The sequence below is a fragment of the Peromyscus maniculatus genome, chromosome 11 (assembly GCF_049852395.1).
Source record: "Peromyscus maniculatus bairdii isolate BWxNUB_F1_BW_parent chromosome 11, HU_Pman_BW_mat_3.1, whole genome shotgun sequence".
NCBI classification, from domain to species: Eukaryota; Metazoa; Chordata; class Mammalia; order Rodentia; family Cricetidae; genus Peromyscus; species Peromyscus maniculatus.
This window is the reverse complement of record NC_134862.1, coordinates 82,639,963-82,700,910: the sequence shown is the minus strand read 5'-3', so window position 1 is coordinate 82,700,910 and position 60,948 is coordinate 82,639,963. Positions and strand designations below refer to the sequence as shown.

Genomic DNA, 60,948 nt, shown 5'->3' with positions numbered 1-60,948 from the left:
CTCAGGAAGATGGCAAACACCTTCATTCCTCCACCAGAGACGACAGAGCCAAGAAAAACACATTTCACACATTTCAGATTATAAAATAAACTTTTTAGAGAGATGAGTCTGAACAGGGTGGCTGGGCTGTCCTGAGTGATGGAGGGTTGGGGGAAGACAAATTAGTGACATGAAAAATTACCATGAAACTATATTCAGGGAAAACTGCATCAGGCCATTAAGCTGCATTATCTAGTATTCCAATAGTAGACAGCGTGAGGACCAGTGGACACCTGTGGTAGAAAATCTCTCAGACTCATAGATATTACAAACACAGTGTTTTAATGATTTCATAAGCACACTTAATGTTTTTCGTTCACTTCTGCATCAGGTAGAAAATGTAGGATTTCAGACATTGTCAGTTTGTGTCATTCTGATATTTAATTGTTTTGTTTCTTCTTTGGTTGTTTCTTCTTAGTTTTCTTTGTTTTTGTTTTCTGATGGTGAGCTGTAGGAAAGAGGAAGACAGTTAACTATAAATAGATATATAAATAATACATACTTTTAGAATATTCTGAAGACTATATCTTCTGTGGTATGTCCGTCATGTGTACTTGTAAAGAAATTTTTAAATGTTGGTTTCAGAATTGTATGTATGTTAAATCAATATTGCCAAGTTTATTGATTATGTTGCTCAGACTTTCTAAGTCTTTACAAAAGCTATGATCTTGTTCATTTAGTACTTGACTACTCCTAAATCAATCATAAAAATTTGGTTTTTACAGCTATTATTAGACAACTCTATTATTAAAACTGTTATCTATTTCTAGGAGGTAAACTATAATCATTTTGTTGGTTTGTTATAAGAATTTTTATCTTTAGTTCTAATTAAGACAATGCTAATTTAGAAAAATTGGCTTTTATTGCTTAATATGCAGAAGATTTATTTTAAAAATTCCACCTTTAATGAATGTCTTATTAACACATATTTAATTACATATGTTAAATAAAATTTGACAAAAAATGTTAACCAACTGCTTATGTTAGGCCCTTATGGGTAGGTTGATAACACATTTTTCTGACTTCAATTATGGCCATTTCTTTTATGGTGTGCCTATACTGCCCTTCTTGCCTTCTCTTTATGACTTGTGACTGACAATTGAAGACAAAAGCACAAGTGAGCTTAAATTCCTGCCTCCCTCAGTGACCCTGTTGATATACTCCGCACTCCCCACCCCCATCTCTTCTCTCTCCAAGGAGGATTTCACACCTGAAGCAGAGGCACACCCAGGCAACTTTGGTTTTCACTCTGCTCAGGTTTTACTCCAAGATACTCTCAACCATTTACATACCACTTTATTATCATACTTTCAATAGTTGGTCCCCGGGTACTTTCTCATTTGAAACTACTGAACATCAGAGAACACTTTTGAGACTTTCTTCTTTGAGTGTAAATTTGTCTAAGTTAAAACACTCATTCTCATTTTCTGTTTTACTCAGAGTAAGTTGAGGGCATCTCTTTGTGTCACTGGGGCTGGATATATTTTGATATCCAAAATTTGCTGGCTGAAGATTGTTTTAATGCAAACATCCCAAATACTGTATTATTGAACACTTTGTTGAGATTGTAATCACTACTCTAAAATCAAAAGAAATTATATTTTAACAGCAAAGCATAAGTGTTCACATGTAAGCATAATGCATAAAATGTATCAAGATCTCCTGTCATATCACATCAGCTTATATTTAGGAATAAGCTTGTTGTCAAAAATAACAAAATCAATAAAACCCTCATATTTTTAAAAACTCTTTGGTATGTAATATGTTGGACCAGTAGTATGACATAAAGCCCATTCCACTGATTTGCCAAAAGCAGATTTCGAGAGTGAGCTTTAATGTGCTCCTTGAATTTTTGCAGATGATCTGATCTTTAGGTATAAAAGTTGACATTGACTCACCCTCTTTAGTATTCTTCACAGTCACTGTCTTTGTAGAACTGCCCGTCATATTCTTGGCCTTTTTAGCCTGACAATGCTGTTCAAAACAGAAGTTGATAGTCATAGAATATTTAGCACTCTGATTAGAATATTTTATGCACACACACACACACACACACACACACACGCAAAAACCATAAGCAAAATTATTTATAAATTTAATTAGATATTAGAATATATCCTCTGGAGTTATCAAGGATGTACGGAAATTCCTAATCATATCTACAAGAGGATATTTTGTCCATTGAGAGAATTTTAGGAGTTTCTAGAAGGCACAATCTCAGCTGGTTCTTAAAGGTTATCCTAGAAGGCATACAGAGAAGACAGTGTGAGAGAGATGGTGAGAAAGACAGCAGCTGCTTCACAAAGCATGGCAAGGTGAGGGGTACAGCATGTCCCAAAGTCTGTGGTGTCATAAATATAAAAGAAAAATATGTGGAAAATGCAGATGACCCAAGGCCCTCCAAATATTTTAAGAAGCAGGGAATTTTTTTTAAGAAACTGATGAGCTATGAACTTATTTAAGCAGGGGTTCTACAGAGAAAACTTGTACTATGAGCAGAGATAACAAACTAAGAAAATCAAGCCTATAAAGAAGAAAACTAAGTAGCTATTGAAATCATTTCACCCAGTTAAATGCTGTCATCAGACAGTACAGTAAGCACAAAGACCTAGAGAGCAAGGTCTAACATCGGGTGAAACAGGGTGCCAGCGGAAGCTGTTCAGTGAAGAACCAAGTGGAGTAGGGCTAAAGCAGGAAAATGCCAAGTTCACTGAGGATTATTACAGATTTTTTTTGTCTTCAGGCCCAGGCATTTTATTTGGATCTGCCAGACTATACATTATGTATTTTCATGTCTGTTGGCTAAAATGCAACACTTAATCCTGAGTATTGTTTTCTTGACAATTCTAGAAATTTCTGAGCCAATACAGAGGAAGTGGGTGAGTGCTCTCGACAGAATGATGTACACGTCCTAAACTTATTCCTCTATAAAATGACATGGCACTTCTTCATGAGAAATGAAATTGAATGTTCTTGGTGAATTTTGTGGTGGATCCCTGCATGCTGCTCTGTCAGGACTAAGGGATGAGGACTCTCTTCAAGGTTTATTCCCTTTACTGAAAAAAAGTCACTTCCCCACAAAAAGAGCAGGCACATGGTGAGCAAAGGGAATGTCATTTCCATCCACATGTGACAACCCTGAAGGGCATTCTTAGCCCCTAATTCTCCCATTGGACAGGCTGAACTTTTTGCTGCAATCCCATTGAACTTGAAATTCTCCCCATTCCCTCACTTCCTAAACCTCCTCACAAGAACTAACGCTGAGAGCACCATAAAATATACTCACTGAAAAAAACGGTCCCTGTCCAAGTTTTCTTCCAACAGAGGCTAAGATAGCAACATGTTAGTATATCCAGAGCATGGCAGAAATTAGAAGCTTTCAGGGATGTAAATTGATGAATTTGACTTTTCTTTTTGTAATGCAGACATGCCTACCCTAGCCTAGCCTTGCTTTCCTGCTTTGTAGGCTCTGAGACAACGAGCAGAAGGCTTCATGCGATGGATGACAGGGATAGTCATGGAAGGGCGCCCACATGAGGACTAAGGACCCGCCCTAGCCTACCTTGGCTTGAGGACAGACTGCTGCAGCAGGGCGTTTCTTGGAGACTTGGTCTGTGCTAGCAGCAGAGGCACCAGAACAGTTTTCAGCTTGACTTCTTTTTCTTACTTGCTGTGTTTCTTTCTTCTTTGTGTTTGTCTTGAATCGACTATCAACTGAAGAAGAAGGAAGAAGGAAGAGGTGGAGGTGGAGAAGCGGAAGAGCAGGAGGAGAGGTACATTAACCTAAAATGCATGAGCAAGCATGGCTGGGACATTAGAATATCATTACCTCTCTAGAAGAAAAATTAGAAAGGTGACAGCAGCAGGGGGATGGATTAGGAGTTTCCCATCTTCAGCCCCTCATAAGAATACAACTCAGGACTATCCACAGACAAGGCACATCAGGGAACATCTCAGAATGCAACCATGGGACTGATAAAAGCTCCTCTAGAGGTTGAGAGAACTGTTTTCACTTTTAGCAATGTTATCTTCCTCCCAAGATGGCACAGTACTGTGCAGAGAATTCCATGGCCCCACACCTCCTGTGGTGAAGCTGGAGGGTGGCGGGCAGGCATGTGGCTTTCTCAGCATTATAGGATCACTGTAGAAGGCTCATTTTCACCTCATCCCATGAGGAACACTGGGGACATTGGCAAGACTGGAATTATAAGAGTCAATTAGAAATAAGCAAAATGAAGTGGGTCTCACCGTGACCAGTACATGCTCTGCCTCATGGAGTTGCCCAGTCAAAGAGAATATCCTATAGTACTTTTAAGAGGCATGCACAGCAGATCTGTTATTTTTTAATCACAGCCAATTTCCCATTCAGCCTTATCACTCTGTGTAAGGCTTCTCCAGACTTGCTAGGTGAGGGGATACACATATGCACATGTATGGAGTGCATCATCCAAATCTGCCCAGGGTACTGGTGACCCTGGCCAACCCCAGAGCAATACATCATGCTTTCTGAAGATTATAGGCAATCTCATGCACACAAATAACCTTGAAAGGAAACACCTGATTCTGCGGGCCACAGCCTATTGTGAAACTCACCCCACCCAGCCCAGAGTTTCAAAAAAGGCCTCTTGTTAAAGGCAAGTTTGTGCCCTAGTATTTTTTCAGAGTGGAGCATCTGGTCTTCCCAACCCTAGTGGCCAAGAAGTGATGCAACTGGGAGGAATTTGGGGTCCAGCCTGAGGTTCAGTGTGGGCCCAATCTGGTAGGAAAGCCTGAGATTATACATAGCTGCCTAGCATAGTCTCTGGCCTTTCCCATTCCAAGTGGCCCAACAGCACCACCCACAGCCTTTCCCAGCCTCAGAATCTAATCTATGGCCATCCACAAATAGGGATTCTAAGTATCAATGCCACCCATTTAGGATATATATCCTGTAAACTTACTTTATTAGAGACAATCACAGATGCTAGCCAGCAGCTCTACATGACTGCAAAGTCCAGTTAGTGATATATATATATATGTGTGTGTGTGTGTGTGTGTGTGTGTGTGTGTATACATATATATGTATATACATATATATACATACATATATATGTATACATACATACATATATATACATACATATATATGTATATATACATGTTACTGTTTTCTCTTCCTCAAATGTGCAAACATCAATCGCAAAACGAAAGGACCCAAAGTACAGGCCATCCAGAACCTCCAATGTTAGGACAACAGAGTTCATCTGAACCAGTGCAGAAACCATGTAAGCCAGGTGAAAGTGTGGTGATGGATTTAAGGCAATGGAGAAGAAAATAAATAACTGCTAAGGCAGAGTATTTTCCCTAGGAAACTGTCCTTCCACAAGAGGGAGACGACGTGGCCTAACAAGATGAATCTGAAGGTAAGGGCACTCACTGGCCACCAAACCCAACACCCTGAGTTCAGCCCCAGATCTCCCTTGCTGGTAGGAGAGAACTAAGTCCTGCAAGCTGTCTTCTCACCATCATATGCGTACTCTGACACACAGATGCCCCCCAACCCCCAAATTATTAGATAAATATTAAAAGGGGTTTTGAAGAGGAAGAGGTGAAAACCAGAAGGCTATAGCTCAGCTTCACCTTTCAGAACTTGCCAGAGGAGTTAAGTCTTTAAGATTAAAAGTGGAGCTAATTGATAAATAAATAAATACAAATATACAGAATTCAATGACATAAGTCATAGGAAGTCATGCTTAGAATACTATAATGGCAAAGTGTAAGGAAAGCTTACCTCTAATATAAGGTTTTAAAGAAAAATGTATTTTTAAAAACTATACCTACAATTAATTATTGTAGTAAATGTTACAAAAAAATGCACACTGGATTTAACTCTAATTTCCTAAGCCTAAAGGAGTTGCAGATAACCATTAAGAATTCAAAGGCCGGGCGGTGGTGGCGCACTCCTTTAATCCCAGCACTCGGGAGGCAGAGCCAGGCGGATTGCTGTGAGTTCGAGGCCAGCCTGGGCTACCAAGTGAGCTCCAGGAAAGGCGCAAAACTACGCAGAGAAACCCTGTCTCAAAAAACCAAAAAAAAAAAAAAAAAAGAATTCAAGTATTATTAGTGAATGAATAAGTGACTAAGTGGTTTGTAAAGTGAATGATATAACCTGCATGATATAGCCTGGGTACCCAGGTCAAGTTTTTATTTTATTCTGAAAAGGCAATCTCTTGTCCTGATTTTGATGTGACCATCTATCAAGATGGTCAATGTGTGATTACTTAAGGAACTCATGGACAAAGCAGGTCATAAGAAATTATTAGATGTGGTTTCTCACAGAATCTGAACCATTCAGGGATGTTCATTGATTTGATTTGGTTGGAAATCAAATGATTTAATGAATATAGCTAGCAGTACAGTGAGCTCTCTAGTCATATAACAAGTATGTACTCTATCCCTAAATTTCAGACAACAGAAAGTAGTTGAGTCTTGGTCAGGGATATTACTGAGACCTTTGCTCTTGTAGACATTGTTTAAGTTGGAAGCTCTGCTCCAACCTTATTCTCCCCCGATCCAAACCCTGCCCCATCTCAGAAAGCCCACCAAGTGGTGGCTTCTCCCCCAGAGCTACTAAAGACCCCGCCTATAGGGTATTTAATCTCTGGTCTGCAGACTTGCCAAGTGATCTCTCCTCTTCCTTACCCCAAGATCAAGAGGGAATGCTTTGCTCAGATTAAACCTGGTCTAATTTTGCTCGATTTGGCTTATTGCATCAGCCAAGACACCCATTACCAGGGATTCAAAATGCTTATCAGGCATGTCTAACCCATGATCTGTGGGTCAGATGAACTCAGGAAAGCTCTGAATGAAGCCCAACACAAACTTACTTAAAACCATAAACTTACTTAAAACGTTACTCAATTTTTTTTGTCACATTTTCACTCCATTTTGCTGTAAATGATGTTGACATGAGACTAATGTCAAAATGGCTAGAAATGCTTGCAAGAAGTTTAACAGATCCTCCAATGGTTAGTTCTATGAAATAGTTTTTGGTTGGTTGGTTTGTTTGTTTTTTGAGAAACATGCACATGAAAACATCCAGTCTATAGGAGAGTCCCGGGGTCCCAAGGGAATACCATGCCATTCTATCCCACCACATCAACCACACTGATCTTGTTTTAAATGTCATTTATAGTGTTACTTGGGAGACATCTGGCAGGATGTCATCTCCCTATTAGATAGTTCTCATTTTCTTTAATAATCTGATACACACTTTTTATCTATCTAACTTATCATTATATTCAAAGAATTTGGTTGCTGTATCATACTTACATGCCCTTTTTTTTTTTTCATCTGTTTTGCTGTTCAAGCCTTATCTAATAGCCTGGATCCTGTTGTAATGTTTTAATGACATTCTTTAATTTATTCAGATATCTCCATTTATTCTTCATGACGCAAGGTCATGACTAGACACAATGGACATTTAACCAGAATAAATGCTAGGTGAGACTCCTAGGAAAGAACCCAGAAATCGGCGCTGCCGTAACAGCCAGAGGCATCATTGACACAGCAGTGCTGTGCTTCAAGCAGGCTTGAAGATGCCTTCAGATTGAGCTTTTAAGCTTTATAAGAACAAAACTGACTTCTAGGTGAGCAAGCGGAGATGCCAGTCACTCCTGGGTTTTCAACCAGGTCCCAAAGTGATCAATCATTTTGAGCTAACCAAATTGATATAACGCCACTATCATTAAAACATTAAAATGAAAAACTTGGAGTAAGGGGGTTTTATATCATCCTAGCCAGAAAAAAAAAATCAGGAATAAAAATTGATGGGGGAGAGTAAAAGATATATTATCAAACTCATTCAGTTGGCTTGTCAGTAATTAAAGTAGCTATTTGGAGCAATTATGTGTTCTTACTGCCATCCTGTGGTCATATGGAAGAACTACATAGTGCTTCTAATTTCAGTCACCCTTTGAAAATAAAGTGCTTGGCATGATCAGGCCTTGCTCTAAGTTCCTCAAAATTACATAACAACTTATATCTGAATGGAATTGTATCCTTACTTCATCACGTAAACTGGATATCAATAACACTTGAGAAGCCAGGTCACTTGTGTGGCAACTCGCCTCTGCAAGGTGTTAAAATTTTGCAGCCTCTGTATTACTTAGTGTCCCCAAATTACTGCTTTTGGAATCTCTCACTTTAGGGATTCTCTTGATGAGACATTCTTTTGTTGGCTCTTATCAGTTATTCGAACACAAAGGATTCACCGATTGTTCTTAGGGAGCAATCAGGAACTTAGAAAAATGCATATAACTGGTGGAGATTGAGTAGTGGTTTACTGAATACAAACATATCCTGTGTGTCCTGGGAATTCATAGTGTCATCTATTCTGGAGCTGTAGAAACTCCATGGACTACAAGCACACAGGCTTTCTAAAGAAAGACTAACTGAGACCACTGCAGGCTGGCTCAGCACAGAAGTGAATAATCTGTGGCAAAGTTAGATGATTCTCTGGTTTGTGTGTTCAAGGCTGTGCTTTCCTGATGTTCTTGTCACACTTTAGCAAAGTGTGAAAGCCTTGCACGGACTGTGTAGTGGGACCTTGAACATTAACACTGCCATCCTGTGTGTACAGTTTCTGCAAATAGATTGGAAACAGTGGGTAGCAGCTGACATCAGAAGATGGCTGAGGAATTGGTAACACACTTCTTAGTGACTCTCAGGCAGAGAGGTGAAGGGACTGGTGATTAAGTAAATTAGTTCCCTACAGCAGTCCTGACAGCTTTAGCACTCTCATGCCATTAAAGGAGGGGCCCTTCCACATACCTGTTTTCTTTGCCTCCTGAAGAGAATTTGCAGCATTCCTATAATTCAAGTCCAGGAGCAGACGAATAGTCTTTTTCAGTGCAGTTGATGGGTTTGTTGTACTCTGAATCAGCAGGTCTGCTAACTCTGTCCTGTTTGTAGCTTCCTCCAGCTTGCTCCTCGGGATGCCGAACTTGTCTGTGACAAGGAACTTGAACCGTTTCAGCTCCTCCTCTGTGATTTGGTCCAGGCCGTTCAACAACAGTATTTTCCTATATTCACTCTCCATCTTACAGCCTCGAGATCAGCCTGCAACAAAACCTCAGCCGTAAGATTACAGCACTCTAAGCAAGTCTACATTCAGGATATGTAGGGTGAGTGGTCCAAGAAAATATCCAAGATGGTCACTAAGCAGCAAGAGAGAACTGGGTGAAATATGAAAAAAAAAATCCTATACAAGATGGTCTCCAGTGTTGGAAAAGAACACCTTCAAAGGACATGTGATTCCTCAGGAATTCTTAGAAGATGGTTTTGTGTTTCTGTCCCCTCTAAGGCATATTTGTTGAGGCATATTACATGTGACACAGTGTGTATACTTCAGACAGACAATTTGAAACTTTGACATACATACACATGAAATACTATTTATCAGTTTTTTCACTAGTGGACAACATAGTGGTGTTCTGTCTTTTCAAAATTCAAGATCAAAATTTTTTTCTCCTGTGCTCTTCTCCAGAGATTTTAAATGTCATCTATTAACTTCTGTATCTATGACCTATTTTGAATTCTTTTGTATATGCTATGAAATGCTACAAAGATCCTTTTGTCCATATGGCATGAATTTTCCCATAATCATTATCAAAAAAGACCATGTCTTCTTCTTTTGCTTCCTGCCAAAAATCACTGTCCTATGTATGAGTTGGTCTATTTAAGGATTCTTTCCCCCTGTTCATTAATTTATCTTTCTATTAATTTAGGATGTGCATGATATTTTGAATGGGAACATTCAACAAAATGAAGACGTCAGTTTTGTCAATTCACATCCAAACTACATGTAAAACCTCAAAGAGAACTTCTAAGGATGAATCTAAAATCCTCAGTGAAAAGGTAAGGCCAACAATAAACAAAATAAGTTAAAATAGTCACCAAGAAGTGTAATGCTTGCTAAATACACTTTTATAAAGATGTAATAATTAAGAAAATCAGATCATAAGTAGAGACAAATCAGCATTAAAATCATAATCACTTATACAAAGAGACATGGTGTGCAAACAGTGTGTACTGTTGTAGGATATCTGTGCACTGTGTGAAGATGTGTTTCTGTGATTGGTGTAATAAAAAGCTGAATGGTCAATGGCTAGACAGAAGAGGCTAGATGAGATTTCTGGGGAAAGATAGGAAGAGGAGGAGGAATCTAGGCATGAAGAACTCACCAACAGACTTGGAGCAAGTCTGAAATGCTGTACTCAGAAAAGGTAAAAGCCATGAGGGAGAATGTGGATTAACAAATGCAGGTTAATTAAGTTGTAAGAGCTAGTTGGGGACAAGCTAAAGGACAAATTTTCATAATGAATAAGAAGTCTCCATGTTGTTAATTGGGGCCTGGAGATCCAAAGAGTCCAACAGGAAAGCTTGGTGTACCATGTATACAAAGAGACATGGCATGGAACCAGTGTGTATAAATTTCAAGTAAAGAATGACCAGCAGTAAGAAATGTTCAGAAAAATATGTGGGGAACAATAACATTCGACTTTTATCTCACATCACAGAGAAAAGACATACTCACCTGGATTAAATACCTAAATAGGAATAGTAATACAGTTGAGAAAAACTGCTTTTTTTCTTCACTTTACATTGAGGAAAACGTTAATAAACAATGTACATAAAGGACAAGTTAGAGGAAAGACTGAATTAATTTCATTAAATGCATATTCTAAACATTTTTTTATTTTTCCTTCGTATATTACATCCTGACTGTATCTTTCCCTCCCCCAAGTCTCTTCCTGCTAAATTTCCTCATAAGAAACACAAACAAGCAAAAAAAAAAAAAAAAAAAAAAAAAAAAGCCCTGAACTGGGAAAATACTACCTTGAGTGTCCATAATTAATCAATGTCTTGTTTAGAAAATATGAAAAACCGCCTATGTGTAAGAAAATTATCCACAGTCAAGGTGAAAAGTGGTCAAAAGTTATGAATAAGCAATGTGCTTCAACAGTTGATGAAGATGTGTTAGAATATGTTTGACATTACTAAAAATTAGTTAGTGGAGAGAGAACCAGGTAGAAGAATTATGACCAAAGAGGGTCTCATGAGAGGAAAACTACTGGTCAAAGACCTTGAGGGTCCCCACCAATGCAGCCAATGTCACCGTGCTCTGAAGAGTACAGTTAATGTGGCCTTGCTCTTGTTCCTGGTGAAGGCTGGGTAGGTACGGAAGGGATAGAGTGACTCTGCTTACATGGGTGGTCCTCACACTCGAAGTCCGAAACTACCACCAGCATCCTTTCCAACGTAAGAAACACACCCAAAAGAGCCACAGTGCTGACTCTGCACCAGTGTACCTGCGCTTTGGCTAACAGGGAGGAAGGAAATCTCCTTTGGCTTAGTATGTGGAGTATACTAATCACATCAGCACGCTTCCTGCTGGTCTGTGCGAAACTTTCATCTCCCTGTACTCCTCTTCGATTAAAAAAACATAATCACATTTAATCACATTTTATATGAGAAATTAGGACACCGATCTCTCTGAAGGTTGTTTGTCTTATTTGCATACAATTTGCACTTTACTACATAATACGTCTACTTGAAAAGTTTTAGAGTATTTGTTGGGACCGAGAAGAAACTCAGTAGTAGAGCCCTTGATCACTATGCAGGAGGCTCTAGGTTCAACCACAAGCACCCCCAAAAAACAAGCAGTCAGGTGGTGTTCGAGGGTGGATCGTATGCACAGGAAATGCATTCAAGTCTGATCGGCAGCCTCATGGCCGGCACTGGTTGCAGCTGTAATTTGACAGTGCTAGGCACAATTCGTAACCAAAGTGCTCGCACCGAGAGCCTAGAAGATGGGAAGGAAAAAAAAAAAAACATATAAGCAGGACAGACAGACGTATCTCTAAATTGAGAGGATTCTTCCCACCACACGGAAGTGGCCAGTATGGCATACTTGGAAAGTATCAGCTCCACAGCAATCGTAGATTAAATTTGGTATTCAAGGTGGAATGACTTACCTGATGCCACACAGCTTGCAAAAGATGAGTAGATGGCCCAAGCGCAAGTCTTCTAAATCCAAGCCCTCTGCTCTTTCTTTTGTTAACTGCCTTCTTATTATTTGGAGAATGTGCAATGACACCTTTAAATTTAAAAAATGTATATATGTATGTGTGTATATGTATATATATATATACATATATATATATACACTCTGGAAATTTTAATAATAATATAATAATTGTCATGTTTTTCCCTGGCCAAAACCATTTATCTCTCTTCACAGGGTATCTGCATAGCTGAAAACCACCCTCCATGGATTTCTCCTCAACCTTCCCTGAGTGCATTTCATAAAAGGAACTGGCCCTGCTCTTCTCTGTTACCACATTCTGTTTCCTTTCCTTCTCTACTTGTTTACTTAGCAATCCAGTATTTTTTGTTTGTGTGTTTTAGTTCACATTCTGTGCTGGAATGGAAGTGGCTTGTGGGCAAGGACTCTGCTCTGTTGTTCATTTCTGCAGTCCCAGCTCCTAAAATAGCATCGGGGACACAAGTAGTCACCAAACATTTGTTGAGTGAGTAGGCTAGGCTTCTCTAACTAAAACCACAGCTCTAGGCATCTCCATGTTCTGGGCCATATTCGAGATGAGTATGGTTTGACTAAAAAGCCCAGCTGAAAGATAGCAGAACAAGATGGCAGCTAAATAAGGACCCCTAGCAACCATCTTCCCACGGGCCCACAGATTTTGACCAGCTGTTACAGTCCAAACTACCCTCCTAATGCCTGAAGAATCCATTTGAGAGACCATTGGGTCTAGATTTCATTTGATAACAAGAAAAGACCCATTGAAAAGACAGAAAGGAAAGATTTGTCCATGCTGACGCTCTTTCAAGTCCACGAAGTGTGGAGTTCAGAGAGAGAAGGAACTAGGTCCAGGCCCTAGACTTTAAACTCAGTTCCAGGCCATCACTGTGAAGCTTAGTACCTGCAAGAATTCTGTAACCTCTGCCCCAGGCTAGACTGAGCAACTGGAACTATGGTAGTCAGACTCCCGATTTCCCCTAGCTCACCTCCTCGGCTCTGGGTGGGGCAGAAAGATGGGTGGAGAGGACTCCAGCCACAGGCAACTGGGCACAAAAACCAGCCCAGGATTCTGCTTACTGTAGTGGGAACTAGTAGCAATCAGAAAATAAAGTCCTTTAGAGCCAGCCCACAGCTCACAGATGAAGCCCCCCACTTGCCACTTTGAATTAATCATGCCAGTGGGGCAGACTTAAGTTTGGCTAGACTGTTGCCAGCCTTGAAGCAGGCAAAGGACACCACCCTACTCAGACTACATAGTTTTCTCTGACCCAGTTTAGTGGCACCCTTGGTGGACCCTAGGCTCTCGGGTATCAGCTATCTCCAAGTTAGTGTTACCAGACAGATCATCAAGATGTGGCTGTCACCAAGCAGAGACTTGTGCCCTACTGGGATGGAGTCATATTGTGGCCTGTGCTTCTTCTACGGATGTGACATAGACCGACCGGGGTGTACTCAGAATGGGTGAATTCACCAAAAGAAGTGCAGAGAGAGAGAGAGAGAGAGAGAGAGAGAGAGAGAGAGAGAGAGAGAGAGAAAAAAACAAGTCATAGCTAACAGTTTGGCCACTGCTAGTCACAGATCTAGCAGCCCTTTCAGGAAGTGGCTGCTGAGGGAGGTAGCAAAGGAGAATATGTTTGTGTTCCAGAAGCCAAGAAAAGATCATTCTTAACGTAAACAAAGAACCAGCCCTGTCTCTTTTGCTTATTTGTGTTGTTGTCATGCTGGTTAAGGTGGGGACGGCAGATGTGCCATGGAATTAGCCACGTGACATGTAGAGGGACCGGGACGGAGGAGGGGAGGCAAACCCAACTCTTGCTGTAAAAGGGCCAAGGAAATTCGATAGAAGAGTCGGGCAGGGCAGGAAATGGAGAAAGCTATTTGTGCTTGCTTGCTTGCTTGCTTGCTTGCTTGCTTGCTTGCTTGCTTGCTTGCTTTTCTGCCATGGAAGAAATTAGACTGGTTTCATGCTGACGAGAATGATCTAGAAGGGAGTGGTGCATTGCGGTAAAAGCAAAACAAAAGGGAAGTTGCCCCTAGGAGTGAGCCTGAGGATGACTCCTCCAGAGCACACCTCCTGAAACAAAGGAAGCCCACTCTCCATTTCCTGTACCTGGCGTCAGCTGTGCAGGACAGACCCCCGCCTTCCTCGGGCCAAGAATTCTGAATTCTTCAAGGATTTCCAGCTGTGTTCATTTGCTGCCTATAGCTGACAGCTATATACCTAGACAGACAGAGACTCAAATCCTGGCTGTGCCATTTCCTGGTAGTGTGACATCTGGTAAATTACAACCTTCTAAAGTGTCCACATCCTCGAGTGCAAAAATGGGGGAAAGGTGATCAGAACCGTTAAATGACTGCTGTTACAATGGCATGCAACCGAATCAAGAACTGGTAACAGAACTACCTGTGAGTAATCGCTCAGTCAAAGTCAGCCGTGAATACAAAAAGTGATAGACAGGATTCAGAGGACTGATGTTTTACAATGGGTGGCAATTTAACCTGGGAGGGGAGGTGAAGGCTTTGTTAGAAAGTGGAAAAAGAAGGTGGACAGGTGTTTTTCTAAAACTGTGTTTTGAAAAGACAGAAGGGGAAGAAGAGGAGGAAGTGTGGAGGTGGGCGCTTGAGATCTTACAAGCTGAAATGAACTCACTGGCTCATTGTCTGAGCTAAAACAGAGGGCTCAGGGGCAGATGTGGCAAGTCTTGCACTGTGGGAGGAAAGGCATTTATTACTGAGAGACTCCCAGTGCTGTATGAGGGTTAAGCCACTAAGCTACTCGGCTACTGCCCTAGAAGGTATCCCAGGGACCCTGCAAGAGGGACTGCAGAAAATGTCAGTCTCTTAAAAAGGCTGGCAGGAAATCTTTAAGATGGACTGAAGCTCAAGAGAAATGAGTTCAAAAAGACTCCAGGGGACAGAGCTGAAGGAAATGTAAAGGAAATGTCTGCGTTTCAAGCTGATGTGGTTTGCTCAGGTTCAAGTCCTCAGAGGACGAGCAGCATGGCTGGTCTCCTCAGTCTTTTTTTCCTGTGGAAAAACCACAGAATTACCCTGATCCGACACTCTGCTTCACTTCCGATCCCTGGGTGCCCAGCAAGCATGTGCTGGCCTCTATCTGGCACATACAACAGGTTTTTTTACAGTACTTCTGGTAAGCCTCACCCTTTGCCCTGAGGCACCATAAAGACTCCCGGTCCATGGCGGGTAGGATCCGGCTAAGTCAGCTGAGATAGTCTTCCTTTCATAGCCACAGAAAATAATTCTTGTAGACACTTCCTGTTGATTCACCCCAAAGTTACAATGACTCAAAGAAAGAAATACCCAAGAAGCTGTAAAAAATGATAACAGAGGACAAACAGACAGGTACCGCTTGATTTCTGATCACTAACAAACATTCTCACAGTGGGTGAGGCAAGGATGAGAACTTCAGGCCACCCTGGTGTACACAAAAATTTGACTCTAAAGTCTATGATATATGCGCGTATGTGACCAAAGACCAAAACCCAACTTGTGGGAGCCAAAAACAGACTCAGTTTCCCAGTTTGAATCTGAAGTCTATTCTGAGTCAATAGAGTTCAAGCTTCCTTGCTCCAGGGCTGTGAGAAAGTCCTGATTAGCCCACAGAGTCTCCTTGAAGGGCTGTGAGAAAGTCCTACAAAGGAACACACTATCCAGCTAGACACAGGCTGCTGATGCCAGTGGGAGGTATACCAAGGTAGAAAAAAAAAACTGCCTGCTCCTTGACGCCAGGCAGGATAGACAGTGGTTGAATGCCTGTGCTATGTGTGCATTGTTCTACCTCTGTCCTTCAAAACTGTGTTTATATACAATTTTATATTTTTATTATATATTTTATAATTGCTGGCTATGAAATAAACTCCGGGCTGTCTAGCATACTGGCAGTCCTCTCCATTCTTTCCTGTCTTCTTCATTGTCTCTCCAATCCACACACCTCTACCCAGCTACCCAACTGACTGTCGGCAGGCTCCGACACCAACTAAAACAAAACCAAAAACAAAAATAAAAAAAAAAAATATTTGCTGATCTCAGAGGGCAAGCAAAAATGCATATAAAAATCCTCCATCATAACTGAGACTCCTGACCCCAAGTTTGAAGCTGTCAATGTGAGCATCTTACTTCTAATTCAATGCATCAACAGTGATGATATAAATGCTTACAGTGGTGGATCAGATGTGAGAGCATAAAAGTAAATGAGAAGGTTCTGGGTTTTGAGTAGCTACTTGAAGATATAGAAGTGGAGGTACAATTTAAAATACACAGTAATAAGTTATGAGAACAGTTCTAACAGAAGCATACTCCAGAAGCCATGAGGGTGGATGAATGTGTTGGTATTGTGTTCTCCAAAATATTGTGCACCCTAATAAACTTATCTGGGGTCAGAGAATAGGACAGTCACAATATTAAATATAGAGGATAGGCATTGGTTCCACACGCCTTTAATCCTAACATTCCAGATGTAGAAATCTCTCTGGATCTCTGTAAGTTTAAGGCCACATTGGAAACAGCCGGGTAGTAGTGACACACACCTTTAATCCCAAGAAGTAAGCCTTTAATCCCAGGGAGTGATGGCAGAGAGCAGAAAGGTATATAAGATGTGAGGACCAGGAACTAGCAGCATTTGGCTGGTTAAGCATTTGGTTGGTTAAGCTTTTAGGCTTTGAGCAGCACAGTTCAGCTGAGATTCATTCTGGATGAGGACTCAGAGACTTCCAGTCTAAGGAAACAGGATCAGCTGAGGAAATGGCAAGTTGAGGTGGCTGTGGCTTGTTCTGCTTCTCTGATCTTCCAGCATTCACCCCAATAACTGGCCTCAGGTTTGATGTTATTAATAAGACTCTCTAAGATTCCTACTACAAATGAAGAACATTTAACCATGCCCTGTGATCACACAATCATCCAGGCAATGCAGGACCCCTTTTATCTCTCTCACTGCATGACTCACCCCCATATGTCCACAGATGTACCCCTCAAACAGGACCTTATCAATGAGCCGTCACTGTGTAGCACATTCTGTACCCTGCCCTGCATTACTTTTTCCCACATGTAGCGTTAACCACCACCTGAAATAGTATCCATTTCCCTTCTGTGTTCTGACTCTAACTGCTAAAGTTCAAGACCGGTAAGAATAGCCGTTGCTCTCTTTGTTGACTGAACCCACTTCGCTGAACATGATGCGTAGTACACAGAAAGCGCCTAAAATACATGTATTCAATGAGTGAGTAAAACACATGATACTAGAGAGTACTATGACACTCTGGTGGTTAACCTCAGTTTTCAACTTGATGAGCTCTAGAGCCACAGGGATAGGGGCTTCAGGGCATGCCTGTGGGAGGTTATTTTGATTAAGTTAACTGAAGCGGAGAGATCTGACCACCCTGGGTGGCACCATTCCCTGGGCCGGGATCCTGGTCTGTACGAAATAGAGAAAATGAGCTAAGCACAAGCATTCATTTCTCTCTGCTTGAATGCGGATGCAATGTGAACAGCTGCCTCTCCTGTCATTGTGACTTTCCTGACATGATGGACTGTAACTTCAAACTGTGAGCCCAAATTAACCCTCTGTCCCCTGAATTGATTTCATGGGAGAATTTCCTTACAGCCATGGGAAACAGACAGGTAATTAAAAGAGAGACAAAGCTAAGGGTAAAAGAAAAAAAAAACATAGGCAGTCATCAAGAGATTGAAACAGACATTGCAACAATGAAGCAATGGTGACAGTGTGGAAATGAAAGGATTGACAAAAATATTGCAGACATACTTTGTGAATGCAGTAGCAGAAAACCTTTCAAAGTGAATGGAGTGGTAAGGAACAGAGTGAAGAACGCTTTGTAAAAGTGTAAATGGAAGACAATGGGATGGAGAGAAGAAAAAAAATCAGAAATACAGGCTGTGGGCTGGCATTAAAAAAAGGCTACCTAGAATGTACTCAGACAAGAGTGAGCAGGGGAAGTCGGGGAAACGGAAATGCTGTCTAGGGTCAGAGAAACAGCTCCACAGAAGAGCTCCGCCCCAGCAGAACTATGCCCTGGGACAGTCTCCAGGCCTTCCCAACAAATAAAACATGGTCCAGTTGGGTGAACGAGGGGACAACAGAGGCACAGTGTTTTGTTTTGCTTTTTAGACTTTTTAAAATAGACTTTACTTTTAAAAGAAGTTTTAGGTTCACAACATCGGAGCTGAAGGTACAGACGAACCATGTGTCCCCTTCCACCTCACACACACAGCTTCTAGTACTACGAGCACTGCTGACGGAACATTTGCTAGGACTGAGAAAAGCACACTGCCGCAAGTTCATTGCCCAAAGTCTACAGTTCCTATCAGGCATCTACCATGACAGACCAGGTTCACTGAGCTTAAGCCTGCGCCAGACTCTGCCTAATCATGCTTCCCTTCCCCTAACCACTGGCGACCACCCACCATGGTTTTACCATCTCCACGTTCTTTTGCCTTGGTCAGAAGTTGTATATACAGAATCATACACTACTCAGCCTTTTCAGATTGCTATCTCTTACTTAGGATGTATTTAAGTTTCCTTTGTGGGTTTCTTTGTTTTGTTTTACAGTTGAAACATAGTTTATTTTAATACTGAATAATATTCTGTTGTCTGGATAAACATGTACCAGGCTTTTTCTTTTAGGCCATCAAGCAGCTCCCAAACCATGACTTGGAGACTTTTTGTTTTTTTGTTTTTCGAGACATGGTTTCTCTCTATGTAGCTTTGCACCTTTCCTGGAACTCACGCTATAGACCAGGCTGGCCTCGAACTCACAGAGATCCATCTGGCTCTGCCTCCTGAGTGCTAGGGTTAAAGGTGTGCACCACCACCTGGCGAGACTTCTTATTAGTAATGAGTGCTTAGGCCCCTTTCTGGCTAGCTCTTTTAACTTAAATTAACCTCTTTAATAATAAGATTCTCTTTATCTACCTTTTGCCTTGCGGCTTTTTCTTTTTCTTTCCTTCTATAATATCTTACTTTCACTGCCTCTCATGTCTGGATGGCCTGCAGCTACTGGCTTCTCGCACCAGGTCCTCTAGGTACATATTAGGCTTCCAGTTTAGTGTTTTTATGGGATTTCTGAGTGTGAATGAGTGGGTCTCTGATTCTCGTGCCTGCTCGTGGGCTCTTTTCCTTCTGTTTCTTCTGTCCAATTCTGGTGTGTGTGGTTTTTTTTATTATATTATATTGTATTATATTATATATTATTGTCCTATTTGTTTTCTAATGAGAGACAGAAAGGGAGTAGATCCTAATGGGAGAGGAGGTAGGGGAGGAACTGGGAAGAGTAGAGGAAGGGGAAATTGTAATCAGGATACATTGTGTGAGAAAAAGTTTATTTTGGCCAAAAGGGGAAATAAAGGAATACCTTTTCATCATTGTATTACTTTTTCTCCTTTGTCAAAGATTGTTCCTAACCAAGCTTATTTAGGTCTGCTTTTAGGCTTTGTGCTCTGAACCATTAATTGTATTTTTTTTATTTTTTTATTTTTTTATTTTATTTTTTATTTATTTTTTATTTTATTTTTTTTTGTTTTGTTTTTTTTTGAGACAGGGTTTCTCTGTGTAGCTTTGCGCCTTTCGTGGAACTCACTTGATAGCCCAGGCTGGCCTCGAACTCAGAGATCCACCTGCCTCTGCCTCCCGAGTGCTGGGATTAAAGGCGTGCACCACCACCGCCCGGCGTCTTTGATTTTTTTTTTTTTTTTGTGTGTGTGTAGTTGTTTTTAGTGTGTGTGTGTGTGTGTGTGTGTGTGTGTGTGTGTACAGGAGGCCAGGAGAAGGTGTTCAGTCCCCAGCAGCTGGAGTTATAGGCACATGCCCTTCCATTGGGATGCTTGGAACTGAACTCGGGTCCTCTGGAAGAGCAGCAAGCACTCTTAACCACTGAACTATCTCTCCAGCCCTTATGTTTTGTTTGTGTGTGTGTGTGTGTGTGTGTGTGTGTGTGTGTGTGTGTGTGTGTATATATATATATATATATATTTTTTTTTTTTTTTCCTCAAGACAGAGTTTCTCTGTGTAGCTTTGCGCCTTTCCTGGAACTCACGTGGTAGCCCAGGCTGGCCTCAAACTCACAGAGATCCAACTGGCTCTGCCTCCCAAGTGCTAGGATAAAAGGCATGCACCACAACCGCCCAGCTTATTTTTAATTCTTTATGTGTGGGGGCCTGCATGTGTTTATGTGTACCTCATATGTGCAGGGAAGTGTGGAGTCTAGAAGAGGGCACAAGATACCCTGGATCTGGAGTAACAAGTGAGTGTGAGCTCTCCGGGGGGTGCTGGGAACCCACACTGGGTCCTCTGCAAGAGCAGTCAGCACTCTTGGCTCTCTCCAGACTCCTGTTGGTGTGTCAGTTCTCCAGTGCCACACTGTCTTGGTTTGCGCAGTCCGACTTAGCCTCAAGCATCAGTCTTCCAAACTTCTTATCCTTCAAGATTCCTTGAACTTTTCTAGATGTTTAGCTTTTCCAAATAAGATTTAAAATCAACTTTTGAGTATTCATTAAGTTTATTCATTGGAATTTTGATTACATTGAATTCATAGATCAAATTGGGAAATGACTTATGGACAATATTAATCTTCCTCTCCATGAACATGAGATATGTCTCTATTTTGTTCTTCAATTTATGTTCCCCATTTTCTGGTTTTCTCGATACATATATTGTACACATTTAGTTATATTTAGTTATATTTATGCCTAGGTACATCATTTCTCAGGAGATACAATTGGGTTCTTACTTTCTACATATATATATATATATATATATATATATATATATATATATATATATATATATGACTTTTGTTGTTTGGTCTGGTTTTGGTTATGGCTTTTTAAAAATCTCTTTTGGGCTGGATAGATGGTTCAGTGCTTAAAAGCACTGGCTGCTCTCCCAGAGGACCACAGTTCAATTCCCAGCACCCACACGACAGCTCACAACTGTCTATAACTCCAGTTCCAAGGGATTTGACACCCTCATGCCAATGTACATAAAATAAAATTAAATCAATTATTTAAAAATTCTCATCAAAGCTTTCAAATTATTAGACACAAATGTATTCATTGGGCTTTTCATGCCCTTGGGATCTGTGGAGACATCATACCTGTCACTTTCACATTAGTTATCTGTCTTTGTTATAATATTAACTGCAAGTTTTGCTTGTTTGTTCAGTAGTACAAAATACTAAGTGTCCATGGAAATTCCGAAATGACTGCACTTGGATATTGGAATCATCTGTTCTTGGGAGATGTGGTAATTCTCAAAATCGTGAGGCATGAGAACCACATTTTCAGCTTCATTTGCAGGAAACTGAAGACAGATAACAATGTAGTTAAAACTGGGAAATTAAAAGTGTATTATCATTAGAAAAGGCTGAACGTGGCCAGGTACAGTAGTGCACACCTGACATCCAGCACTTGAGAAGTAGAGGGAAGACAATAGCCTCAAGTTGGTCCAGTCATGGCTTCAGAGAGAGAGATCCTAGCTCCAAATAGAAAAACAAACAAACAAACAAACAAACAAGAGGCTAAAATAGCTGACTTTTTTTTTTTTTTTTTTTTTTTTGCCCAGTGCGAGGGGACTAAACTGAGGACATTGTGCAAGCTAGGCCACCCTCTACCACTGAGCAACATCCCCATCCCCAAAGGAGCTACTCTTTCCATGCTTACAATACTGTTTGAATTTTAAGCCAGAGCAATATATTAATTTGATAAAAAAATAAGGATTAAATCTAAAACATAAGGGGCCCTGCTAATTTTCACTAAAGTATTTTGCTATGCTATCAGTCCCAGGATTCATACATAATAACATTAATACCAATTATGATCTGCAATAAAATAAATATTTTAGAAACAGAATTAATTACATCCAGATAAATGAATTTATAAATGGTTCATTAGGGGGAAAAGGCATTTGGACTCATCTTGTTCAGAGTTAATTTTTAAAATTTTTTGGAGACACAGTTTCCACTCTGTATCCCAGACTTCCCTTGAACTGGTGGTTCACCCGGCTCACACATTCAGGTGCTGGACTTAAAGGCATGAACTACCTGTACTACAATGCCTGATTCAGGGTCAGCTTCTCAGTAAGTAGGAATTCCATAAGGTGGATGCCTACTCCAGTGGAATGGAAATTATTTCATATTTTATATGTGCATGTTATATATAGGATATATTATACACACACACAAGTACATAATTGCTTGAGACACAAAGCTAATTTACTTTATCATTTAGTCGCTGCGAGTTAACCTTTCCCCATGTTGCCTTACATGACACCACTACAATAACTCTGCCTCATAACTTAAGCTACTGGAACTGGAATGAAGACATGCAGTTACTTGCTCAGGAACACTCCACTAGCCTGTGCTTTAGTGTGGTATTGTATTCCCCCAAATATTGTGCATGCTAATAAACTTATCTGGGGTCAGAGACAGAGCAGCCACAATATTAAACATAAAGGATAGGCAGTGGTAGCACACGCCTTTAATCCTAGCATTCCAGAGGCAGAAATCCATGTGTTCAAGGATACAGACAGGCATGGTGACTCATCACGCCTTTAATCCCAGAAAGCAAGTCTTTAATCCCAGGGAGTGGTGGTAGAAAGCAGAAAGGTATATAAGGCGTGAGGACCAGAAACTAGAAGCATTTGGCTGGTTAAGCATTTGGCTGGTTAAGCATTCAGGCTTTTGAGCAGCAATTCAGCTGAGACTCATTCTGGATGAGGACTCAGAGGCCTCCAGTCTGAGGAGACAAGACCAGCTGAGGATCCAGCGAGGTGAAGTAGCTGTGGCCTGTTCTGGCTCTGATCTTCCAGTGTTCACCCCAATAACTGGCCTCAGGTTTGATTTTATTAATAAGACTCTTTAAGATTCATGCTACACTTTAGTCTATTGTTTTCTGCTAAATTGTCCATTTTCTTCCACTTGTTATGCCTTGCCTTTTAAAAACATGATGGAATAACTCCATACTCAATATACAAAACCACTTCTAGGAATGCAGACAGATTAGGCAGACCCTTGAAGGGTAGGTCCTACAATCCCCCAACTCTACCCATTCCTATTTCTTGCTCATCGCAGCCTTCCCTGAACCTGTCACAGAGCTCAAAATACAGCTAAATTTCCTTCCACCCAAGAATCAATAACCTCAAAGTGTTCAAGATTCTTACTGCAAACAACAGAATTGACTCCAGCTAGTTTAATAAAATCTGTTTTCTTAAAGATAATAACCCCTCGGAGATCACTAAAGGCTAAAGGAACAAAGTCTGGTATAAACTCACCGAAGAGGGGCCCCCACCTCCTCCCCCACCCACACCTCAAACCACACTGTGAAACTGTTCTGAAGGAGGAAGCTCACCGCCGCTGACACCTGCAGAATCTCAAGATCTGGCTCCACGGCAACCGATACAACCTCAATGCTAATGCTGCCTCTGTGCCAGTCCAATTGCAATTTCAGTTGGTACCTAAAAGCTAGATACCCCTAAAGCAGCCATACTGGCAAGATGCATGCCCCACCTGTTCCCGCTTTTTAGGTCAAAGATGTCAGACTGAAACCTCACCTGGAAAGTACCCGTTAGGCTAGCCCTGGTCTGCTGCAGCCATCTGCTCTGCAAAGGAAGCTGAAAATGGGACTGACTTCTAGGTTAGGCAGGGGGCATTGACTAGTACATGTGGATACTAGTACTTGTAAGATGCTGGAAAGCCCCAAATGTGACATGTACCCAGTTAAAAAAAAAAAAAAAACTGTTCAAAAGAGACATCTTGAAGGCTAAACCCAAGACGCTGGGTCAGGAAAGCATGAGACCAATGGCATCGTTACAAAAACAGGAAGAGGAGGAGGTGGTCATGGCAAGTGAGAGAATGTGGATTGTGTGCAAGAAGTGTTGAATTTGAGGTTCTCGTGAGATATGTAAATAGAGAGGTGTAATTGAATATATGAGCCTGGAGCTTGGATGAAAGGTCAGAACTCTGGATAATGCAGACAGCATCAGCATACAGATGGCAACTGATGCTGTGGAGAGGATGTGGCTGTGAGGAGCGGAGTGAGATGGAAGTATCCCTTAGAGAACCACAGGGCTCAGACAGTACAACACCGGGAAGAAGAAGAGTGAGAAAGGTCAGGGCACTCGAGAAAAGAAGCAGAAGCATGGATCTCAGAAGGCAGGACACAGGAGTATGGAGATCAGCAGTGTAGTATACATTTGAATTGCTAAGAGGATAGATCTAGAATGTTTTCACCATACCCACAGTAAGAGGATACCTATGTGAGCACACACACACACACACACACACACACACACACACACATATCTACATGGATTAGCTTGGTTCTATGATAGTCATTTTGCAAGGTTGATGCACATGGAGACACCACATTATGTCCTGCAAACACATACCAGTTATCTGTGTCAATTATAGCTCAGTGAAGCCAGACAGTTTCAGATCTTCTAAATAGTATTCAGATTTAGGGAAAAAGCAGTTGCTATTTCCTATAGGTTGTAGCCCTCATTTCCTGACTTCTGCTCTAGCTGTCTTTGCTTATGCTGGGCCACACTGTCCTGAAACAAAGACGAACAGACAACAGGAACAAAGCAAATGGCCTGTGAGGAAGCTCTACACTTCTTTTGCTGCCCCGTGGAGAGTTCTCCTTAGCTATCGCATGCATAAGGGCCTCTGTTTCTCGTGTGTGTTGTTCCTGCTATCATGCTAGTATGCTCACCTAGGAGTCTGCAGTAAGGCCTTTTCCACATCCTTCACTCCTCTATGCTGAGCTCCTGCTGCCTTGAAAAGATCTTGCCGTTCTTTTCATCCCCCTTCATTTGATTAATTACTTATCCCAGCCAAGTCTGTCTTTACAGTTCACTTCTTCTAAAACTACTCTCAAATCCCCCAAGCCCAAATCCAGGATTCTCAGATCTTCCCATCACAGTAATATAATACACAGAGGCTCATGATATATGCCACCATAGCATACAAATGAAAATAACATCAGCTTGTGTGATCCTGAGTTGAGTCCCTTGGCCTTCTGTAGTACCTAGTCCATGAGAGTACCTGGGTGTATCTATCGGGGCATTATGAAAATTAAGAGCTTAGATACTTAAAATGTGAAGAAATGTTAACTGGAAAATACAAAACATTCAGTAAACACTGTATTATTAATAGTAGTATTATAACATTCTTTTGTATTATTTCTGCTATTTTCATCAAAATGCAAACTATTGGAGCAGACACCATATCCAAATATTGTTTATAAATCACTGTAAGCATCAGGCCAGCCATGGTGGTGCATTTAAGAGGTGGAGGTAGGAAGATCATTTTGAAGCCATCTTTGGCTACAAAGTTAGTTCAAGGACAACCTGGGTTATGTAAGTTCACGTTTCAAAATAACAATGACCAAAGAGAATGAAATATATGGAGATCTCAATCCACAATAGTTAAGTGCTTGATTTTTACTAATAACCATAAAACCATTCCAAACCCAACTTACCAAAACTCATCTTCAGCCTACACACTAAAATTCAAGATGTGTAAGGACCCTGCTAATGTCCTCAATGCAAACCTAAAGAGTCTTTGATACCTCCCACTTTCTCGTCCCTCTCTCTCTGTTCAGTGCGGCTCAGACTAATGACACTAGTGACAAGGATGAGTCACAGGTGAGGGCAGGGACAGGGAAGACAGTCAGGGGACCCTGTCGACCTCTCGTTCTGCAAGAGAAGTGAAGCCAGTCTGTAAGAACCATGCCTGTGCTGAACGTCAGGATACCCGGGGATAAGAACAGGTTTTCTTTTCTAGTTTACAGCCCAACATTTATAATAATCATTTGCTAATGAGATTTTAATGATAATAATCTATCATACCATTTCTATGTAAAAAAGACAGGTTCTTCTGTTGCATTTTTCTACATAATTAGAAACTTTCTACTCACGCTTACCTTTCCCTTGTCTCTCACTCACCATGTCAGGTGGGACAAACATTATAAAGTTATGGGAAGAGTCAATGCAGCTGGTGATAAGGTAGAGTAGTGACACTCACTGAGGTTCGGGTGGGCAGAGGGGCAGGAAAGGGAGAGACAAAGACAGACACAGAGTCATTTGGATATACTCAGGCTAACCGAAGATCCAGATGACTGAACTAGCCCTGACAAACACAGCAATGTGAGGTAGGGGTGTGTGTGTGTGTGTGTGTGTGTGTGTGTGTGTGTGTGTGTGTGTGTGTGCGCGCGCGCATGTAACATAAAATCTCTGTCCCTGGCATCTGATTCCTGTATCTTCAGGAGAACTGGTCAAGATGTTATATAAATGTAGTGACATACCTGACCACCACAAATATGAAGGTATGTGACATATTAGGATCCCCATGAGCCAATCAGGCCTGTCATCTATTCATTTGTGATGTCAAGGACTTCAGCCTGATTCTCTAATTAAATTCTAAGAAGTTTGCTTCTGCAGATAGAGATCCAACAGCTCATCCCAATGTCAATGAAGCTGTGATGTCCAAATACCAACTGCCTCTTTTCTCTATATTTTGGCGGCTAAAACACATATGCATACAGGGATACATACATACATATCCATGTCTCACATTTTTTTCTCAATCTTTGATCTAATTATCTTCTTTTGTCTTTTATTCAAAAATGATAAAAAAAAAATTCTTCCTTTAAAAAAAAACCTTGCTAAGAGTTAACATACACATGACATGATTTCCATAGTCTGGTTGGTTTTTTTTAGCTTGGGAGACCACCATCCCTGAGCCTCTAACTTCAGCGGTTACAATCTTTGTTCCAAGTTATTAATGATACTCCTAACAACCCTGCAAAGTAATGCCATATCCATTTTGAAGATGAGTACATAGTGGCTTAGGTTTGTTATGAGCATGGCCTAAGGTCATATGAGTAATGAATTACAGAAAAGAAAAAACGCTGAACTTGAGTGAGGAGAAACCACAGCACAAACTCTCCTGCCCTATCCCATCGCCCCACACAGGTTCAGCTCTCACCAAGGATGAACACAGAAGCACTGAAACACCCAAGCACTGAGGTGGGAAGTGGCTGTCTACTAAAAGACTTCCCTCATCTAGCTTACTTTGGCAACCTCCCAGGCTTCCCTGCTCAGTCTCTGTCTGGCATTTCCTAACTTCTTCATTCTTTCCCTGGTTTCATTATTTTCTTCTCTAGATAACACAAAACAAAGACCAGGGCCTCTCTGCTCAGGTCTTTAAAGTACATACCAGCCCACACAAAAAATGGCCACTCCAGGACATGGTCCCTGAATCCATAAAGCACATGATCACAAAAGCATGCAAATAGTTTGCTACCATGAACTTATTCTTCTGGGGGCTTCCACAGACTGCTTTCTGTTCACCCCCACCTTACTTATTCTAATCACCTGTGGTTTAGTAACTGTCTACTTTAGAGGAACTCGGCTGGAAATTGTCACCACCCAGATCCTCTGATCCCATAACCCAGTGCCCATCCTCCTGGTTAAAAGTACATCCTGCTGACAGCTGAGTTGTGTAACAGAATCAACTTCTACAAAGGGAGCCACCCTGCCCGAGGTCACATCACTGCCTGTAGTCAGCTTGAAGGCAAGCTTATGGAAAGGTTGCCCCAGCTAGGGATGACTGGAAGCCATCCAAGCCTGGAGGACCAGCGTGGGCATCTACAGCTGCCATTATGAATGTGTGTGAGCTTCTCCCTCTGTCCAATGCCATAGGAATTCTCTTATTTACAAATGCTCCTGTGAATCCCACAAGCAAATCTCAGCATCTGCATCTTGGAAATTCAACCTAATCCAATACTCTGCATTCCTAATTTCAATCATAGCCACAAATATTGTCACTTTAACTAATGGACAAGACTGAGACCCAACAGAAAGCACACTGATATAATGCCCAGATGCATATGAGGTGGTAAATGGTGTAGAAACTAAAGTCTATAAAACATCCCTCCTTGTATGCTATTTGAAGTGTTTAATTCCTATTTCATAGGTTGACATTGTAATATTTTCATGCATACTGACACTTAGATATCCTGCCCATTTCTATTTCCTTGTTTTTGGTGTCTATATAGAGATTTAGATACTTCTAGGCTTTACCTCATGAAAACTCTTAGTATCTTTGTGAATATTCCTGTGTGTATTGGTTCATGCATGTGTGTAGATTGTGTGTACATGCATATGTAAGAATGTGTGTCCACATGGATGAGTCTGTGCATGTATGCTGCTATGTGTGATTTTGTTGTTGTTGTTGTTTGTTTTTTAAGACAGGGTTCCTCTGTGTAGCTTTGGAGCCTTTCCTAGAACTCACTCTGTAGCCCAGGCTGGCCTCAGACTCACAGATATGCCCCTGCCTCTGCCTCCCAAGTGCTGGGATTAAAGGCGTGTGCCTCCACCACCTGGCTATGTGTGGGTTTTTATGTGTGGGTATGCATGTGAGTATATGAAGGGGTTCATGTCTATATGTGCACATGTATGTGTACAGATGTATCAGTGTGGGGTGTGCATGTGTACATGCAGACATGTGTTATGTATATGTGGATATGCATGCAAGTGAATGTAGAATGCACATACATATCTGTGTGCACATATGTGCATTTATGTGTAGGTGTGTATATGCTTTGTACTTAAAAATATATGTGTATGCATATTTGTGTGTGAGTGTATGGGTGAGTCTATACATGTGCATGTGTGTCCATGTGTATATGTGCATGTGAATATTGGTGCATGCATATATCCATGTACTTGTGTGTCTGTACATATATACATATATACATATATATGCTGTGGGATGGTCTGTATGTCAAATGTGTTGCTCTGATTGGTCAATAAATAAAACACTAATTGGCCAGTAGCCAGGCAGGAAGTATAGGTGGGACTAACAGAGAGGAGAATTGAGAGAACAGGAAGGTGGAGGGAGACACTGCCAACTGTCACCATGACAAGCAGCAAGTGAAGATGCACAAGCCATGTGGCAAGTTATAGATTTATAGAAATGGATTAATTTAAGATGTAAGAACTAGATAGCTAGAAGCCTGAGCCATTAGGCCAAACAGTTTAAAAAATATAAGCGTCTGTGTGTTTATTTTATAAGTTGGCTGTTACACTGCCAGGGCTTGGCAGGACCCGGAGAGAAAACTCTCCAGCTACATATATATGTATATGTATATGTGTGTGTGTGTGTATACACATATATATGTATAATGTGCATGTTCATGTGCCTGCACACAATTTTACATTATGGTATTTATCATGGACAAGGAGATATAGGCACAGATTTAAATAAATGTCTATATATCTTGATACAATGTTAAGGTAAAGTATGTCAGTACAATCTGAACATGTAAAACTAAGAAACTAATCATAAAAAAACAACACACAAAAACTGTTCACTATATTGCAGAGACTGAAAGTAACTAGAAAATGTACTAAACAACCTGACTCCATGACTACACAAGCACCAAGAGCTTGTGGGGACAGATATAAATGAAGCCCTAAGTAGGCATATGCTAAACTTCTCAAAACATACCCCGTAACTACACAGAAGAGAAATTTTCATAAATTATCCGTCCAACCCCTGCCAGGCTGAGGTTCTCATCTTTGGAAAGGGCCTAGATTGAAGAATAAGGAGGGTGAAGAAATACAGATGGCACCATATCAGCAAGCTGAGAGATGAAGGGATCTTCAATCCAAATCCCAGGGATGGGAAGAGCTGTTGGACCCCCACTCTGTGCAGCTGCAGAGGGGACAGGGTCCCTGCCTGAGACAGAAGAGAAACAGATGAAGACTGAAGACAGAGTGTGAAATACTGACCATATTCCCAATTTGTTTTTAAAGCAGTGAAATTCCAAACGGACATTAATGCACTCAAAATTTCATGACACTTACTAAATGAACAATGTTAGTAATGGCATACAGAAATCTACAAAATCAAGCATTCTACTCCTGCCCCACTGTATAGTATTAAAAATATCTAAATTTCTTGATGTTCAGTGAAGTGATCCCTCTCTCTCCCTCCCTCCCTTTCAGGTGTGTATGGCTTTTAAATATGTATACACACACACACACACACACACACACACACACACACACACACACACACACACGTATGTGTGTGCAGGTGAGTTCCTCTATGCCCAGACATCCATGTTTGGTGTCTTCCTTAATCTCTTCCCAATCTTGTATTTTGAGACAGAAGTGTTTATTTATCGCTGTTTCAGCTACAATGGGTAGCCAACTAGCCCCAGGGATCTAACTGTGTCTGCTCTCTATGCAGCAAGGTCACAGGTGTGGATTATCCTTAGCTTTTTATTGTTGTTGTTGTTTGTTTTTTTGAGACAGTGTTTTTTTGTGTAGCTTTGCGCCTTTCCTGGATCTAACTCCGTAGACCAGGCTGGCCTCGAACTCACAGAGATCCGCCTGGCTCTGCCTCCCGAGTGCAGGGATTAAAGGCGTACACCACCACCACCACCACCACCACCCGGCCATCCTTAGCTTTTCTGTAGGTTCTGGAGTTTGAATCACAGGTCCTCATATTGCACAGTAAGCAGTTTACCTGGGACATTTCTTTAACCTTTACATACCTTCTAAATCAACCTGCTTATGGTACAAGTGGCTGCAAACTGTTTGAAACATATGTAAAATTATCTACTAATTTTGAAAATATACCTATTCCAACACAAGTTTCCCATTTCTGGTGGGAGCTTTCAACCACACCGACTGGTAGAACCCAGGGAGGAGGGAGAAAGACAGGTGGGAGGAGAAGAGGAGGAGCAGTGGGGGAAAGGGGAGGTAGAGAGAGAGAGAGAAAGGGGAGATTAGAATATCTTCAGAGAGTGCGGCATGATACAGGTGAAAGTGAACTGCAAACATCATGAAGTGACTAGCAATACCTATAAACTAAAAAAAATTATTATATAGAAGAATATGTATCTTATATGTAAGAATTATACGTGATGTCTCACTTTTAAAATGTATAAAAATAGCGTATTATTTAGTGGTACCAACTCCCAGCACTCAGTAGGCATTTTGGTGAGGCAGAAAGAAGATGGGAGGCCTTGGGAGGCCCTGGGTAGACCCAGGCCTGCTTGCATCTTTACATCTTAAACAAGTGCTTATCGCTATTATGTGTGTGTCAACTATTATGAGTCAACTGTTTTTAGGAACAATATACTCAGTGAGGAGATTCTTTTAAAATCGTTGGTGACTTGCCAGCTACATAGCCCCCACCTTTTTTTTTTTTTTTTTTTTTTTGCTATTTGTGAAAGTTTACATTTTCAAATCAATTTTCCAAAGTTAAGGATTGTTTTTAACTGCCTGCTTTGTACCTATAATTTATTTTCAGCAGATTATTCTGTGTCGCTTATGTTAGAAAAAAAGAGAAATATAAATTCTCAAAAAAAACCCATACAATTTTCTTGTGTTTTACCATTTATTTTATTAAGCTCACTTGTTCTTACCTTTGTTATTGTTACAAAAGCAATTTAAATCATTGCTTTAAAAATGAGAAAATTCAGACAAACAAAAGTAGGATAAAAACCACTGTTGAGAATATGAAACTCTCGCCAAGTGATTTTTCATTGCTGTCTATGAATTAATATAATTATGGAAAGACTGGCTATTTTGGTACAAATGTCCTACAATTTACCATGATTCATTTAGCTAATCTAACTCAAGAGAAGAAAATTTTTGGAAAAGGCCCGTTTCCCTCTTTATCCTAAGGAATCTGTAGACTATTCTCAAGGTAGGATATATATGGAGCCTGGAGGAAGCGTGCCTTTCAAGGGTCAACCGCAGTCAATCAGGTTGGGTCTGTGTGCCAACCAACCCCAGAGTCTGATTTCTGGTGAAGAAGGAATGGTGTCCTACATCTTCCATTGGGGCCTCGGGACCTCTGTGCACAAACAAACTCCTTTTTCTCCAGTTTCACAGCTGTGCATCAGATAAGACACACTCTAACCTGCATTTTTTTTTTTGGTCTTTCTTCTTTGCAACCTATACTGAAAAGCACCTAGATCACCCTGTACCTAGACCATCATGCCCCACACAGAGTCTGTGTGACCTGGTATCTTTAAGACCCTATGTTTGCTTTGCAATAGAAAAACCTAGTCTTAAAATAGCATGATGAATATTAGGCAATCTGTAATGGCAAGGAACATTTGAAATTTTAATCACCTAATTAGAAATAGTCTACTTTGTATATTATTAAGAATTCCCTAAAGAAGTAGGACCATGGGAAAGAAAACCACGTAAACCTCGGTTTAACACTTCAGGCAGGTAGCTGTGAATGTTAGCTGTGTGTCACAATTATTACCATGATGAGAGAAGGCTCCAAGTTGAGAAGAAACTTTAGAGTATAGAATTAGGTCTGGGTTATATTAAGTCATGACAAACTCTTTTTAAGACTATTGTCAAGTGTCCCAGTCAAGTGTGGGTCTGGTCTCTGGGAAGACTGCAACCAAGAGAAAGGGTGTTTTTCCCTGAAGCAATATCAACTTTGTTTAGATCCTCATGCATGACGGGTGTTATCCATCCATAATGCTACCAAACGCTAAAAAGATCCTTCGTGAATCAGCTATCCTCCCATCTGTGATTCAGAGGAAGCAATGCCATAAAAGGAAGAGCAGGAATTTGTGTGTGTGTGTGTGTGTGTGTGTGTGTGTGTGTGTGTGTGTCCTGGTCCTTACATTCACTGGCCTCAGGCATGTTGCTTGCCTGCCTGACTCTTGAATATAAAATAAATACATAAAGACTGTTTAGCAGAAATATTTTAAAGAGAAATAGGAGATTGTCAAAATGCCACTTCCCACAATGACCAGTCATGTAGTAAGCTTAGGAAATGCCTGATGGTATTGTATGCCAGGGGAATAACAATCTAGGATTTAAATGAAATGCTGCTCATTTCTACCTCAGGTTTTTGTGGGTTTTGCTGCTGTTTTATTTTGCAGTCTTGTTTTCTAGCTGTAAGACACATTTTAAAAGTTTCTTGACTAAATTGCTTCTCCAAACATTTCCTAACTCCTCTGGCCTACTAATGCTTCCACAGCATATGATCAAACACAGAGGTGTCAGCAGCACTTTGCAGCCAGTCCAGCACAGGCACCCAGTTCCCAGGGAGAGCCAGAGCTGGCAGGACTGAAGCTTGCCAGTGCTCAATAGCTGCTCCTGGCAATGCACATGTATGACCAGGGGTGTTTCCAGCCATGAGGAAAAGACTAGTTTCCATGGGTTGGGTACGAGGAAGCTACTCAAAGATTCAATAGACCATTTACAACAAAATAAAACAATCACACAAAAGCCAATAATAATAATAATAATAAATAATAGTCTCACAGGAAATATAAACTACACCCTAAACCAGTACTCCCTTCATCCTTAAACCTCCTGCCTCCTGGTGATCTCAGTGAGTTCCTGGACATTGGGTCTGTCTGGCCGAAACAACTCCAAAGCTCAGAAAATATGAACATATAAAAAAAAAAAAAAAAAAAAAAAAAAAACATTAAATTAAGGGAAGTGGGGAGTCCTCAGGCTTCTCTTTCAGAATACAAGAAAACAAATCGTTGAACTACAGGAAACAGAAGGTTAAATTTTCTCCCAACCTCAGGGAAACCACTCTTTCTGTGTGGTTGCATAGTCTCTGAGACCTGCTATCCCCCAATGGCCACTTAACCATGCTATCCTTCCAGGCAGTACCCAGCCCTGCTTGGAAGGAAATCCTTTATGTTTTGCAAGTTTCTTGACCATACACTGTGTGTGTGTGTGTGTGTGTGTGTGTGTGTGTGTGTGTGTGTGTGTGTATTTAAACAAATGAGGTAGTGGGCTTTAATTCCACAGCTCCTTCATCCTGTTCTTTATTCATCCCAGTCTCTTCCTCTTCCAGGCTGTTCCTCAAAGCATCATCTTCAGGACAGCCTCCCGATACACAAACCCACAATTTCTCAGCCACAGCAAACCACTGTAGAGTCCGAAGGGGCGTGGGAAGCTGGTGTGAGGCAAAGGGCACAAAGCAATGCAGGTGAGGATGGACTTTGGAATCAGTGCTCAGGATTCAGTGTCGTTTCTCCACTTGGCAGAGTTAGCGGGACAGCCACCCCAGATCACTTGTCCTACATTTAAGTCCGTAACTGTCAGATGAAGAATTATATCAGTACTAACCTCATTGAGATGTTGGGAAATTCACACATGTTAACATGTGTGGAACACTTAGGTGTGTTTTGCTACCTGGTAACAAATGATAGTGTTGAGTTCACATGACAAACTTGGCACCTTGGTTTTCTAACTCAAGAATCATAGAGACTGTAACTACTCTGACACAAGGAAAAATAAAGAGATTGTACTTCATAATGAAGTATGTTTTATCCCAGGAGGGAGGCTCCTTCATCTTTCCCACTTTGTAGATACTCTATTTATGAATACACAGTTGTTGCTTATTAATCTCTATGGTATCATTCAGAGTTGAACAGATTCAACTGGCTTGAGTGCATCAGCTATTGCTAGCTCACACTTAAGATCTTTCATACCCAATAACAATAATTTAAATCTCTTAAACTTATCAACACAGATATCCAAATCCTTCTGAAACAGAATTTCCTCACAGGCAATCTTCATCTCACGGTAGAAAAATGTTAAGAGACATAGAATTCACAGATCTGTGCAGACCTTTTTAATCATATACCAGGCACAATGCTGGCCCTGAAAAATATCAGAGAGTTTAAAATCTAGAATTCTGTCCCCACCCCATTCAGTTCCCACATTGCATGTCTTAAATATAAAATTTATTAGAAAAAAATAAAATTTTTCCTTAGTCACACTAGCCACATTTCAAGCATGTTTGCTGGCCATGTGTATGTAGGAGCTACCATATCTAGATAGTACACATAAGGAGGAAAAAAATCAACTTAATTAAATAGACTATGGGAAGATGTTATTTGTGTTAGGTAGTATCCTGCTGTTATAACAAAATTCATGATGTAATCCAGCTACAAAGAAGAAATTTTATTCGTCCTTACAGTTTTAAATGTTTCAGAAGTTCATGACAAACTGGCCCCATCACTTTGAGACGGTGGTGGCACAGTCTGTCGTGGTGGGGACATATGACAAAAGCCATCATTTACTTCATGTTGATAGGAAGTGAAAGAGAGGGATGGGAGGAGAGATCATGTCCCCAACGTCTGCTTTGGGGAAATGACCTCATTGATCTTACTCCCACTTGGTCCCCTCTCTTAAAGGCTCTACCACCTGCAAGACGGCGACAAGCCTCTGACCCAGGAGCCTTTAACCAAACCACAGCAGAGTGGAGATGCTGTGATGGAGAAACAGAATGCTGCAGGGAAAACCTTGGACCTGACAACAGACCTAGAGAGAGGAAACCGTCCTATCATCAGACACCGGGCAAGGTACTTTCACCGTACACTTGGAGAATTCTAGAACCTGATTTTGAATGACTCTGGAAAGATGACAACAAGTCCTCCAGAAGGGGGCGCTAAAAAACAGAGCAAGGGTTTCAAGACACAGATTTTTTAAAAGGAGTGATGTCGACAACTGCAGACCAAACCAGAATTCAGCATAAGTTCTGTTTATGCCACCACACTTGGTGGAGACTATCCAACCACGACTTTTGCTTACAACCAACCAGCTCTGTTTCTTCTTCATCTGGCCACATAAATTCCTTTATTGTCAGCTGAGAGGGGAGTTAGACATAAGTATATCTCCTATCTCCTTACCATTAGAATTACAATAAGGTTTGTAAAAAATAATGTGTTAGAGGCGTCTATGTGCATTAGGCAGTGAGTCCTTGCTCACTATCAGTAGTCTAGGCTGAGATTTAGTTGCTAAATCAACATCTGAGCACTTATCAAGTACCACCCATGTGCCGTGTGCTAGATAAACAGCCTATAATGCGAACACAGGTTTTTCCTTTATAAAGCCTCAGTCGAGGCACATGATAAGCAAGTGTGTTCTTAAGCTAACTGCAGTTGTAATGAGTGCTACGGAGGGAACAGATAGGTGACAAGGATAGGCTGCCTTAGTTTGCTCAAAGTCCAGACCCAGCGGAGTTTGGGAGTTGCAGACATACAATGACATGAGCTGCATTGCACAGTGACTTTTTCTGTCCATATTCAGTCACTCTGGAGAAGGTTTCAAGCAGGAAGATCATCGGGGGCTGTAACTAGAGTTTTCCTGCCTTGCCCACAGTCAGGACAAATCTTTGTCACCCGCCAGTCCCACAGCCATTCAGACCCAACCAAATAAACACAGAGACTTATATTGCTTGCAAACTGTATGGCCATTACAGGCTTCTTACTAACTGTTCTTAAAGCTTAAATTAATCCATTTCCATAAATCTATACCTTGCCATGTGGCTCGTGGCTTACTGGCATCTTCACATGCTGCTTGTCATGGTGGTGGCTGGCAGTGTCTCCTTCCGCCTTCCTGTTCTTTCTTTTCTCCTCTCTGTTAGTCCCGCCTATACTTCCTGCACAGCCACTGGCCAATCAGTGTTTTATTTATTGACCAATCAGAGTAATTTGACATACAGATCATCCCACAGCAGGGGTCTTGCAACAGAAAGCTGGTTAAACTCAAGAGTAACAGATATGGAGGGTGGGCTGTTAACATCTGCAACCGTCAATCCAACAGTAGTAGAAAAAGCAATTAAGGCAGATGAGGCTAAAACACACTGAGAATATATAATTCTAAAAATGTAGGGTAATGAGAAGGGAGTAAAGGGAAGAAAGCAAGGGACCTATATAGTACAGAAAGTGGAAGGGAGACCTGTTTGGGGGAGGGAAGGGGACTGGAAGTAGTGAAGAGGGTGAGAGTCCTCGAACAAAGCCCAGTGTTTCATATGCTAACCAAAGTGTTAATTAAAAAAAAAAAAAAGGAAATAACAACTGCAGACATGGATAAGGCCAAAGGGGACAGGTAAAGACAACTCTCGGTAACAGAATTAAAAGAAGATTCAAAGTCAGGAAAGATGTCAGTCAGAGAATATGTTGAAATTTTATTGTTTCCAGAAAACAGGTTTCTGGGAATGGTCATAGGACCAGGTGGCTGAAACGTTGTAGCTGTGAAACATAAGGTGGTGACATCTGAGACGTGAGGCTGGGATGCCCCCTGCAATGCACAGCTCAGGACTCATCTCACAGTCTGTCACAGGTCTGCACTGCTGTTCTTCTCAGCGTTACCAGACCTGTCATGTCATTCTGTACCTGGCCCTGCAAACGCTCTGCAAGTCACCTAGCAGCTTAACCCTAGTCAGTGCCTGTGGCAGTAAGGAACCGACCAGGCAGCGGCTGCCCCTGATCTTCCTCAGAGGGGAGGCCGAAGAGCCACACTCAGCACCACACTCAGCACCGCAGGCTCCAGCTGAACGGAGCCAGTCTGAATGTCCTCTGCCACCTTCCTTCGTAACTCCCTCCCCTCTGGGACACCAGCGCTGTTCCCTCTTGAAACTTTTCCTTTTCAAAATCGACTTGGCACCCTAAACAGATTGTTTTAGGTTCATTTTTGATTCAAAAAAATAATAACATTTTATCCACCTTTCTTTTCCTGATATTGATCATAATCTTAATATATACAACACTTAGTGAATGTCCAGGGAAAATAGGAAAGGTGGTGGTAGGGAGAACAGAGGGAAAGGAGGAAAGAAGAAATGCGTGGAACCAGACAGGGAGGTGACAGCAGCCAGCAGGGCCAAACTCGATGGATTCCGAGTGTCACTATGATGAAGGGAAGAGGTTGAGAGAAGTAAAAAATGACCATGAAATACATCTGAATCTGAGTTTGTATTGTCTTAGGCCTGGAGAGTCTAGAATCTTAGGCGGCTTCCTCTACAACTGTGAATCAGGGTGCATGCCTTCCTTCCCATGCACTTTAACCTATAGAAGAAAACTTGAGCCTGGGGAGATGCCTCAGCAAAGTACGCACCACGTAAAGGTGGAAGGAAAGGTCTGACTCCACAATAATAGCACATAAAATCAATTCAAGATTTTTGAAAAGGAAGCGTGGCTTGTGCAGAAGGTGCTGAGAGCAAAGACAAGATGTACTGACTCGAGGCTCTATGCCTGGCTGGCCCTGTGCCCGAGTGTGCTACCTGGTCCCCCAATCTCAATGCCCTCATATAGAAAACCAAGCTAATCACATCCACTTCAGGAGCTCTAAGACAGTGAGATAACTAAAGTGAAAACCTTTGCTGATCCCAAGGGCACTGCACCTGGATGTGATTACTGTCATTACTGTCTTGGCTTTGCCCAGCCTATAGATGATTCAGTCACTATGGGCTGTCTCATTTGCATGCAGAGCAAGGACTAGGTCTTGCTTTGGGTACTAAGAAGTTGGATGAGTTCACACAGACTCATGATTTCCACAGTTTCCTTGGTTTTCCCCCCTGGTCTGCTCTGTCAATCAGCATGTGTTCATAGTAGTCATTAGCCGAGTCTTCATCTCACAGAGTATATAACAGAAAGACCAGTTCTTGGCATCCAGGTCAGTCTGCAGAGAGTCAGCTCCTCCCTCCACCCACTAAGGTAGGACATAGAGCAAGGGAAGAGAGAAGCTGTCCGTTACTTTTAGTTCCAGACATGGCATGCATACAGGAATAAAATGACCAAAATAATCTTTGTCTCTATTTTTAAATTAGTGCTCAGCTCTGACCAGAATGCAAGAGAAGAAAGGCTCACAACTGACTCCTTTTCTTTACATTGTCCAGCAAGTTTTGCCTGTATTCTCATTTTTTTTTCCTTCAGCAGCCTTCCCAAAGGACAAATCCAAGCATCAAGAGACATTTTAACTGGTTTTCTCTCTCTCCGATTTCTTATCTTTTCTCAAATCACTCATACCAACCCAAAAAAAAAGGATGTGAGAGGATTTCAAAAATAATTTCAGAAGCTAGTTTGGAACTGCATTAATCCCAGAGGTCTGGTAGAAAAATCTGTTCTGGCTACTGTTTTCCCCTGGGATTTCTTGTATCTAGCTCTCCCTCATCTTGACTTTTCTTATTTGTAGTTTGTTTTTGTTTCCTTCTGCAAAGCTTTTTGCCTTTCTCCAAGCAGACATTAGGATGTGTGCAGGGTCAGGTAATTGCATGTTAAAGAATATGAAGAAACAGTGCTGATGTCATGGGGTGGAAAGAGACTATTCCAGGATTGGGCAGTAGAGGCGGGGCCATGGAGATGACAGTGCTTCTCTCCTGCAACTGAAGCAGAGTGTGAATTATAGGGGCTGGGGATACGGTTTAGTCAGTAAACTGCCTGGCATTCAAGTCTGAGGACATGAGTTTGGATCCCCAGCACTCATGTAAAAAGCTGGGCATGGATAACACACTGCAATTCCAGAACTGGGAAGGCAGAGATGGGTAGATCTCTGGAGTTCTCTGGCCAGCCAGCATAACCAACTCATTGAGCTCCAGGTTCAGAAGAGACCCTGTCTTAAAAAATAAGATGAAGAGCAATCAAGGAAGATACCCAACATTGACCTCTGGCATACACACACCCACATACACACACACACACACACACACACACACACACACACACACACACACTCCACAAGTATATACATATATCATACACATGCACACCAGAAGTCAATCAATCAATCAATTTAATAAACAAATAGAAAACAGGCTTGAATTCCAGAGCACCTTCTTACAGAAGCTACTCATGGTTCTCAAACATTTTAAGTGTGCAGCTGAGGGGACTGAATTTTATATTGCATTTAATTTTAATTAAAAACATAAACTAAATTCAGTTTCTAGAAAATCAGTATGATTAAAATTACTTGAATATATAAGCCTACTTTTTCAACTGTAAATTTTGTGAATTTTAAGTATATATAAATATAAATTTAAATATAGATGAAAATTTATCATTGGAATTGATGAACTCTGAGAACAAAATATACACTAGAGTTTTAAAGACTTAGTACACATTTTGGATACTTTTGGCTTTAATCAAATATTGGGCTGATGTTATTTGTTTTTGTTTTTAATGTAGCTACTAGAAAATTTAAATGTATGTACTTGTTTATATTTCTATTAGTCTCTACTTTCCTGACAGCAGAGACTGTGTAGGTTCGAATTCCATGTCTTTTTCCTTCCAGCTTCTAAAATGAGATCAGAGACATTCTCCAGTTCTTTAATAAAGAACTGCCCGATCGTGCCTACTGCACAGACTCCATGTGAGATTCGACTGACTTACGTAGGCATGCAATCCACGAGGCATCCCTGACACCTGGCATACTCAACATATGCTATTATTACAGTTGGAAGTTTATATTTATCATGCTATGGGGAGAGCAGGAAACTGCAAGAGACTTTGAAATGTCAGAGAGAATTTTTCACCTTCTTAGGAGAGCCTTACAGCAAATATCCATTTCATTCCATTAGACACTGGACCACAGATGCCTAAGGCCTTGTTCTCAGCAGATGCCTAAGGCCTTGTTCTCATGAAGAGCTACTCCCTATTAGGTCACTGCTTGCTGTTGCTTGAACACCTTCTTACAAATCTCCAAAAGCCACATCTAACAGGTGGATGTCCAGATTTAATTTAGAAAAGCACTCTAGGAAAAAAAAAAAAATGTGGTACCAAGCCAAGAGTGTAATGTGCTCTGCTTCTGCCTGACTTGACTTATCTGATGGGGTTGATTCCCCATCAGTTAAATACAGATAATAGGAGACGGTATTGTGAGGATTTAATAAATAGCATGACAGAGAGAGCTCTATGAACCACACAGAACCATGCCAATGCCAACATGCCCTCCCCTGAGAACCACTGCAGCAGGATGCCTGCCCACGCCCCACGCAGAACATACTGTTACTTCATGGGAGTATCCCTAAGGACCTTCACTCTGCTCTATGTTCCCTGCAAACTTGTCTGTGATTAACCCCCTATAGTGTAAAAACTTCTAAAACTCCTTTAGGAAAAAAAAAAAAAAGCCCAAGATAGGCACTTAAAGGATAAACTAGTAAATCAATAGCAGATGTTCACATGTCAGCTCATTCTGTCCAGCAGGCATCTGGCAAGTCTTTGAGGAAATGAGTCACCAATCAGGAAAGATTTTTTTTTTCATTATTATTCCCACAAGTATAAATATATATAGTACGGAGTATGCAGTAAGAATGTGGGCTGGGGGTATGTGGTGTGACTGAAATTAGGTGATCAGACTATGTCTCTTTGAGAAGGTAACATTTAAGTATCATATAAATTATGGAGAAAAACAGAAGGAGTATTTCTAGATTCTGGGGAAGGTACACAATATTGTCTAATTAGCACTGGATTGTTCACTTTAGCTAACTGCATGCAAGTTCACTGATTTGAGCAAAACTACAACAAAAAGCATTATTCTTGGCTAATGAAAAATGACTTGTACCCACAAAATTTATAACATGGGACTTATGAAAACATGACTAATATAATATCCATCATTCTGCATGAGGATTAATCTTAAGGGGGCTGGAGAGATGGCTTAGAGGTTAAGAGCACTGGCTGCTCTTCCAGAGGACCCGGGTTCAATTCCCAGCACCCACATGGCTGTAACTCCAGTTCCCTGGGATCTGACATCTTCATGCCAATGCACATAAAAGAAAAGTTAAATAAATTATTTTAAAAAAGAAATAATCTTAAGCATATTTTTAAAAAGAGAAAAACAAACATGGGCAGGAAATATCATATGGAGAGATATAAGATTGTTCCACAAAATTCAAATATTTCAACTGACAGAATACACATAAACTAGACTCCCAGCTTTAGAAAGGATGTTAAACTGGATTAAAACCCACTGTAGTCCCTATGGTGTTCACAAAAGACACACTGAGGGTATTACAATACTGAATAACTGAAAAGCAAGGGATGTGAACATATGTATCAGTTGGACACGAAGCACAAAAACTCCAGTTAGAACGGTTATATTAATACTTGTCAGAGAAGACTATAAGACAAATAGTGCCATTAAGGACAGAGTTGCTCTACAATGATTAAACGTTAAAGTCACCAAGGCGATATAAAAATTCTAAGCATGAATGCACCTCATTGAATAAAGTCAACAGCTCTTTGACAGTTCTGCATGGACAAATGACAAACGTACCATGATCGTCGGAAATTACAAAACACTTCCTTCAATAACTAAACTTTCAAATAGCCAAAAAAAAAGTAGAAAAGTTGAGCAACATAATTAACTATTACAAAACACTTTCTTCAATAATTAAAGTTTCAAATAGCCAAAAAAAAAAAAGCAAAAAAAGTAGAAAAGTTGAGCAACATAATTAACTGTGTCCCGATAAATACTTAGAAATACTTGCCACATTTTCAAGAAGCCCACAAGGGTGATGAGTGAATTGTTTCCTTTCAGTTGTAATAAAAATGTAATAAACAAAAGCCACTCAGGGGAGAAGAGGTTTTTATTTTGACTTACAGTTCCAGAAGAGTAGATTTCATCACCACAGGGAAAACACAGCGGCGAGCAGGGAAGGCATGGCGGCGGTGTGGTGGCGGCAAAGCCAACCGGAAGCTGGCCAGTTTCAATTCTTGCTCATACAGAAAACAAAGGAAGAAGTGAGACAGCCTGTCACCTCTCACAGCCTGCCCCAGTGACACACTTCCTCCAATAAGTACATTTTTTCTTCCCAGTACATTCCACCTCCTAAAAGACCCAGAACCTTCCTGAACCACCAGGTGGTATATAATCAAACCACAACAGTTATGGGAATCATCTCTCACCTAAATTCTAGGAACTGAACTATGGAAAGGGAAAAGTGGGATCCAATTTTAAGCAGACTGAGATAATTTTTCTAGTACCTAATAAACTAAAAGAAATAGAGATTAAAAAGCATACACAATTAAAATAATAATAATAAATGCCATGTCACTTGAGCATCTGAGATTATGAAATAATATATGATCTGCTTGGCATTTCTTAAATGCTAAGGTTACTTACAATAGAGATTGGTGCCCTGACGCTTTCAAGCTAATGTTACATCATAGGCATTCTGTCATATCATTGTTCTTATCTTTTATCTAGGAATAGCTCTCCAGCTCCTATGTTTCTTTCTCCTTCAGCTAGAAATCAAAAGACCTCTTCTAAATATAAATTCATGTCAATAGGACACCTACAGACCAACACACCCAGAAAATCAGAATTCCTTTTAGGCTCAGTCTGGGTCAACCCTCTGAACAATATATTCTAATTCCTGCCACTGCCAAATGCATTTTCTTTTGTTAAGATCTCAGCTGTGGTGAAATAAAAGATACCTTCTATTCCTCAGTCAAGTGAAGGTTTAGAACCAGGCTTCCTGTGGCTTTATTCTTTTCTGGAATATAGTCAATACTAATCCTTCTTTCCAACCCCAGAAACCTACAACTCCCATTTCCTCTTAATTTGCTGATTAGCAAAAACAGTCCTAAAGCTTTTTCTAGAAAACTTCTGACAAGGCTTACCTCACTGGATTCTCTCTCCACAAGCAGCCTAAGTCGTCAGTTCAGGGATTAGTGTTATGTCCTGATAGTTTAAAGCTTCCGCCTCACAAAGCTTTGCACTGTTAGTGGTAGGACATGAAAGTCAAGTCTTGAGAGATGGAAAGTGGAAAGAACGGCTGACTCCTTTCACTTGGAAACTTGGCTAACCTGGGCTGTGCAGCTGAGTCCCGAGCACTGTTGATAGGGAGCATAATAATTATGACATTTTGAGGCTCCGTCCAACAAACACTTGCTTTCGGTTTCCTTTCTCCAACAAGCCTCAGCAGCGTTTCTCTGACTGCCTTAGGTCTCAGCCAGAGATATTTTAGATACAGGGAACTTCATGAGAGTCAAATCCTCTTCTTTCGTTCCTTGTATTGCTAGGCAGTTCACAGTGTAAGGGACAAAACCAGGCCAGTGCACACACGCCCTGTTACTACTGGTGGTTGGCTTTCTGTGAGTTCAACCCCAACCCAGGAAGGGTGGGTTCCACACAATCAGGTGTCTCAATAGAGACGCTGCTCTCACATCAACTTTTATTACCCAACACTGTTTTAGTGGCTGAAGCAGACATTACACTTGTAAACTGGCGTGCATTGTTTGAACTCCCTGAGAGGCTGGCTCTGGAAGTGGGGCTTTTCTCTGTCCCCTTTAGACCCCAGCATGCTTGTCTCAAAACATCCTTTTGGGTTTCTCATCTGAGAGTATCTAGTCTCGCCACCCAACTCAGTGACAGGGAGGACAAAACAGCCCAAGAATAAAAATATTGTGCTCTTAAAAACAACTAGGTCAAATATTTCCAACAGATTTTTTTTTATCCATGACATATAAGGGCCTACAGTATGGAAGAGAAGCCAGACATTCAACCACGGAGAGAAAGTTCGCTGCTTTAACTTCCTGAGTTGGTTTCTGCTGGATGTTGGAAGCATCCAGTTTGATGATGTTTTCTCTAACTGTTGCTATTTGTTCTTCTATTTGGAAACCTCACCCAAGGTCTGCTGTGGCCAGGACTCTCTCTATTGGAAACTTCAAATGACTGTCCCAAAGGGGCTTCCCTAGCCTATCTCTGCTTAGTGTCCTGACCTCCCATTTGAGGATGCTTTGCCCCTCACTATTGTCTTTTGTTTAATTTTGACTTGCTATGTACCTCATAAACTCACTCATTCAAAACTGAAAATGTTTTGTTTTTTTTTTTTAACAGACCTGAGGACCAAACCCAGGGCCTCGCGCTTGCTAGACAAGCGCTCTACCACTGAGCTAAATCCCTTATCACGGCTCATTCTCTGGACCACACAGTTGTCTTAGGTTATTGCTAATTATATTGTTTTCATTATTCTATTTTATCATTGGTGGTTGGTGGTAATCTCTTATTATACTAAGTTTATAAATTAAACTTCACCTCACTGGTTGTAGGAACAGGACAAAATATAATTATTTGTTGCGTGTGATATCAAACATTTACTGAGGGTCTTGGAATGTGTGATTATATAAAAGATTATTTAAGAGAAACGAAGGAATTCAAGTCCAAGCTGAGGAAGCACCCCAAGTGTAAGGAACTAGGTTGACAATGTCATCAGACAACAGGGTCGAGAAGACAGAAAATCATACCACACAAAGGGTTGAAGATGAAGGAGGGAAACTGAGGCTGCCAGACAAAAGCAAGAGCCTACATTAACAAAACTGCTGCAGCCTCAAGACCGGCAGTAGAAGGTCCGGCAAAGCCAAGAAACTGACCAATTCTGCCTTAAGAGACCTACACTTCTAGATCGTCCATAGTCACAAACAGTAGTAAGACTGAAATTATGTCTCTGGACGCTACCAGGAGAAAATACTAAAAAATGGGGCTGGGGGTGTCTTCACCGGTGTTCTATTGCTGTAAGAGACACCATGACCATGACAACTTATACAGAAGAACGCATTTAATTGGAGCTGGTTTACAGTTTCAGGGGTTTAGTCCATTATCACCATGGCTGAGAGCATGATGGCATGCAGGCAGACATGGTGCTGGAGAAGTAGCTGAAAGTTCTGTATCCAGATTTGCAAGGAACAGGAAGAGAGCCACTGGGACTGGATTGTGCTTTTGAAAACCTCAAACCTCACCCCCCAGTGACATACTTCCTCCAACAAGCCCTCCTAATCCTTCTCAAGTAGTGCCACTCCCCGATGACTGAGCATTTGAATATATGAGCCTATAGGGGCCATTCTTATTCTTTCCCCCACAGGGTGTCCAGAATACATCTTTTAAAAGTTGCAGAAGAAAGATAGATGAACAAAACAAATGGAAAACTGGATTTTACTATTGCTTTTTTCTGACCTTAATGAGAGTTGCTTCTCAGAGGAATGGGAACAATGAATGAGTGCCAGGGAAATGGTCCTGGCTTATGGAGACTGTAGGTAACAGAAATCTAGCTGTCAGGGGAGGAATAGAGGAGGCCAGCACATATTGGGGGCTGGGTGGGTAGTGAAAAAAAGTTAGTTTTTATACTGTGGTGGCAGGTATGTGCGAGACAGTGTGTGTGTGTGTGTGTGTGTGTGTGTGTGTGTGTGTGTGTGTGTGTGTGTGTATGTATACATCTTAGACAGACAGTATGTGTACTAATATGAAGGCTGAAAGTCAACAACAACAAAAAAAAAAGCAAAACTAAAGCCCAGAGATCAGAACAGGGTCTCAGAGGCATTAAGAAGAGATAGAAGTAAGGACAGAGCAAGGATGAAAATCACCTTAGGGAAAAGGAGAAATCCATTCACCTCCTAAGACAGAAGATGTAGGAGTAGAGGAAAAATAATACCACACCAAGTTCAACAAACATATTTATTATAGATGCCTGTCTCTGCAATTGAGAAGTGACTTTATCCGATAAGGAACATTTTCTCTAGGTGGGCAACAAGTCAAGTAAAGAGTGAGTATTGATCCTTCTCTAAATCAATGGGTGGTTCTTGGCACAATGAAGGTGGCGGAAGGTCAGAAGCACCATTCAGACTCAGAAGAGGGGAAAGCCAGCAAATTGAAACCATGTTCACCTCGCTGGGCTTCTGGATTAGGATGGCAATTGAACACAGGTTTGAGTTTTATAGACACACTGTCCTGTACCCTACTCAATATCTTCATTTTCTTTCCAATGTTTTATTTTTCTATGAAAAACTTTAAGCTTAAATGTGAAATAACAAAATAGTGGACATTCATATACCTACCACATAGGAAACAAAAAGAAATGTTAATGCTTTCCTTATTTGCAAATATTATGTACATGCTTAGGTCTCTGTATAAATTTATTGCTATATGATAGAAATTGGGTTAGATGTCATAATATCTAGCAATAATCTGTCAGCATATTTCTTCAACTAAGAATAATTTCTGATACTGATTTAGTACCTTATCACATCCAGAAATATTAAAACAATAAAAAACAACCTCAGATCACCCAAAAGAGAGGACATACTCTCGTTTCCCAGGTTGAGCATCAAGTGCTTTTGTGGTTCACTTTTTAACTACAGTTCAATCAAGGCTCATAGAGTGCATCTATTTTTATTTATTTAGGTGTGTATATGTGCACACGTGTAATTCAAGAAATCCACAAAGTCTATTTAATGAGCAAAGGAATTTATTTGGGGGTTAACTCAGTACCATGGGAGATTTATCGTAAGGTCCAGAAAAGCTGAGCTATACGTCCCACACTGATTTGCCTGCTCCAAGATCTCAGCATCCAATACCACAAGGAGGCAAAGAGAGAGCTGTTTGCATGCATCCCAGGACTTAAGGGATCCTGAATGGCCACACCCTAGGGGCATGTACTTCAAGGTCACGGGCAGGTGTAACAGTTACCTATTACCTCACTAGGGGTGGTGCTTCAAGGTCATAGCTAAAACAACTACCCACTACTCATGTGTTTGTGTATATAAACATATGCGCGCACGCACACGTGTGCGTGTGTGTGTGTGTGTGTGTGTGTGTGTGTGTGTGTATGTGTGTAGAAGCCAAAGATAAGTGATGAGCATCTCTGTTAGTTATTCTCCATCTTATTCTTTGAAGCAGCAATTCAACTCTCATTGAATCTGGAGTTCACTGGTTCGGCCCGACTAGTTAGCCAGAGAGATTCTGGGATCTACTTACCTCAGAACAATGCTCAAGGGCTAGGGCTATAGACATGTGCTGCCATGCACAGCATTTTATGTGTGTGCTGGAGATCTGAGTACAGTTCCTTATGCTTGTACAGCTAGCACTGAGCCATCTCCCCAACCTCGACATGCAATGCAGTTTTGCATCCTTTGTTAATTTTAAACTAGAACAGTACAAACCACATACTGCTTTTTCAGCTCCACAACAGGGCATTGTAAACTCTTGAGCAGCAACCTTATAAAATTAGAACATTCCCCATTTGCTTTCCTGTACCTCATACTCATATATTCATGTAATGGTCTGGATTAAACACAGATGAAACATTTCAAATAAAGTATTCTCAAGGCATGTATCAGAGGATTGGATTGTACTCTATAAAAATTTACAAATAGTGTATCAATTAAAAATCTCAAAGGAATAAAAACAAACAATGAATTAGTCATTTGAGCTATCCATCATTATTCTGTTTTGTTTTCTTTCCTTTTGAGTGTCTGATGGCTGTATTAGTCAGCTTTTGCTTGCTTTTGTAACAGTCCCAACCAAACCTTATTGTCTTTGAACAGCAAACATTCCTTGCTCACAGGTTTGTGATTTTGCTGCCTCTGCTGGGCTTTGGGTGAGGCATCTTCTATTTCCCCAGTCAGAACTCTGAATACAGAAGGAACAGCTTTTAAAGGTTTTGCCTTTCCTTTACTGGTGATAGGAGAGCAAAAGGAAAAGTGAATGCCTGAGATGCCTCAACTTGGGGCCGGCAATCTTCACTTCCATCCATTCTGCGCCAGACAAAAGAAATCACGGAACTGGTAGAGGGAGGAAGCAGACCGTGCCCTTGGGGAAGAGCAGAGGAGAAAATTGTGTCTTAAATTTGGGCATGGCCATATAACTCGTGTGGGCCCATGAAACACAAACCATTATATGAATGTTCACTAGTCCTTCCCTTTCCAGTGCCAGAGGGAGCAGCAGCATTCTACATTCATCTCTGTCACTTTGCATCCCTAAATGAAGATGTACCAACCTGCCAGAGGCACAGAGTGCAAGAAAGAAATAAATGCTCAAGCTTTCAGCCTCTACAGTGTTGAGGCTGTTACTGCAACATAGCCAATCCAGCAACAAACAAGGAAGATGTTATTGTTTCCATTGGATTACTAATTTTCAGTGTGGGCATGCCCATAACCACCATTGTGCCCAACTTGGCCTCCCACCATGTTCTTTAGTCCCAACTAACCTGTCCTCTCCTGCCACAGAATAGAGGTGACTGTGAAAAAGGCCAATTATGTTAGTGTCTCTATACCAACCAAACAATATTCTCTCCATTCTAATTCCTGAGCCAAATTAAAAGACTAGATCACTATGTGGAGTACCGCCATAGTGGGTCAGGGACATGATTTCCAGAGTAGTAGAAAAATCCAGAGAGAGAAGATGAAAGGAAAGAGCAACAGTTCCTGACTGGATCCTGGCTGTGACTATGGTTAGGGAAATGCTGGTGATGTACATCCAAATGTTGTGAAGATGCACAGAGAAGACAGAGACCCACATCAGGACCATAAATAAGTGCCTGATGGCATGATCACCTATGTTCCTTAACCCTACATCAGGAAACAACACTGGTGACAATAGATTCCTACTTGGCTGCCACTGGCTGATGATTTACTTCTTTATTTTTATTAGTTATTCAAGTTAGCCTACAAGGTACAGCTTAGGTCATGGCCATTTTATGCATACTTTCTTCTTATTGGTTCTCTCTCTTCACTCTTCTCCCCTGCTGCCTACTTCCTTTTTTCCAGTATCTCCTCATGCCACATGCATTATATTATCCTTTTTTTTCACTCCCATCCCTTAATAACATCACTTCTTCCCCTCACATGGTCCCCCTTGTAGTTCCATGATCTCCCTAGCACTCCCATAATACTTATATACAAATTGAAAATCAGAGTCCGGGGGTTGGAGAGATGGCTCAGAGGTTCGGAGCACTGGCTGTTCTTCCAGAGGTCTTGAGTTCAATTCCCAGAAACCACACAGTGGCTCACAACCATCTATAATGAGATCTGGTGCTCTCTTCTGGCATGTAGGCATACATGCTGGCAGAACACTGTATATGCATAATAAACAGATCAAAAAAAAAAAAAGAAAGAAAATCAGAAAAAAAATCTGTAGTATTGGTATTTCTGAGGCTAGCTCATTTACCTTAAGGCAATGCTTCCCAGTTCAATCCATCTTTGTGCAAATGCCATGATTTTAGTCTTTCTTTAGAGATGAATATAGTGTCCTGTGTGTATACATTACATTTTTTTTTGTCATTTCATCCAGTGTAGCTAGAGTTTTCCTGCCTTGCCCAAAGGAGACACTGCCAGCCACCGCCATGACAAGCAGCATGTGAAGACACCGGTAAGCCACGAGCCACGTGGCAAGGTATAGATTTATGGAAATGGATTGATTTAAGCTATAAGAACAGTTAGCAAGAAGCCTGCCACGGCCATACAGTTTGTATGCAATATAAGTCTCTGTGTTTACTTGGTTGGGTCTGAGCAGCTGTGGGACTGGCAGGTGATAGAGATTTGTCCTGACTGTGGGCAAGGCAGGAAAACTCTAGCTACAATCCAGTAGTGGACATCTAGGCTGATTCTATTTCTTAGCTGTTGTAAATAACACAGCAATAAATAAGAATGTGAAACTTAACCACGAAGAAAATGTAAACTTGAACTATTTTGAGATTTCATCTCACTCCAGTGAGAAAGAGTGACGTCAACAAAACAACAAATGCTAGCAAAGATGCCAAGAAAGAGGAGCCTTTCTTGTTGCTCATGGACATGGCAAATTAGTATGGTGGAGACTCACAAAACTAAAAACACAACTAGTGTTAGAAACAGCCCTCTCACTCCTGAACGTTTAACTGTGGGTTTCCTTCTACCAGCTCATTTCTTTTGGCAACCATAATGATGGGTCCCCTGATTACCAATGATGAGGCAGAGAGATCCTGCACTCAATGTCTTAGAAACAGTAAGTCACAGAGACTCAAGCTCAAAGATTTTCAGTCTGAACTGGGCTCATTGTAGACACCGCATCCTTCCAAAGACAGGTGATTTGGCCCTGGAGAGTTAAAGGATTATTCTAGGCCTGTGAGATTCTGGGCTGCCTCTCTCCAAAGGCTCTGGTGATCAACAATACAGAGGGAGTTGCTGGGTCTTCCATTTCCAGTGGAGTCACATAACCCCTACACAACGGTGGAGTACTTTCTTATTTAGAAACTGTAGTCTTATCCAATACTATATTCAGATAGCATCCAGTGGCAACTGATCTAAGTGCAAGCGCCACATGATCGCAGGTCGAACGAACTGGGAAAATTCTAAAGAAATGGGAAAATGAGAGAACTCGGGTCAGTTTGGTACAATTTTGTAATCACTCTTTTGTTATTATTTTCACTTGTTTGTTTACTTACGTTTTATATGTGATTTTTAAAGACACCCCCTTCCCCACCCCCACAACACCAAGGCTCTCAGTTTTCCTCCTAGCTGAACATCTAAAGCCAGAATCTAGGTACACAGCTCGGACTCAGGCAGAAACGACTCTCTGGGCCCTCCTGTGCCAAGTTTACAAACCAGGTAATGACCGCGGGATGTTCCACTAACAACCCCCACATTCCGAGGGCACCCTGCCAATGGCAAAGCAAGAAATGAAAAGGAAGCCAATTTCGTGGAAGTAAAGTAGTGGGAACGCTCTCTTCTTCTTGGCTCTCAATTTAAAACCATGTCATTAAAACTTAGGGCCTCCACGATTATACCTTTTCCACATCCAGCCCAGGAACTGCAGCCAAGTACCGGCAAACACCTGTGTTGGACTCCTACCAGAAATGCGCTACTCGCACGCAGCCAAATTAAACAGGAAGAATGAATTAATAAAGTGCCCACCTTTTCTCTGTTCTCTTCGCTCTCCTGTTCCTTTTATGATCCACTTGAAGATGTGAAGTGAAGGAGAATAGAAAGAATGCAAGTAGAGAAAGTAAAGATCAGGGATATAACTCAAAGAAAAGCACTAGATCAATGACACATGGAACAGTCACTCGGGAGAGATTCTGCTAATACCAGACACTTAATACTATTCCAGAAAGCACACAGATCCCAACCCCACCCTCCCACACCACACACTGAGCTTTTGATCACATTGGACATAAGTGCTTCTGATCTGTTGGCTCAGATTTAAGCAGTGACTCAGTTTCCTACACTACTGTGCCTGTTCTGTCTTCAAAACTCCTTTGAGGGAATTGTCCCTGACACCAGTAGCTAGGGAGCTAACAAGAAAACAGATAAGGGAGAAATCACATCTCATCTTTGCTTTTTAAGGCCCTTGCCCTATAAAAGCCACACATGTCATTCACCCATGCTGATAGCATCCAGTCCCAACTACTGCCAAGGGGAATAGACTAAACCATCCCTGGAAGCGAGGTGTGACTTACTGGTGCATGCATTATGAGCTGTCTACCCCAGAATAGCTCTAAGAGATTTGGTCAGAACACTATCCCAAAAGCTACTTGTTTAGTGGGGAGTAGAGATAGATACTAGGGAGACATTTAAAAACTTTAAAATCCAACAGACCATCATCTCTCAAAACCCTTAGACCTGTACAACATATCCCAGCCTGAGTCAGAATTGTGAAGCTATGTGCAGAATTTTAGTGTTTTCCTGGTGACCTCCAGGTCCATGGGCCCCTGAATTTAATGGCAGTTTTGCTACATTCTCTCAGGGATTCCTAGGTGGCCAGCAAGGCAACAGCTGAGATGTCCACTGTGAACTGAGCCTTGTTTTCAATGACATCTGCACCTTCTAAGTCTTTAATTAATGTGAAGACTCTAGGAACTTTAAGGCTCATGAAAGTGATTTAATCACATTGTTAGAGTCCAATTTCGGCATGCAACACACTCTTTGAAAACCCATTAAATCCCAGTTCACAGGTGGCTGTGTGTGCATAGGCAAAGTCAACCCACCAAGGAAATAAAGCCTGTCACCGCTTAATCGTTTATAGCCCTTTAAAATCTCCTTACAAATAAAACTGCAATCGTGAAACAGAAAAAAAAGCACATTGTTCTCATTCTCCTGATGAGAAAACCGTGACTTGAACAAACTAGACATTTTCCTGGTGCCAGAAGGCTGGAGGTTGAAGCCAAGAGACTGATTGCTAACTCGGTGTCCTCACACTTACGGAAAAATTTAGCCCTTCTTTGTGATATCTACCATTTTCAAAGATATTTTTTTAAAGCTGCTGGTTTTCAAATATCTTCAAGGAAAAAAAATAATCTGTCATCTGTTCTCCAACCTGGTCTTAGACCATGAGATTCTTTCTTTTCTTTCTGAAATCTCTATGTTTGGGTTTCATCCTTTTTTGACCTCATGTTTTCTGGTGGTCATTTATCTTAGAAAACAACACCTGATTTTGGCTACACGTCTTATGTGATAGTGTGTGTTTCCAGTCACCAGGGACACTCACCAGAGCTCATTTGTTGCTCTTGCCTCCCATCCTTGCCGATCTGCAAAGCTGGTACCTGACCCTCCCCTCGCCCCGCCCCGCCCCCTTTCTTTAACTGTGAAAACAGAGCAAGCATTGTGCTGCTGCATCTGAAGGTGGAGGGGATGCAGATGAAGGTCTGTGATATGCATATCCTGTGCTTATGAGGTGACTCTTTATAAGCCACAGGTTGAGAACAACTTCCTCAAATTTGCAAGCTGGGACCAGTGTGTAAAAGCCACTAACTCTGCTTAGGGGATAACCCAACTTCTTTATTCCATTTTACCACGTTCTATACTTTGTTCAGAACATTTCCTTTTCCTGCTTCTCAATATGAAGGTTCCTCTCAACATTTTTTAAATGATTTCTGGCCTTCTGGCCTTTTATTAGCTCATGTTGCCTTCTAGAAATTCCCTAATCATTGAAGTCTTCATAATACTTCCTCTCAAAACTTACCAAATTAAATACTTCAAAGTTTTTCTCTATGATATTTTGTTATTTTAAAAGTGAGAATGAGATTATGGAAATAGAGTTGGCAAACCGTAAGCCAAATCCAGCCTGTGGCCTAGTTCTCTGAGGATCCAGCCGTGGCCTAGCTCTTTAAGGATCCAAGCTGAAAATGGTTTTTACATCTTTAAAAGAACTGAGAAATCAAATCAAAGAATGTCAGTACGCAGAGGCAGAAGAGAGCAGAATGCCTTTATGGGGAGAATTTGCCAGAACCTCTCCTTAGAGTGTATGGAGCCCTCCCGCTGGTCCCTCCCAAGTTTGCTAAAGTGGACAGTCTGGGATTCCTGGGCGACGAGTCAAACAGAAACTGGACCCTAAGGCTTGTAATGTTTCATGTAAAGTGATGTGACCTGAGCATCTGAGAACTTCCTCGCATCCTGCTTTGCTCTCCACCCCCTCTCCCTTCTCTGTCTCTGTCTCTCTCTGACTCTGTCTCTGTGTCTTTGTCTCTGTGTCTCTGTGTCTCTGTCTGTCTGTCTCTCTCTCTCTGTATGTGTGTGTGTGCGTGTGCGTGTGCGTGTGCGTGTGCGTGTGTGTGTGTGTGTGTGTGTGTAGTATCTGAGGTCACGAAGAGCAGCTTCTCAAACCACAGCCTTTACATGCCCACTGCATTTTTCTACTGGAAATCCAGCACATCTCTCTTCCCAGTGCTCATGAAGAGAAGAAGACTCGACACACAGGTAGGGCAAGTGGGAGACAACAACAAGGGCAGGCAGGAAAAGAGGTCTGGAAAATGTCCGCCCCAGAGGCTGTCCCGGGTGGGGAAAATGGTTGCTCCTGGTGTAATTGTCCTGCCAGGAGAGATGCTATTCTGTTTGTTTGTTTGTTTGTTTGTTTGTTTGTTATTAGTTTTGTTTTTTTGTTTTTTTTTTTTTCAAGACAGGACTTCTCTATGTAGCCCTGGCTGTCCTGGATCTCACTCTGTAGACCAGGCTGGCCTCATACTCACAGAGATCCACCTGGCTCAGCCTCAAGAGTGCTGGGATTAGGGCTGGAGAGATGGCTCAGAGGTTAAAAGCACTGGCTGTTCTTCCAGAGGTCCTGAGTTCAATTCCCGGCAACCACATGGTGGCTCACAACCATCTGTGATGAGATCTGGTGCCCTCTTCTGGCCTGCAGTCATGCATGCTATATATATAATGAATAAATAAATCTTAAAAAAAAAAAAAAAAAAAAAAGAGTTCTGGGATTAAAAGTGTGTGCTGCCACCACCTCGGAGCTGAGTGAAGCTATTCCAAAAGAAGACACCTGTGACCCCTCTTGGCTATCAGACTATTAAAACAATAGATCCCAAGGAATTAAAAATTTCCTATGAATCTCAGGCTGAGGGAAAGGAAAGGCTGAATCCCTGATGCTAGCCAGAGGAAGGACTGGCCTCCTAGGAAGGCTTTCACACACATCTGACAGCTATATGAACCACCATGCAGGACAGATTAGGGTTTAGACAATGACGGGCAAGTGATGGACAGGACCACACTTTGACTAGAACCTCTTAGCTTTCTATACCTCTTGCTCTCTCTATTTAAACCTAAACCTCACGTCAGGATCTCAAAGAGAGACTTGGGCGTTATGGGGCTCCTATTGTTTACTTTCCTATGGTAGTCTTGCTGAATAAATCTCCTTTCTCTAGTTTCTATTATTGCTTGTGTGTTTGAATGATGTATTAGGAAAGATGGCTGAGCCTAGCTTGTTGGTCTTGCCAGAGGCCAGACTTTGACTCTCAAATACGCAGTGACATGAGTCCACATTGTATTAGAAACAGTTCATTGTTCCTCGTGTACACACACACACACACACACACACACACACACACACACACACACACACATTATAATTGAAACAAGGTCTTCCTATATAACCCAGGTTCACGTTGAAATCATGGTGCTCCTTCTTTTGTGGATTCCTGAGTGCTGGAATCACAGACATGAGGTGCCATGCCGGGGCTGATCCTCTTGCATTTGAACAATGTCTCCTTTCATTTTGTGAATCTCCTGTTAGCAGTGTGAGGTGTGACCAGAGAGGTAAGGAGCCTGGGAAGCAGTGACAGTGGGCCCCCAGGGAACAGGGCATTGGCATGCTGGTTGTGCAGCCAAGCCTGACTGTTTCTCCCAGAGGAATTGCAGAACCTGACTATGTTGTGAGCTGGTAACAGCACATCTTGTGAAAGATTCCGCTGAAAATCCTGACCATGATGGGAATAAATATGCTGTGTGCCAGCAAAGCAGAATGAAAGGAAAATGACAGACTACACACCTGAGTAAGCTTTATAGCCAATACCTACCCAACTGCAGGCACATACTCCTCATATAGTAAGTGAAACTTGTACTCAACCAGAGAGAGTAGATTTAGGAGACAAATATAAAAAACAATAACAATTACAGTGTCAAGGGAAAGATCCTTGCAAGCTCAAAACATTCTTCCTATCAGAATGGAAGAAGTCCACATAGCTATTTTTATTGCTTAATAAATGTTTACTGTTGTTTTCTAATGTAAAGCTTAGATAGGATGAAACATTTATTCATGGTCCCATGGTTACAAATGACAAAACAAGAATAGATAGTCTGGGAGAGATAGAAGAACAAACACAGATGGCACCAGATAGAGCTGCATGCTAGAAGCTCTCTAATTTGCAGCAACTTACTCACTTTCCGGGCCTCAGTTGGCTCACTGCTACCATTGGGACAATTTTCCAGGGGTCTTGTGAGAATCAGAGACTCTTTCTACAAAGAAAGGCTCATAGCTGACCTCTAGAAGGAAGGAGGAGAGACCAAAGACAGAGGTATTGGGTGTTCTTACTTTAGGAAATGAGGGAAAATCTTGCCATATGTCCATAACCGTTTAGATTAGGGGAAAAAAGAAAGAAAAGAAAACAGGTGGTCCTCTTAATCAGTCCTACCCAAACTGTAGGAATTCCGGGCAACCAAGCATTTCAACTGTGGGGCTAGGGATTCTGAGCAAAAGTTTCACCAATGAATTCCCTCCCCTCCACTGTTATATGAATATTAGAACCCCTCAAGGCTTAGAAACATCCCCTCCTTTGCTACTTCTGACTTTGAATCTCTTTTTTAAAAAAAAAAAAATCTTTTCTTGAAGCTTTCTGAACATATTCAAGTGGTCAGAAATATTTCCAGGCTGAAAAACGAGAGTCAGGAAAATCAAAGACGTGGAAAAGGCATGCCAAAATTACTCCAGCCCGGGAGTCTCCTGCTCTTCCTGCACTGTGGCCATCTCTCCGGGAGGTGACCCGGTGAGAGCTCTGCCTGACCTTTGCAAAGTCTCTAGTACTGTCAGTAATGAAGACAGGACCTAAAGTTGACAGAATCACTTTGAAAGGCAATGAAGCATCCCCTGAACAAGCCGAGCAGGAATATCACCCACTGTTTGTCAATCCTACACTCAGGACTAGGATTATTTATTATCTGAAATAATTTAATTTAGGAGATAAAAGTGTATTCTGGCAACATTATTTAAAAAGAAACAACAACAACAACAACAACCTGGAAACAAATGGTTTATCTACCCAGAGCAGAATGCATTGGTGTGGGGGCTGGAAACATGGTTTCACAGTGAAGAGCACAGACTGCTCGAGCAGAAGACCTAAATTCAGTTCCCTGTACCTGTATGGGTGACTCACAACTGCCTGTAGAATCTGACACCTTTTGGCACACACACACATACTCACGTACACATGCACACACACAATTAAAAAATGAAATAAATCTTTAAACAGAATTCCTTCATAAACTGTGGCATATTCATAATGGATTATTATGCACCAAGGAACTTAAACTGAAGGGCACCCAAGAACACAAATAAATCTCAAAAAATCTAATAGGGAACACCATAAGAAAACCCACAGACTCAACTAACCTGGGCCCTTAGGGGCCCACAGAGACTGAACCAACAACCAGGGAGCCTGCATGGGACTGACCTAGGCCCTCTGCATATATGTGACAGTTGTGTAGCTTAGGCTTCTTGTGGGGCTCCTCACAGTGGGAACAGGGGCTGTCTCTGACTCTGCTGCCTGTGTTTGGGATCCTTTCCTCCTACTGGGTTTGCCTAGTCTAACCTCAATAAGAGAGGAAGCGCCTAGTCTCACTGAAACGTGACATACCTCAGCTGGTTGATATCCATGGGAGGGAGGTCTGCCCTTTTCTGAAGAGAAAGAGAGGAGGGGTGAACAGGGCCAGAGAAGAGGGGAGGTGGCAGGGGTTGGGGGTATTGGGAGGAGAGGAGGGAGAGGAAACTGTAGTCAGGATATAAAAACAAAGATAAATAAATACCAAAAGAAATGTAATAGTAAAAAGAACAAAAGAACCTCACAGAAGAATACATTTCTCTTCACACAAAATTAACAAGCAAAATGAAGCAATATATAATTTTGGGATAGCTATATATAAGATAAAACTATAAAGAAAGCTAATAGAATGGCTGGTTACCCTGGGGACCAAGGAGGGACAAAATTAGAGAGATCAGCCCAAAAGACTTCAAAAGAACTGGAAGTATTCTCATTTTAAGCTGACTAGCAGGATCGGGGGTATTTATGACTGCGATTATACTCTTAAACTATTCTTATGCCCCACACACTTGAGTCTATGTATACATTAAGTTATATTATTGTCATGTCTGTATGATGTGTACGAGCATGAGCACACATATGCCCTGGTACACGTGTGGTGGTTCGAGAACAACTTTTAGGAGTCAGGTAGCTCTGTTCCCCGCAGGTTTCAAGGTTTGAACACAGATTATCACACTTGAGTGCAAGTCTTTTGACTCAATGAGTAATCTTGTCCGCCCGTCTATGAATATTTTGTTTCACAATTTAAACAATATGTAACTTAAATACATGTGTGGTCCATTGGGGGTAGTCACTGCTCTCTCTCCCCAATAGGAGTCAAGTGATACCACAGCATCAGCCTCAGCTACTATAGCCTGAGTGTGTGTGTGTGGCTTCTTGAAATTCATATGTTGAAATCCTAACCCTTTGGGAGGGAAAGTTTATGGTATTTTCAGTAATGAAAATATAAAATTGATGGAATAGCTTTAAAGGAACAAGACATAATTCTGTGGAGATGAACAGTGTAGCCTGTGACTCAGCGATTTTGTTCCCTCCAGGATCAGAGTACCCAAGAAAGAGGCACAAGGGACTTGCCCCCCTTTCACTATCTGAAGACCCAGCAAGATGCTGGAAAGCTACACCCCACTAACACTGAATCACTGACTTTGGACTTCCCAGCCTCCAGGATTATGAGAAATAAATTTCTGCTTTCCATAAGCCACTCAGCCCACAGTATTATGTTATAGGAGCCTGAATGGACTAAGACAATGAGAAACGTAAATTTTATGAAACGATTTTGGAACATGGAAATGAGCACTATACATCAAAGGGCGCAGAGAAACGTAAGCTTTCCCGGTAGTGATTTCCACCCCGCCACTTTCTAGGTTGCTTCAACCTCCCCCACCCTCACATGTGTCTGTCTTCCCAAAGCCTCTTAAAAGTCTTTCTATAGGAGTCAGAGTCAGGCAGATCTCTGTGAGTTCGAGGCCATCCTGGTCTACAGAGAAAGTTCCAGGACAGCCAAGGCTACACAGAGAAACTCTGTCTTTAAAAAAAAAAATAAAAGAAAGTCATTCTATAAACTCCAAATCAGTTTTTCTTGCCTTACAGAGTCAACTGTTCTTACAAACTCTTTGCCCTAAAAGCATAATTTGAAGACATAGGTAAGTAGGTAGATAGATAGATAGATAGATAGATAGATAGATAGATAGATAGATAGATAGATAGATAGATAGATAGATGTAGTACTTTTTCGAATCTCAGCAAAAGACTATTGACTGCCACAACAAAATACTTTTAGACAGGAAAAGACACTGCTGAGTAGAAATCTACACATGCTGAACAGGAGGAGAGTTTCCTTGTCCTAGGAATGAAGAAAATGAGTTTCACGGCCACAGGAAGAACAGATCCAATAACTTGTACACTCATTCTCAGTTGGTGGCCTTACTGTGGTTCAGGAGGGAAACGGCAGACCTCGGGTGGAGAGCCCACGTAGGTGAAGTTAATCTGCAGGTGGGGTTTCAGCTTATGCTTCCTCACTCTGTTCAAGAGAAAGAGAAATCCCTGCCACCAAAAGTGCATCATCCTTCTCAGTTCACAACTCCCCTCTTCTTAAACTACAGAAGACCTGACAACTCACACTGGCCCTCTCTTCGTCCAGGCCTCCAACTACCTGTCCATTGGACGGAGCCCTCTCACTGGGCCCAAACAACCTCCTGCCTTTTCCTCCAACATCTCCAGCCCATCTCATATCTCGACATTTATGTGAAACGGTTTTTAAAATGAGGAGTTCCTAGGTCTCCTTCTGAGATAGTCTTCCTTTCTCATTCCACATTCTTTTGACCATTCCTAAAACATCAGTCTGCTCTCAATAAATTGACTGTTCCTACCGGTAGCTCTGGCCTAGATTTCTCTTCAGAGTTTCAGGCTCATTTACCCAATTGATTTCCTGGTACATCTACTTGCACTTCTTAGACACCTCTGATTCAGCATGTCCACAGTGGGAGTAGCCTTCTTCACTGAACACCTGTAGCACGAATCTTAAAAGATCTTATTAAATAAAAAATACAGGAGCCAGATATTGGGGTGAGCGCTGAAAGATCAGAGAGGCAGAACAAGCCACAGCTAACCTCACCTTGCCAATTCTAGCTGATCTTGTTTCCTCAGACTGGAAGCCTCTGTGTCCTCATCCAAATGGATCTCAGCTGAACTGCTGCTGAAAGCCTAAAAGCTTAACCAGCCTAGTTCCTGGTCCTCATGCCTTATATACCTTTCTGCTTCCTGCCATCACTTGCTGGGATTAAAAAAGGCGTGAGTCACCATGCCTGGCTGTTTCCAGTGTGGCTTTGAACTCACAGAGATCCAGACGGGTCTCTGCCTCTGGGATGCTAGGATTAAAGGCGTGTGCTACCACTGCCTAAATCCATGTTTAATATAGTGGCTGTTCTGTTCTCTGACCCCCAGATAAGTTTATTGGGGTGCACAATGCATCAACCACAAACACCCTGAAAAGCCCCCACTTTCACTGTATTTCTCACTTCTCATCTGCTCCAGGCAGGAAGCTAGGAATTGTGCCACACACTTTTCTTCTCCTATAGTCTATTTCAACAAAGTCTTATTCCTTCAGCATCTGAAATGCCTCTCAAGTCTACGGCCAAACCACCCTGAATGCGCCCGATCTCGTCT

The 60,948-nt window shown here is 41.5% G+C and overlaps 1 protein-coding gene across 5 annotated transcripts; it reads right to left on the bottom strand.

Annotated features, from left to right (window-relative positions):
• Nucleotides 1-302: 302 nt before the first annotated feature.
• LOC102924058 (interferon-inducible protein AIM2) lies at nt 303-43,798 on the bottom strand. Of its 5 annotated transcripts, none has more exons than XM_076548002.1 (8): nt 43,565-43,798; nt 42,543-42,654; nt 14,232-15,148; nt 12,057-12,178; nt 8,851-11,884; nt 3,602-3,753; nt 1,938-2,013; nt 303-487 (listed from the first exon to the last, which is right to left on the bottom strand). In XM_076548002.1, exons 5-8 carry the CDS (start codon nt 9,116-9,118, stop codon nt 420-422), a joined length of 564 nt encoding a protein of 187 aa, XP_076404117.1. In that variant the 5' UTR covers nt 9,119-11,884; nt 12,057-12,178; nt 14,232-15,148; nt 42,543-42,654; nt 43,565-43,798; the 3' UTR covers nt 303-419. The 5 variants fall into 5 exon arrangements, with proteins under 5 accessions (XP_076404117.1, XP_076404115.1, XP_076404116.1 ...); XM_076548000.1 differs by having other exon boundaries at nt 8,851-9,138; nt 43,565-43,796; XM_076548001.1 differs by lacking the exon at nt 14,232-15,148.
• Between the last annotated feature and the right edge of the window lie 17,150 nt (nt 43,799-60,948).

Coding starts and splice junctions, on each gene's coding strand:
- LOC102924058 (XM_076548002.1), bottom strand. CDS start 9,118: ATGGAGAGTGAATATAGGAAAATACTGTTGTTGAACGGCCTGGACCAA. Junction 2,014..3,601: donor CAGTCTGTCCTCAAGCCAAG/GTAGGCTAGGGC, acceptor TGTTTTGAACAG/CATTGTCAGGCTAAAAAGGC. Junction 488..1,937: donor TGTGAAGAATACTAAAGAGG/GTGAGTCAATGT, acceptor TCTTTCCTACAG/CTCACCATCAGAAAACAAAA.